The sequence below is a fragment of the Populus alba genome, chromosome 19 (assembly GCF_005239225.2).
Source record: "Populus alba chromosome 19, ASM523922v2, whole genome shotgun sequence".
NCBI classification, from domain to species: domain Eukaryota; kingdom Viridiplantae; phylum Streptophyta; class Magnoliopsida; order Malpighiales; family Salicaceae; genus Populus; species Populus alba.
In genome coordinates, this window is record NC_133302.1 from 10,420,888 (window position 1) to 10,488,422 (window position 67,535).

The following is a 67,535-nucleotide window of genomic DNA, read 5'->3' on the forward strand; positions in this document are numbered from 1 at the left end:
TTTCTTGTGATTATTTATTTTTATTATTATATAATTAAATAAAAATAAAATTATTAAACTCATTCAAGTTTATAAGCCTAGCATGAATTTAACAATTCAATTAGATAATTTAAGTGGGTTCAAGATATTATTGTCTTAGTAATTAAAAAAGTAATTGCATCTTAAAACAAAAACCAGTCTGAATTTTGAGTGAATCATGTGGGTTGTATATATATATATATAAAAGTTAGGGGGTTGTTGGTCAACAAAAATAGGAATCCTTGAAATCTTTAATTTTTTTTTTATAAATAGGATTAAGATTTAATAGTATTAAAGATCTCTATAAGCAGAAAGTATTTCCTTTCTTTAATTTTAAGGTCTCTTTTCTTTAGAAAAAGCCTCTCTACGCATAATATTTCTGTTTTTTTTTTTTTTTTTTGGATTTTGTTATGCTTGAAGAATTTCATTGATTATTGAAAATAAAAATTATTTATTGGATAAAGACATTAATTTGATTGGTCCATGTATGCAACAAGAAATTCCTTAATAATAGGACCGGCATGCCAAGAATATTATAGGTTTCTTAGGTCTGTTTGGTATTGAGATTGCTGTTGTGGTTGTGGTTTTTAAAAAAGTTGTTTTATAAAAAGTACTGTTGGTTTGAAAAAATATATGTTTGGTTAAAACTGTGGTTGAAATTGAGGTTGAACAAAAAGTAGTTTAATGTGTTTAGTAAAAAAATGCTTTTTAAATTGAGGTTATAAAATAATTAATATATATATATATATATATATATATTAATGATTTTTAATTTAAAATTGTAGATTTAACCATTGTTATTATATCATGAAATAAATAATATTGATATCAAATATTTTTTACTCTTCCATTAAACTATGTGCAATGTCATTACATACGAAATCTATCCAATAAGGACTATATTTTTCATGGTTTCTTAAGCGCGCAACAACAAAAACTGAATTTTTTGTTACGTCATTAAGCGATCTCCTTTTAGGTTTTTGAATAAAACACAATTAAAATAAACATAAAAACTGAATTTCTTTTTATGTAGTGTTATTAAATAATATTAAATACTAGTTTTTCAAGTAAAACACAATTTTTAAAAAAAAAATTACAATTTTATTATGTACAAAATTCATTCGACAAGAACTACAGAAAAAATAATTTTTTGAGCGTACAATAAAATTAAGTAAAATATTATCAGGATTAAAATTGAGATTACAATACGAGTAAATTTAATTCACCTTAAACTAATTTTTTTAAAAAATAATATTGTTCATGTTCACGTGAACAATGCGAGTAAAATCAATTAATTGCACTAATTTTTCAAGAAAAAAAAAACTAAACTTCTCGCAATGTTTTTCAAAAAAAAAAAAAAAAACTAAAACTGTAACAGTGCAAGTGAATTAATTCACTCGCACTGTTGCAACAATGGCTCCACTGTTCTGCTTTTCTACCCTACGAGAAGCAGCATTTTGCTGCTTCTCCAAAACATGTGGTGCGGTTGAGAATTTGATGGATCTCACCATCAAAAAACAATTTTTTCTTGTTAACCAAACGGCATTTGGCGTGGCTGCGGGTGAACCTCACCCGCAGCCACGTTATCAAACAGGCACTTACTAATTAATTCACCCGCGCGTTAAGGGTAAAATATCTTTTTACATGGAAAAAAATATGTATAAGCATTGTTTCATAACAAGAAAAATATTAATTATAAATTCAAAATAAAAAAATTTATATTAAATAAAATAAATTGAGGAGCAATGGATCAGTATATTAATAAATATTAAAAAATTATTAATCCTAATTAAATTCTAAATTAAAAAGCTGAGAACAAGAATAAATTAAGATATTTAATCTTATGATATAAAGAACCTTTAATTTATCTAATGTAATTATATGCTATAATTTTTTTTTATAAAAAGAATAATTAAAATTTTATCAAAACAAACTAATTTACAAGTATATGTCTTATTATTCTTATTAATATCTTTAATTTAAAAACAATCTAATATTCTATTCTAAGTTATTTATTTAATAAAAATAAAAAACAATCAAAGACATCCAAAAAAAATTAGAATGATTAAAAAGAAAGATAAAAATAAAAGATATATTTCTAACTAAAACCTCAGTCTCATTAATATGCTAATTTTTGTTTTGTATTTTTCTTCAAGTATATTTATTTCTTAGATAACATGCTATAAACTAGTAAGTTGACCTTAAAACCTATCAATCTAATTTCTTATCTAGCTCAAAATTTAAATTACTTGGATAGGGTTAACTCGATATAACATAGTCGATTTGAAGTGTCTAAAAACAATTCGGATAATTAGTAAAAATCCAATTTAACTTAAAAAAAAAGTTATAAACAAAAGTTTTTTTTTTAATATTGAGACGAATAGATCTTGGATAGACTCGAGATGGCTAGAAAATTGCCAGAGAAATGGCTGAAAAATAAGGATGTGGTTCTTTGGATCTAAAAACCAATTAACCCATTTTATGTGAAAACACCTCAAACACACTCTTATAATCTTCATAAACTAATTTCTCTACTAAAAAAAACCTAAATCAATTAAGAAAACACAAAATTAAACCCAAGAAAATTTGAAGTTTGACCTACTTTTTTCAGTAATATAAAAGTCCAAAAACATCTTGATAGCACTCCTTTCATCGGGAGAAACACTATGACACAAAACTATTTCTTTTGTTAACAAAATCTCACCAACCATCTCTCTCCCTTCCAATATTTTACAATGATCCTCTCTCTCCCCTTCAAACTCAAAAACTAATATGTAAAAAAAATAAAATTTTCTATTTTTCTATTCTATTTTTTATAGTTAGAATTAATTGTATGTATCGTATCTATCCAACATCTAATCTAATATATATGATACTAAATTATATATGATACTAAATACTGTTGGAATAACTATATTAATGTGGAAAAAGATGTATTAAATTAGTATGGAGGCAGTTGACACGATCAAAAGCTTGATGTCTCTTCCCAAGTGCAGGAGTGTCAAAGTAATAAATAACCCGGCAAGACCGGGGTCAAACCACAGAGAGGTTAATTGTATAAATTATAAATAACAAGACAACAACAACAACAACAACAACAACAATAATAATACTCAGTACGTGGCGTTGTTATACCTGAGAATGATCTAAAGATCGGGTCACAGGTTTCCAGCCTATATACTGACTTTATGAAAAGATCAAAGATATATATTATATAATATAAACAGAATGTAAATAATAATAATAATAACAATGATAATAATAATAATAACAGAAGATGAAGAAATTAATGAGAACTTTGAGATAAAAGATTAACGTAAGGATTAAACAATGATAAAAACAAATGTCAAGGTTAGAGGATCCACTTATGGTACTTCAAACAAGTATAATATAAACTCTTATTACTCAATTGGAAACCACACATAAAGGAGGTTCCAATCAGATTATAAATTGTTAACATGATTACATTAATTATCTTATTCGAATAAAGCTAATACTTGTAAATGTTGGCAGGCATTCATGATTATAACTTATGTTAACAAACAAATCAAGTTCCTTTCATAGCTCAGGTGTCGGTTAAACCATACAGTATGGGCTATGAAAGTGCCAAGTATTTGTTGTACCAAGTGTTACACAACATAAATCTAGATTAACCATTTAACAAGCAAAGTATTAAAGTGAACAAGATAACAAATATAAAACATGTTAGTATCCAACGTTAAGGTCCATGTTAAGTTTATATTATACTTGTTCTTACATCATTAGTGTACCCTTTTCACCTTGACATAATTAACTTAGCTAGACATAATAAAAGAAAGAAATATAAATGAGCAAGACAAGAACATAAATGAGAAAGAAGTTAACTAGACAAAGGAAAGGAAATGAAGTGCATAAACTTGATATTAATGAAAGCAAGACATAAGCAATACAAAGAGAGAAAGCAAGAGCATGATCTTGATCTGAACACCAAGATGCCTCAATACATGGTAAGTGCCTCCTTTTATAGGCCAAAATTTGGAACTATTGATTTGTTGACTAATTGATGAGTGGGTGGCCACATCTTGACTAGATAACAATCCTTATCTTCTTGTCTGATCAAGACGTCATTGCTAACATCATAATTTGCCCAGAATCCTCAAGAATATTCTAGGAAATTGTCTCAGCTTTCCAACAAAAAAAATATGAGGTCATTTGGACTTCTAGAACTCAAGATATGGGCTGAACACTAAATAGTGTCTGGGCTGCAGGACAGCTTCGGACTTCTTCGTTGTTCCTATATTTTGGACTTGAAAACGGCCTTCTTAGATCTTGGTGTCCAAATGAAAGTTGTAGGCCTATGTTTTACCTTTCCATCCATATAAAATGGACCTAAATCCGAGATCTAGAGCTCCAGATATGATCCAATTACCGAGCACTGTTCCGGTTTGGACTGCACCGACATCTCTTTTCTAAGTTTGGCCATCTCTTTGTCCTTTAACTTTCAATGCTTAAACTCATCAATCAATCCTTTTATTTATGTGATAGTCCTGCATTTAAAATGAGCATTTACCATAAATTAAGGTATCTTATAATATCAAACTTGTTATTATAAAACATACTTTAGTTAAGGAGTTATTGATACTTCAAGTGCAAAATGATGATATAAAACCTTGATAAACATGCACTTTTAAGTACTAATCACACCCCCCAACCAGCTTATTACTAGTCCCTAGTAATCTAAAGCGTTAAAATAGAGAAACAATTTGCAAGTTCCACAAAGCAAGGCATTCATCATTCAACTTCCATTAATCTATCCAGATAAACAAACTCTCATTAAATTTATATTCCTGCTTCATACTTCTTAAACAAGATATTAATAAACCTTCTTTTTGTGTGCTCAATGAAAACATAGATGATGGGGCTTTTGTTGGAAGAAAACAATATTATGTTCAAATGTTTACGGTGAACTTCCTTGGGTTGGGATTATTTTTTTTCTTTTTATTTATATACACATACAACTTAAAACACAATGTATCTTTAACCCATGTAACGAGTTTTAGGCTAATGACTCCCAGACCAGTTGGTCTTAGGGCATTAGGTGTTGAGACACCCCTACGAGCTTAACAACTCGGGTTGCAGATACTAATACGTAGATAGTGCAATGTTTGATTCCCTTAAGCTTTTCTCCTTAACCCATGTAACAAGCTTTGGGCCAATAGCTCCCAAGTTAGTTGACTTTAGGGTACTAGGTGTTAAAACACCCTTTCGGGCTTAATTGCTTAGGTTATGGAGGCTACGAAACCAAACTTATCCACGTTTTATTATCATCAATACTATCTTTCTTTTTTTTTCTTTTTCTTCTTCTTTTTTTTTCTTTTTTTTTTTTTTTTTTTGCAAATTATATACTATCCTTTACCCGTAGTTGTTACCTTCAACAAAAGAACATAATTACTGTAATAATCCAATGTGCAACCCACAATCATATGTTAAAGTGTGTGTGTGAAAATGAAGGTTTAATAATACTTGTTAAATGAGTATATGAGCAGAATCAAGTGATAACAATGTGAGAATTTGTAAACCTGAATATTTCAAGAAGTATTATGATAGACCTTGGTAATGAAACTTACTAAGATGCGTCTCTAGAGTCAATAAAATTGATTCCATACTCTGCCATCCTAATAACAATTTTGTCAAATGGTTTTAATAATAGCAAAAACAGTTAGCAAGTTAGTTTTTTTTTTTTTTTTTGAAGTACTACCCTCTCCCCCCAACCAAAACGAGACATTGTCCTCAATGTTCGAAGGTAGAAAGATAGAGTATAGAAGACATCACCTGAAACAGCGAACAATGACAAACCTGAAATACACTTAAACAAACATAAGAAGTAACAAAACAAAATAATATGCTATTAATAAAACCAAAAGACACAAGTTTTCACAGATGAAGGCTCAAATCTAATCTAAGCTTTTTACGGCTTTCCTTAGTTGACCAATCTAGGCGACTCATGCAGGGATCAATGAAAGGGATGAAAGATTGTAGTTGGTCAATCAATTGTTCAACAGTAACAGTAGAGATTATGATTTGTCGTGCCGAAGATGTTAGAAATTCCTGTTCCACAGCTTGATCAAGGAAAGACAGCAACTTATCATAAAAACCATTAACGTTTAACAAACCTATAGGTTTATGGTGAATGTGCAGTTGGGCCCAAGATGAAATATGAATGATCTCTTCCAATGTGCCCAGACCACCTGGTAAGGCAATGAAGGCATCAGCATGGTTAAACATGGTATTCAGTCGATCAGACATTGTTGGGACCTGTAGTTCTTCTCCAATTGTTTTTCCAATGATGTCCCCATTTGCTAAAGCTTTGGGGACAACCCCCAAAACTTGACTGCCTCCCAAAAATGCAGCCATTGACACACCTCCCATTAACCCAAGGCTACCTCCCCCATACACTAAATGAATCTTTCTCTCAGCTAGTACCCGACCAAGATGATTTGCTGATTCTAAAAACTCTTTTTCTTTCCCAGGACTGGATCCACCGAAAACACAAATATTTTTTATGTGATGACTTGAGGAACCTGCCATTTCTACACACTTCTATATTTGATGAATGTATGGGATGAGTAGAAATGAAGGGAAGGAAGAGAAGAATTTATAGATGAAAATTGAAAATGCAATCATACCACCTATATGTAGGCCAACTGTAGTCTCACAAACTCTCTCTCTCTCTCTCTCTCTCTTTATTAATTATTTATTTTGAAAAAGCATGTGTATGTACAGGTAGTTGTGATTGTGGCTCACATCTTCCCTTGGTTTTACGTCCAAGAACGGCTTAAACGCCCTCTATGGGTCGGGGATAGGCTTCCCATCCAGTTTTCTTAAAAACTGGCAAACAGGGTCTTTTTTAGTCAGATTCCCAAGACTAAGTCGATCATGTTCTTTATGGAATTGTGGCCATAAATCATGAATTACACGATGCACATCTCCACTAGGATGCGTCTCAAGGGTCAATAAAAGATTATCTAAAGACCCCTTACTCAGGCCATCCTTAATGAATTGTATTTTATCTTCACGGTTTACAGATACCATTCCTAAAGAACGACATGTCGCATTACAAGTCCATCTGGCACATCGATGACAGACTTTCAGTCGTTTTGCACGACGTTTCTTTGCAAAAGTGCTTTTACCTGTTCCAGGCATGTGTGAAATGAAAGAATTGGAGGACTCACCTGATAATCGGACCTTTGCTTCAATTAGCCAGCGAATATCTTCAGGAATTCCATGATTCATTAACAACCTCAATCTTGCACACCTAGCACGGTAAATTTTTGTAATCGCATTCTGAGGCAAAGCGGGAAAATACCTTTTCAACTTTTCAAGAGTGGTGTCCATTTTCAAAAGAGAATTAGAGAAGCGATTCAAAGAAGGAAGAAAGAGCTAAGAATTATACAAACATATACAGATATCAGTTATTTGGGAAACTGAAAGAACCGACTTAAGTCACGGAGTACCGTTATCCGCCATTTGACCGGGGTGAAAGAGAGACTAGCAAAACAACAAAACACAAAACAATGTGAGAAAAAGAATCAATCTTTATATACAGGATCACTCAATTCAATAGAGTCATTTTCAACCGAAAAATTGTCAAAATAAACTTTCAAACGATGCCCATTTACCTTGAAAACATTGTCATTCTTTGGATTCTCAATATCACAGGCCCCATATGGATACACATGTTTCATAATAAAAGGACCGCTCCATCTTGTTCTTAGTTTTCCAGGAAATAAATGGAGTCGAGAATTATAAAGCAAGACTTTTTGACCAACATTGAATGTTTTTCTCAGTATTTTCTTGTCATGAAACTCTTTAATTCTTGCTTTATGAATTTTTGAATTGTCATATGCATCATTTCTTATTTCCTCAAGCTCATTTATTTGCAATTTTCGCAGCTGACTAGCATCATCAAGGCTTGAATTGAAAGCTTTAATAGCCTAATAAGCTTTATGTTCAATTTCCACAGGCAAGTGACAAGGTTTTCCATAGACTATTCTATAAGGTGACATACCTAATGATGTTTTATAAGCAGTTCGATAAGCCCAAAGTGCATCATTAAGTCTTAAAGACCAGTCTTTCCTATTAGGGTTCACTGTTTTCTCCAAGATCTATTTGATCTCCCTATTAGCAAGCTCTACTTGTCCACTTGTCTGAGGGTGATAAGGGGTGACAACTTTATGTGTGATTCCATATTTCTTCATTAAAGACTCAAATGGCTTGTTGCAAAAGTGTGTTCCACCGTCACTTATCATGGCTCGAGGGATTCCAAATCGACTTAAAATGTTTTCTTTCAAAAACTTTATCACTATTTTGTGATCATTGGTTCGACTTGGAATTGCCTCTATCCATTTTGAAACATAATCTACTGCGACCAATATGTACAAGAAACCAAATGATGGAGGAAATGGACCCATGAAATCTATACCCCAACAATCAAAGATCTCAATGACAAGAATAGGATTTAAAGGCATCATGTGACGTTTCGAAATAGATCCCAACTTTTGACAATTTTCACAAATCTTACAGAATGCATGTGAGTCTTTGAACATGGTGGGCCAATAGAATCCACTTTGTAAGATTTTTGCAGTTGTCTTTCTTGATGAGAAATGACCCCCACATGCCTCAGAATGACAAAATTTAATGACACTACTTACCTCATTGTCAGGAATGCATCTTCGAAATATTTGATCAGGACAATATTTGAATAAATAAGGGTCATCCCAATAAAAGTTCTTTACTTCGTTCAAGAACTTTCTTTTGTCTTGGGTACTCCAATGAGCTGGCAATTGTCCTGAAACAAGAAAATTAACAATATTAGCAAACCAAGGCATCGTAGAGACAGAAAAAAAAGATTCATCAGGAAAGTAGTCATTGATTGGTGTAATGTCAGATCTCGAATCGGTTGTCAATCTTGACAAATGATCCGCGACAACATTTTCGGTGCCTTTCTTGTCTTTGATTGTGATATCAAATTCTTGAAGTAACAAAATCCACCGCACCAATCTAGCCTTAGAATCTTTCTTAGAGAGAAGATATTTCAATGCTGCATGATCACTAAAAACAATAACAGGTGAGCCAACAAGATAAGATTTGAACTTGTCACATGCAAATACTACTGCAAGTAATTCTTTTTCAGTGGTAGTGTAATTCATTTGAGCACTATTTAAAGTTTTACTTGCATAGTAAATCACATAAGGTTTCTTATCTTTCCTTTGTCCCAAGACAGCACCCACGGCATAATCACTAGCGTCACACATTATTTCAAAAGGTAATGACCAATCAGGAGGTTGAATGACAGGAGCAGAAGTAAGCAAGTTTTTAAGTTTAACAAAGGTTTCCTCACAATGTTCAGTCCATTCAAAAATATTATCCTTTGTTAGAAGGTTACTCAAGGGCTTAGATATTACACTAAAATCTTTGATGAACCTTTTGTAAAAACCAGCATGTCCTAAGAATGATCTAACATCTTTAACAGATTTTGGTGTTGGTAAGTTGGCAATTAACTCGATTTTAGATTTGTCAACCTCAATTCCTTTCGATGAAATAATGTGACCAAGTACAATGCCGTTTGTTACCATAAAGTGACATTTTTCCCAATTCAGTACAAGATTCTTCTCTTCACACCTGCTCAAAACCTTTTCTAAGTTAGTCAAACAATCATCAAATGAATCACCAAAAACAGAAAAATCATCCATAAAAATTTCAAGAAAACGTTCAACCATATCACTGAATATGCTAAGCATGCATCTTTGAAACGTGGCTGGTGCATTACATAATCCAAAAGGCATCCTTCGATATGCAAAAGTACCAAATGGACATGTGAAAGTAGTCTTCTCTTGATCTTCCAATGCAATTTCAATTTGATTGTAACCTGAATAACCATCTAGGAAACAATAAAATTCATGACCTGCAACTCTTTCTAGGATTTGGTCCATGAAAGGTAAAGGGAAATGATCTTTTCTAGTCATTGAATTAAGTTTCCTATAGTCAATGCACATGCGCCAACCCGTAACAGTCCTAGTTGGAATTAACTCATTTTTCTCATTTGTTATCACAGTGACTCCAGACTTTTTGGGTACAACTTGGGTAGGACTTACCCATTTGCTATCAGAAATAGGATAAATGATTCCATTATCTAGAAGCTTAATGACTTCATTTTTCACTACTTCTTTCATATTAGGATTAAGCCTTCGTTGCATTTCTCTAGAGGGTTTAGCATTTTCCTCCAAATAAATCCTGTGTGTGCAAATCAAAGGGCTAATTCCTTTTATGTCAGCTATGGTCCATCCTAATGCATTTTTGTGCATTTTTAGAGTCTGTAATAACTTACCTTCTTGATGCGCATTAAGTTTGGAAGAGATTATTACCGGAAAAGTTTCATTTTCTCCCAAAAATGAGTATTTAAGATTAAATGGTAACGGCTTCAATTCAGGTTTTGGTGGTTGAACACTTGAAGGTATGGGCTCAATTGATCGTGGTGGCAATTCTTCAATTTGTGGTCTCCAATTGCATGCCTTTGATTCCTGAAAGTAGACCATTTGCAAATCATCAGATTCATCAATCTCAGTTTCACTAGAAGTGGTTTGTAATTGATCATGAACTAATTTTTCAATAAAGTCCACTTCCTGTAAATCATTATCATCTCCAGGTTGCTTGTAAATGTTGAAAAATTCATCTCCAATGTCATGTTTCCAAATGATAGCTTCATCAGTCCATTCCTACAATTAATCAATGCATTAGAAGTGGCAAGAAATGGACGTCCTAAAATGACAGGAATTGAATTACATGCTTCAACAGGTTGCGTGTCCAAGACAACAAAATCCACAGGATAAATGAATTTATCAACTTGTACCAACACATCTTCAATTATTCCTCTAGGCACTTTTACAGATCTATCGGCGAGTAAAAGAGTTACAGAGGTTGGTTTTAACTCACCTAGATTGAGACTCTGAAAAACTGAATATGGAAGTAAATTCACACTAGCTCCAAGATCAAGTAAGGCTCTTTCAATTTTATGTTCTCCACTAAAGCAAGAAATTGTAGGACAACCAGGGTCTTTATATTTCAAAGCATTATTGTTCTGAAGAATGGCACTTACTTGTTCGGCTAAAAATGCTTTCTTTTTCACATTCAATTTTCTCTTCACAGTGCACAGATCTTTCAAAAATTTAGCATAGGAAGGAACCTGTTTAATAGCATCCAACAAAGGTATATTGATCCTTACCTGTTTGAAAATTTCAAAGATTTCAGAGTTGTGACTAACTTTCCTTTGTTTGATCATGGCATGAGGAAATGGAAGTGCTGGCGGGGAATCAGCCTTTTCTTTGCAATGTTCAGGTTCAACCCCTTCCTTACCCTCAGAGATAGACTCATCATCTTTCTCACAAGGTTCAAGAATAGGTTTTTCAATAACCTTACCACTACGAAGAGTGATGACTAATTTGACTTGATCCATGTGTTGGCTTCCAGAACTACTTGCATTTGCATTGTATTGCCCCTTTGGATTTTGCTGTGGTTGAGAAGGAAACTTACCTTTCTCTTGGAAACTGAGAGCAGATGTTAATTTTGCAAGAGCATCTTTAAAATCGGTCATGCTTTGAGCAAGTTGAGTGTTGATTGTCTCCTGCTTTTCAATGAATGCATGCAATGTTTCCTCAAAATTTCTTCTAGGAGGTGGAGCATAAGGAGGTGCATATCCATGAGAATTTTGAAAATTATGGTGTGCTTGAAACGGTGGATGTGAAGTTTGTGCATTGTTGCTATCACTCTTCCAACTAAAATTTGGGTGATTTCTCCAACCAGGGTTATATGTTTGTGAGTATGGGTTATGGTTGGGTCTTTGGAAACTGTTTAAAGCATGAGCTTGTTCATGGAGGCATTCCTTGAAAGAAGGCAAAGTTGGAAAATCATTGGTTGCATGCTCATTTGTTTCACAGATTTGACACACAATGTCTTGAACAGATTTTAATTGACCACTCTTTTTTAATTCTAGTGCCTCGACTTTTCTAGCTAAAGATGCAAACTTGGCTTGGAGGTCATGATCTTCCCTAAGGTTGTGCATACCCCCACTAGATGTATGAGGTTGAGTTTTACCTGGTGCCTCATAAGTACCTGTGGTGTCCCAATTTTGAGCATTTTCAGCTAGCAAGTCTAGGTACTCCATTGCTTCATTAGGGTCTTTATCTTCAAAAGTTCCATTGCACATCAATTCAACCATTTGCCTATCTCTAGGTGTTAAACCCTCATAAAAATGTGAAACCAATCTCCATGTTTCAAAACCATGATGTGGGCAAGTATTAAGCAAATCTCGATACCTATCCCAACATTGGTAAAATGTTTCTCCTGGCTTTTGAGTGAAAGTGATGATTTGTCTTTTGAAAGAGTTTTGTTCTGTGAGATGGAAAAAAACTTCTTTAAAAATTGTTGTTGCATATCATCCCAAGCATGAATGGATCCTGGTCTCAAATTTTGTAGCCATGTTTTAGCTTTATCTTTTAATGAAAAAGGAAAAAGCTTTAATCGAATGGTGTTCATGCTACAATTTGAGTCATTATAGGTATTACAGACCTCCTCAAATTCCCTTAAATGCAAGTATGGATTTTCTAAGTCTAAGCCATGAAAAGATGGTAAAAGTTGAATAATGTCTGGCTTAAAATTAAAATGAGATGCATCAGGAGGGAAAACTATGCATGAGGGTGCACTTGTTCTTGTGGGATTCATGTGGTCTCTAAGTGTTCTCATACGGTTATTCTCATTATTCTCATTATGAAGTGATTGATTATCTTCTTCGGCCATATTTTCTGAAAATGATGAGGATACCCTACAAAGTCTACCACTTAATGTACGTGACCAAACTTTCATGCACGTGTAAGAAGAGAATAAAAGCAAGAAAAGAAAATAGAAGAAAAGAAACAAAACAAAACAAAGGAAACAAAAATAGATAAAATGAAAAGTGAAAAGAGAAAATAAATTAAATATTATAATTTATACAAGAATTTACCTCCCTGGCAATGGCGCCAAAAACTTGACACGACCAAAAGCTTGATGTCTCTTCCCAAGTGCAGGAGTGTCGAAGTAATAAATAACCCGGCAAAGACCGGGGTCGAACCACAGAGAGGTTAATTGTATAAATTATAAATAACAAGACAACAACAACAACAACAACAACAATAATAATACTCATTACGTGGCGTTGTTTATACCTGAGAATGATCTAAAGATCGGGTCACAGGTTTCCAGCCTATATACTGACTTTATGAAAAGATCAAAGATATATATTATATAATATAAACAGAATGTAAATAATAATAATAATAACAATGATAATAATAATAATAACAGAAGATGAAGAAATTAATGAGAACTTTGAGATAAAAGATTAACGTAAGGATTAAACAATGATAAAAACAAATGTCAAGGTTAGAGGATCCACTTATGGTACTTCAAACAAGTATAATATAAACTCTTATTACTCAATTGGAAACCACACATAAAGGAGGTTCCAATCAGATTATAAAATTGTTAACATGATTACATTAATTATCTTATTCGAATAAAGCTAATACTTGTAAATGTTGGCAGGCATTCATGATTATAACTTATGTTAACAACAAATCAAGTTCCTTTCATAGCTCAGGTGTCGGTTAAACCATACAGTATGGGCTATGAAAGTGCCAAGTATTTGTTGTACCAAGTGTTACACAACATAAATCTAGATTAACCATTTAACAAGCAAAGTATTAAAGTGAACAAGATAACAAATATAAAACATGTTAGTATCCAACGTTAAGGTCCATGTTAAGTTTATATTATACTTGTTCTTACACCATTAGTGTACCCTTTTCACCTTGACATAATTAACTTAGCTAGACATAATAAAAGAAAGAAACATAAATGAGCAAGACAAGAACATAAATGAGAAAGAAGTTAACTAGACAAAGGAAAGGAAATGAAGTGCATAAACTTGATATTAATGAAAGCAAGACATAAGCAATACAAAGAGAGAAAGCAAGAGCATGATCTTGATCTGAACACCAAGATGCCTCAATACATGGTAAGTGCCTCCTTTTATAGGCCAAAAATTTGGAACTATTGATTTGTTGACTAATTGATGAGTGGGTGGCCACATCTTGACTAGATAACAATCCTTATCTTCTTGTCTGATCAAGACGTCATTTCTAACATCATAATTTGCCCAGAATCCTCAAGAATGTTCTAGGAAATTGTCTCAGCTTTCCAACAAAAAAAAGATGAGGTCATTTGGACTTCTAGAACTCAAGATATGGGCTGAACACTAAATAGTGTCTGGGCTGCAGGACAGCTTCGGACTTCTTCGTTGTTCCTATATTTTGGACTTGAAAACGGCCTTCTTAGATCTTGGTGTCCAAATGAAAGTTGTAGGTCTATGTTTTACCTTTCCATCCATATAAAATGGACCTAAATCCGAGATCTAGAGCTCCAGATATGATCCAATTACCGAGCACTGTTCCGGTTTGGACTGCACCGACATCTCTTTTCTAAGTTTGGCCATCTCTTTGTCCTTTAACTTTCAATGCTTAAACTCATCAATCAATCCTTTTATTTATGTGATAGTCCTGCATTTAAAATGAGCATTTACCATAAATTAAGGTATCTTATAATATCAAACTTGTTATTATAAAACATACTTTAGTTAAGGAGTTATTGATACTTCAAGTGCAAAATGATGATATAAAACCTTGATAAACATGCACTTTTAAGTACTAATCAGCAGTAGTGAATCTACTATTATATACGTATTTTTGGACAATTACGTATTTACAAAATACCGTCTCAATTCATCACATTTCATCAGATCCGAGATGTGATGGTTTTGAAGAATGAATTGGATATGGACAGTTCCAATAAGATTTCTTTCTTGAACAAAAATTCATTTTTTGATTTATTTCATTTATTCCATAATCAAAACAGGGGGATACATGTTACACCATGATTTTGAATCAGAAGTGTTCGATTGGTATCACTCACATAATACTTTTCTTTTATTTATAGTAGCCTTGTGGCATAGTCTATCTTTTCCTTGTCCTTTTCCCTCCACACTTGCCTTTGTACTAAGTTGAATATAGGTAGGAAGGCTTAGTGGAAGGACGACACTCTCTTCAAAGGTGCTTCTATAGCTTTCAGCCTTGAAAACATAATGATTTCAAACTTTCTTTTTTTGCGCATATTGCTTTCTTGTCTTTTCTGGCTTTGGGCCTTTCTTACACAGCTTAAGTGGAAGGCAAGAAAGGCCCCCTTCGGGGGGTTCACAACGCTCTCAATCTCGTTATCGAAAGAACTTCCCCTTTCTATTTTTAGCCTAGTTTCTTATTTTTCTTCTTCTTATGTTTTTGCTTCTAGACCAAACAATGCCCTTCTTCGCAGTTCCTAATAGAATAGTTAGCAAAGCAACCTTGCCCCTCACTGCCAATAAGTCATCGCCCCCCCCAACTTTCCGAATCCCTTGCAAGATGCTCAAGATCTATAGTTGCTAGGCTTGGTTGGCATGCTTATCTTGGGGTAGAAAGGTCAGGCTCTGACCCGAGTAACATAGGGCACGTGGAATCTTATGTGAATTAGCAAGGACCACCTTACAAGGCTAAATACTCCTGGTAATGTGCTCACTGTTGTAAGCAATTTTCCCGGAGTTGTAGCTTTTATCTCCTGCCAACCTTTTCTTTAAGAACACAAGTCCAAAGCGAGAAGTTCTCCAGTATGCCCAGGAATGAAGTGAAAATCGATAGGTACTCTTTTTGCTCACACTAGGATATACGAATTTTCGACTAATTCCATGAGCTGATGTCCGAAAACATGGGCTGAGAAAGGCTGGAACCACTTATGCAAACACTTGTTTGGCAGTTATCAAGTCAATTCCTTTACCTACCAGAAGGGCTGTTTTGTCAAGAGTGGCATTTCATCTCAATAGTGAGCCTGTTATCGGCCTGGATAGGGGAAAAATTTAGGAATAATCCGTTTAGTTACATAAATTTTTAAAATAAAAAAATTGACGCTGATGCTAATAAAGATAAGTATATAAAAGGATTTTTTTTTATATATCCAGAAAAGAATCAATTTAGAGAGCCCTTTGTGGCTTTTGGTGGCAACTTGATCAAGGCCTTATTACTTTAAGAGAAGCTCCCATCCAAGGTCACTTTGGATCTTTAGATACCTATGAGATTTATGGATACTATCTAATAGTAAAAAGTATAAATAAAAAATTTTTCTATATACATTCAAACCACTATTGATCATATTTATTTTTATTGAGAAATCAAAGAAGTTGTACAAGGGTTGATGTAACTATTAGTCAAAAGACATCTCTCCCTATTCAACTGCCCGTCTAAGAGCATTTGGCTTCAGAATACTTTTTTTGTCTTTTTAAAGAGAGAGAAAAAAAGCCAATTACCGAAAAAGAAAACAACTAGACTAAAAAGGTCAAAAATAGACTTTGTAAAATAGATTTTTTTTTAGAATGGGCCTTGACAGCATAATAATTTAAAAAAAAACAATTGCATGTTTGTTTTATTGTGAAATTTGGCACTTAAAATTTCAATTTTTTTAATAAACAAAACTAAATCCTATCTAATCAAATAAAAAATTAATTTAACGCTGGAATATCTTTTTAACATCTTGAGAACTATAAGAAACTATTAAAAACTAATTATGAGCTCAAAAATCCATTTAACTTAATTTATAAAAATCAAAATTAAAAAAATAGTCGTTAAAATCAACAATGCAATGTGAGGGAGTCCACATAAAAATTACCTTGGCTTTTAGTTTTTTTTTTTTAATTGTAAAATTACTCTATATAGTCATGAAAATTTTTCTTAACTCAAATAATTTTTTTCATTTAAAAAATTGTTGTGGCCCTTCCCAAAATTCATCACTCAAATCAATAAATAATATAAAACGCACTATCCATTATGTTATCTTCTTGATTTATCCAGGAAAAAAAAAAAACTTATAGTATTCTCTTCACAAACAAACAAAAATAATATAAGATTAAAAGTTTATGCAAAAAAAATCCATGCCAATTTAAATTATTGTTTATTACCTGCAAATGGGTAACGGGTAAAACATAACCCATACTCATTTTAACCCAACCCATTTACCACCACTACCTATCAAGTAACCGAATAAAAGCAGAGAATCATGGGAGAAAACAGAGATAGGTTTCAAACAAGAGCTGCTTTCTCAGCAAAGTAGCATGTGGAAGGTACATACAAGCTATTTGTGGATCGGCTTCAATGACGAATAATAAAGCCAATTGAGAAAATGATGGAAGATCGCCACCTGCAATCAGCACCATAATTAAAGAGAGGCATACGCCTCTACTAGGGCAGATAAAAGCGAGAACCCATTTACCAATACAATCGATTCCTGTATATTCAACAATTACATTGTAGAATTTGCATCTCTAGTTAAAGAAGGTTCAATAAAAGGGTTTCTTCTCTGACCTTGATAACAATTAAAAATATAGGTTACCGGGATTCCCAATCCTTCAACTTTTTGCTTCCTTTGGGTTTAGCTATAGCAGCATTCATTCCAGCCATTTTTGCATTGTACTTTGCCCGCAAAGGATCATTGTATGTCCACCTGCAAAATAAAAACACAGCAAGCATTTGTTTGAGAGACATACATAACAATCTATCCGAATTGTTTCTTTTGTTAGTTCAATAACCTCTTGATGCCAAAAAAAAAAAAAAAAAGGAGAACCATTCTGGCAATTTGATTGTTATTGTCACTATAACAACGATTGTTTTAGGATCCATTTGGCGGCCAATTCAATAAAGTAGAGACAAGCAAAACAATATAAAAGCACAAAAATGTAAAGGACATGCTGTTCACAACTGTCACGAGTAATTTAATTCAAAATGGCCCATCAATACAAACTTAAAAGATCGGCCCCCAAAAAAAACAGTGAGATAATTGTCATTTCCAAATCCCTTACCTATTTATAATTTAAGACAAGGGTCATAAAACTGAAGAATGTGATGGTAACTACCCTTGCTATCAAAAGAGAACGACTCTATAAAAGGAGTAAATATATTATCCCACCAGAGACGTGCATGAAAACACATGGAAAAGAGGAAATTTTATTTTTTTTATATATTTCAGGGGGAGCATTTGAACCTTGCAACACCAATTCCCAAGGCCTCAGCTTTGAGTCAATGCCTCTTTGCCAAAAAAAAAAACAAAACGGTAGAGAATAGATTGTTCATACTATAAGCCACCTTAATAGCCTAAATGGTTCACTTATACTTGGCGATGCTTTTGAATTAGATTGCGATCATCTTCTACAATTTAGTATAAAGCATCATATTCAAATTTGGATTTCAATTTCTTCATCAACAAGAATGTAATGCAAAACACTTACAAGTTTGAGACTAAAACTCAAACAAAATCAGAGTTTACGAACATATATAATATTCAAAAACTGCCATCAGGAACATGGAAAAGACCAATTCTGTTTCTTGTTATATATGCTACCTATGTCCTTTAGCAGATGTAAAATCCTTTTAGTGTATTTCAACAAGTGCAAGTATCTACCTTCAAACCTAAAACTAAAGGGGAATGAATGAGACCATCGAGTGCTCATGTAACAGCAGATATGATATAAAGTCAATTTCACAAAATAAGAAGAAAGATTTGAATGGACTTACGGATTGTTCCAATCAGTGGTATCCTCATTGACAAGATGGGTCCATTTTGTTCTTCCACTACGACCAAAGTGTTTGACTTGCATAACTTTGGGCAATATGGTTTTATCCATGTTATCTTCTCCAGTCGGAGCTGAGAAATCACGTTTGAAAATGCCATCTGTTCCAACAGTTGCTGCTCGGTCATCGGGCTCATCCTGGAAGAAAGCACCCTTGTGGTAATATTTCTGCATAAACCTCCACTTCTGCTTTGATGGTGCAGCAGGTTTCGGATTCTTCCTCTCCCACTCTCTCCTCTCTTCCTCAGTCATGTTCCGGACCCTCTCAATCTCTTCCCTTTCCTTCACCATTGCCTCACGGTCCTCCCTATCCCTCTTAATCCTTGCAATCTCTCTGACCTTCCAAGCCTCGTACTCCTCTGCCTCATTCATTTCATCATCGGTATCCACATCAGCAATATTTGCCTCCATCTCCAGATTCTTCTGAATCATTTCCTCTTTCTTTATCTCCTCAACCAATATTTGCTTGGTCTCCACCTTCCTCTCCTCCAATTTCTTCCTCACCTTATCCTCGAGTGCTCGTTCTTCAGCCTCAAGCCGCTCACGCTCAGCAATAGTATCCCTCTCCGACTTGGGCACAAAAACAGGCTTCACCATAGCCATCCCTGTCATTTCCTCCTCAGAATCAGTCTCATACTCCGACTCCTCTTCCTCTTCCTCCACTTCATCCTCCTCCTCCTCCTCCTCTACAGGAAGAAGCGCAGCCTCCTCTCGCTCCCTCTGCCGCAACTTCTCCTTAATCCTTCTCCTTCTTTCCTCCAACGCATCCTCGTCGTCTTCCTCCATATCCGCCCATTCTTGCTTCCGGGTCTCTTCCTCCTCCGTTGAAATAATCTCAGCCTGCCGAATCCTCCTATGATCCGCCCTCATTTCATCGCGATTATCAATCCTAGTCTCCGCCAGACGACGCAGCCTCGGATCATCTTTCCTGGAAACAACATCCAAATCGTCCCTGCTGGGGAAAGCTTTCTCCAAGGAAGCCACCCTAGCCATCCTAATATCTCCATCTTCTTCCGCATCATCTGCCCACTCCGGTGCTTTACCAGGCCAATACCTTTTAACCTTGGTCTGTCCAATTTTACCCCTAAGCTTATCCCTAATTGCTAGCGCTGTATCACTAACACCTGCTGTAACCGACATACTGAAGATCTCCCTCCCTTCCTAATCCCCGGTAGCTCAGTTTTGCTTAAGAAAAAGAGTTATGAAGGAGAGTGGGATTCAGTTACCTGCTATTAGCGAGATTAGGGTTTGTTGATTTTCCAATTTCAAGGATGGCTTGCTTTGCTGCGATTTATTTTATATACCAACATCACTCTTTTCTGCTTCCATCGCTCCTACAACATTAGGAGGAAACAAAAACGGCGGCGTTTCTTCTTGTTTTCTTAAGAGAAAATGCTTAGCCAATGAATTAATAGTAATAATAATAATAATAATAATAACATAAAATTCTAAAAAAGAAACCTATAAATTTGGTTGACATTCTTATCGTCATTTTATTATTATTATTATTATTATTATTATTATTATTATTGTGTTTTTGTTACTATATAAATTTTTTTAATTTTTAATTTCAGCCTCAAACTTTGTTTGGGATGATTTAGTCTTATTTAAGTAACAATTGATTTTAAATTATTATAAAAAAGTGGGATTGAAAAGAAAAGACCAAAATGAAAAACATATCAAATATGGATGGAGGCGTATTATAAGTTTTGAAAAAATATATTTTAGTTCTTCAACTTAAACAATCACATAAATTATAAAATTTTGGTTTCTTGAAATTGTTCCAATTCTATTTTAGTACAAATATTTATTTTTGTTATTTTTTTATTCATGATTAAGAGATGAGAGAGGGGGGTCATCGAATTATAGCGGTACAGAGAGAAACTTGTTGTTGGCAATGATTTAAGCCACCAAAATAAATAAATAAAAATTTGTATCAAATTGTTTCATTTGATGAGAGAAATTCATATTAGGTATTTTTGTACCTTAAAAATTCATGAAGAAAACATTAGAGTTCCAATTGATTTTTGATTTCGGGTTAAGTTTGGTTTTTTGAGCAGTTTTTTTAGGGTTTTTGAAGATAGGTTTTTCATGATTTCTAAGATGTTTTAGGTAAAAAAAAAAAAAAAAAAAAAAAGATTAGAAAACAAGTTTTTGGGTCAAAAGAACATAAGCCCTAATTTTTCACTACCACAATAATCAAAATCTAAGCAAAATAGATAACGCATCGTCTGTATTTTTTTTTTAAAAAAAAAAAAAAAAAACAAGCAACACAAATTTTTTTTAAAAAAATGCCTGACCCTTTTTTTCTCTAATTTTTTTGTCTACTTTTTATAAAAACTTAATTATATTTACATTAATATCATTTTTTCTCTTTTATTCTATTTAGAAAACTTCTTTTAAAAAATATTAATTTTTTGATTATATGTTTAATTTTTGAAGAAATTTTTCTACTTCATCTATAAACGTTTTGTTTTGTTAAATTTTTTGAACAAAAAATATTTTTGAGAAAAATTACATATATATCTTTATATAAAAAATAAAAATATTTAACTCAGGACGAAAAATAAGTAGCTAATTAAATAACATATAAGCTGTACACGATTCCTTGTGAAGTATCAAAAAATTAACCACTACCATTATCATGATAAAATTACTGAAACCAGGGTTGGGTTCCGCAAGAACATGCGCCCGTCCTACAAACAATTTTTTCATTTTTATACAAACACCAAGAATGCAACCTCGCTTCAAGAAAGACAAGTATCAAACCAATGAGGTACAGGATACCCGGCAAAATTTATTGAAAGGCTCTTAACTTGGGAAGAAGAATAAAAATGGCAGCAGGTGACAAGAGAGCGAACCGATAACCAAGATTTGCAATCACATTGATTATATGAAACAGTGCCAGGAATCTTAGCATTTTTCATAGATCATAAATACGACGACTACAAACTCAGCTACAAGAAGACATTGCCAGAAAACGTCTCCATAGGAGTAGAGTTGCTACCTCTTCCTCCTCCCTACACCTTTAAACCATGCGCGCTAATATGTTGCAACCTTCTTCAGCCAAATGTAGCAATGAGGAAAGCCTTATAGATGCTCATGAACTTGGCCACAAACGCTGGAAGATTAATCATAAAATAAAGTGTCAAAGAGCTATTTGAGCTCAATAGGCTTTATGAAAAGACATTCTGTTTCTACACATGGGAGCTGACATCCGATTTCAAGCAATCAAATTTTGTATAGAAAAACTAGAAAAAGCCTAGGATCATGTATCTCTCTGAAATATTTCCTAATGCAATTATTTAATCGTAATAACAGAGTGCTTCTCTAATGAAGTGTGCAGTGACATCTTCCGCAAGTCAAGGGAATAGATATGAAATCCATATTCAAGCATTCACACTTCGCAAACCAAGATGCTAGGACATATCAAGAGCGGATTGGATTTGGTTAGACAATGTGTGGTTGGTAAACAAGGATCGGTTTTTTAGCAAGGCACAGAATATATCGTCAAATACTTGATATGATTCCACAAGATCTAGCTTCATTCGAGGAAGGGATTCTAGTCAATTGAAGGGATTGAATAAAGATAATTAAAGACTGGATTTGTTATCTCATGTTTGCTTTTCATGAGAAAATACCAATTGAAGTGGGGAGGGTTTCTTCAAACAAGGAGCTGGGTCAACTATTCAATCAAATGATTTTGAGCATGTTTCCCATCTCTTCTCGAGAAAGAAGTGGGCCATTTCTTTGAAAAATTATTCTCAATTTCATAGGTGGCAATTCCATCAAGACCTCTTCATTAGTTGGGGGAATACACAACAGCACAAGCTCACAATGTTCTATATCAAAGATCGTGATCTGAAGTAGATAGATTTTGAATTAGTAAAAGTAAAGTCAATTGAAAAAGTTACAAATCTCAAGAGAAAATGGTGATAAGAAAATGGTGGACAATTAGATGACTCGTAAATGTTAAGAAAAATGATGATGCCTGTGGTAATATTTTATGAAATTCAGCAACTTGAGGTAAAAAAAAAAAAAAAAAACAAGGACAGAAGGCTATGTGTTCATCCATGCAATTTCTTAAAAATACTTTGAGATCTCCTGCTTCAACAGAGAAACTGTCCAAAAACATTTTGGGATGGAGTAAGCTTCATGCTGCAATCTTAATATACTTGGAAAGAAATGGAAACCAGCAATGCAAATTAGTTTATACTTGTGACAACTGATTCTATCAAATTGATTTCAAGAAAAATAAAGTACCTTCAAGGTGAAATATGGCTTTCTGTCCCATACGCATCCTATGTTCCTGTTGGAATATGAAAAACATTCAGAGAAGAATGGCAGGAGAGGACAAAAAATGACTTGAGATGCATTTTATTATATCTAAGAAACAACCCAGGCCATTCACATTGTCAATAATAGCTAACGCTTCCCTTTCACTGCTAACTTCATAAAATGCTAGAGTTTTCACATCAAAATTTCCAAAATAAATCGTTATAATCAAAATTTTCACATTCTTGTTACTCTACATTCATATATCTCACTCCTTTTTCAAAGGTTTCTGAATTTCTTCCAGGAAAAAAAGGCATCACTTGTAACATGTCATGGCGTGCATGCAATTGCCTAACTCTTTAGAGGTCCTTCGAAGAGACCACAAACATTTCTGCTATAATGTTGAATCAAACAACAATGTAAGCCATATCCTTGTATTTTACTTTATGTTTCTACCCCTTTATGTTCATTATGAATTAGGTGATAAACAGTAGTTATTAGCTCAAAGTCTCTCATTGTGGTGCTTGCTGGCATATGTGCAGTGAGACTTTCTAATCAATCAAAAATATCTAAGTAAAAAGAAAATAATTTAGACAGTAAGTTAACAAAATCAGTTTTGTTTACAGTTAAAGAACTGAGTTGAGATAAATATGATTAAAGCCAGTGTTTAGTTTTGTTAATCAATCGTGCAGACCATTTGAGTGTAACTTGGCACAAATCAAATGAAGCAAATCAGCTACCAAATCAATTTGCTCAGAGGGAGAAAGGAGTACTGTAACCAAAGCAGATAAACTGAGAAATTATAACGTACATAGTATGCAGCCCAATGGCAAACTTCATGCTTTAATTCCTCATCCAATTTCTTCAATAATTCAGAAAGTAGCTTCTGAGACAAGATATAAAAATAAAATAAACTTCAAGCCAAGGATAAAGTAAGAAAATGGTAGTTGTGGAAAAATATATTGAATTCCTTACCTTCAGAATAATTTCTGGAGGAATACAGTTAATAAGCAGTTCATACAACTTCCCTCGAACCTGAAACAGCCTAAAGCATATGGGGAATGTGTTTGGTTAGAAAATTTAAGTGAAGAAAAATGATTTAAAAGGTTATAAAAATCAAATCTTCATTTTCTATCAGACATCACACGACATAGGATGTTTACCTTTTAGGGCTCTGCTCCCTCATAATGTCTGAACATATTTCAGAAACATACTCCTCCCAGTCCATTGGAGGAATTGCTTGGTTACTTGAAAACGGATATCTACAAGCACAATGACAGAATATAAGAGCATTACTAGAAGCTGTGTGATGGAAGCTGTGTGATGCTACCCTTTTCCAGCAGAGAGTTGCAAAAAGAAAATGAGAAACAGCAGTACTAATCAGACAGAGATGGTATAGAGCTTAACTGTTGAACACGGCAAGTCTCAAATGAAAGTATAGCTCTTCTCAAACTCCTATTTGATTTATCTGCTATACGAGAAGCAAATCCCAGTGGAAGCTGTAGTCCTTCTTTCTTTCCAATAAATTCCAATACCTTAACAATCTGGACAAAGGAATTTCATAAAACTAGTTATATAAGAAGGAATAATAATAAAATTGACTATCTCGGCTAACACTCCTTAAGTGCTATTGTCTAATATGGCCAATTCCACAAAATATAAGTAAGAAAAAAGTGATAGGAAGAGATTCATGAGATAATTAATGTTAAAAAAACTCTATCCAGGCATAAGACCAATGCATGTTTGAATTTCCATGTCAAATTCCATCCCCTTGTAATAAATAAACAAATAATTGTTATTTTATGTGTTGGCAAATGCATGAGCTATTCAAATGTAACTAATCTGGAACATATATCAGTTTCCAAGAAGAAAACAAGACTTATCCAACCTGTTCCTCCTTAGGTGCATTTATTCTCACATTCAGACAGCGAGACCTAATTGCTTCAGTAACCTTTGAAGAACTGTTGCAGCAAAGAATTAGACGGCAAGAGGCACTGTATTTTTCCATTGTTCTACGAAGAGAATGCTGTGCTTCTCTTGAAAGCTTGTCAACCTCATTGAGCACTAGTACTGCCCTTACAAAGTAAAATATCAACAGTAAAGTTCCAGAAATAGGTAGTCAATGAGAATGAATGCTTTAATTACAACCATCCCAGCCATTCAACTGGATAAAAAAAAATTGAAAAAAATAAAAATAAAAAGAGAGAACCAACTGAAAAATGTAAGCAAATAAAGAACACTTGCAAGGTTAGCTTAACCAGAATGAAAAGTTGACATCACAAATGACCATTAGCAAACAAGCAATTCATGAAGATAAAAATGCAAATTCATAATGAGAAATCATTTAAATACAATTGAATGCCCATATCCACTAAATCAAATTGGAATTGGTTGTTTGCCTCAGAAGCCACTTGCATGTCACCAATCAGTGATCATCTAAAGATATGCAGATGCAACATGAACCTATGAAGATAGTGAACATTTATTTTATGTTCTAGTTTTCAGAGACAGTGAATAATAAATTGTACCAAAATCTTCACAAGAACTGCATCCATCTCAGACATTCACATATTCTTCTCAACTGGTTATAATTAAGTACGCATTTTGGTTTGATATGATTACTGGATACAAAGTACAGAAGATGTAAAAATATATATGAATCATGATGTTGAAAGAAAGATTAAACAATCCAAAATTACCCTTATATCCTTTTTTTCCTTTTGTATCGATTGGCCTATTCTTAGCCATCTCTTTAATTATCTCCTGAACTATATATCTGTCCTGGAATCCTACATCACTAGGGCTCAGCTCCACATGATTTGTGCTTGACAATGTGGTCAGCTCTAGATCGATAGTTCTACTTCCAGCCTGAAATGAAATCATAAATGAGAATTGAAAACGAAGAATTAGCAAAGGTATAGTTGATTTAAAAACAAAAATGATCATTAGAGTTCAGTACTGCTCACTCAGCTGCAATACCAAAATACTGTCTGAACTTAAACCATGTAAAAAAACTAACTTATCATTGTATAAAGTAAGGAGCAAAACATTACCATAGATTTGAATTAAATAAATAAATAAACAATATTACCCATCCCTATGGGCAAAACATATCAGAGAACTCTAATTAATCTGGCCAAAAACCTATTCATGTGGCAACTTCTATCCTCAGTAAAATGTAAGATGCCAGAGAACAAGTGCATTCTGGAAACAGAAAACAAACTACACACATCCCATAAAAGATTATTGAACATGTGAAAAAAAATCAGCAAGCAAAATTAAAAAAAAATAAATTGAAAGAGGTGAGACTTACATCGATTTTCCATGTCCTATTTTCCACCTTCACCTGCAACCAAACAATTACCAGAGTTAAATAAAATTCTTAACACCCCACAAGCTGTAAGTTAAAACCCAGGATAAAGAACAACAAAAATCCTTGACTAATTAATAAATGCAGAATTTTACAACAAAAAAGGGCCCATAAATCCAGATTGTGTTATTTTTCCCATCATTTATTTTCTCAGTAACCAAACAAGAGGCATGAGGCAGCACAAATACAAGTAGAGAAACAAACATTAAAAGAAACAACAGTAAAAAACAACAAAAAAAGAAAGAAGCGAGTGACCTTTTCAGCACTGGTGCCAAAGATCTGGCGGAGAAGGGCCATGATTAGGGTTTTCTTGCCAGAACCAGAGGGCCCATAGAAGAGCAAATGTGGACAGTCCTGTTCAGTGACCTAAATACCAAAAAAGAGAGGCATTAGAGTACAATAAACAGAACATTAATCAAAATACCACAAATTAACACTAAATATAGATTAAAACAAGATGGGGAGGTACCAGTTTCTTGAGGTTTTCGGCGATTTCTTGATGAACGATGACCTGGTCTAGGGTTTTGGGTCTGTACTTGTCAACCCACAACATCTTTCTTTTGATTCTTCCGGAGAGAGAGGTGAAAGGGATTGTAGTGGCGGGAAAGACTGGCGTGAGAGGGTGAAGCTTTTTATTTATTTATTTATGCGACACTACCCCGCCCTACAGGCATTATATTTTAGAAGTGAATTAAAAAAATTAAAAATTTATTTATTTATTTTATTTTAAATTAATATTTTTTTTATATCTTTCATATCATTTTGATTTATTTTATAATGAAAAGCATTCTAAATAACCAATATTACATTCACATGCATGCATAGTGTTATAGATTCCTAAAGAATAGTTTTTTTTTAATTTATAAAAAAAATAAATTATTTTATAATATTTGATAATATTATAATAAATAAATAAATACTTTTCAATATTTTATAATATCATGAAAAATACGTTACAAAATAAATTATTAATATTTGATTATTTTTTAAATTTATTTAAAATATATTAAACATTAAAGTTTATTAATAATATAACAAGACGAGTCCATTCCCGGAGCTAGCATTTTCATCAATTCCGTTAATATAATATTTGTTGATAATTTTAACAATTAGATTACAATAAAGTTGAATGTATGTGGGGATTACCACTAGTGACATCTCATAGATTTTACAGTAAACAATCCCTCACTAAAAGAAAATTCTTTTGCTATTTCATTTGATAAAACACTTTTTTATTATTATTAATGTAAATGTTCAGACCAGCTTGCGTGTACCTCTACTAATCTTATAGATTCTGATATTAACAACCATGTAAACTTATAGTGATTATCATCTTAGCGATAAATCACTTATCTAATATTAGCAGAGAATATGAATAACTTTCCTCAAAACTCAAAAAAAAATAAAATTCACACCATAATCGCAACTTAAAAAACCAACCGTAAAAAAAGGAAAATAGAAAATATAAGAGAAAAAGGTGATTGAGAGCGAGATTTAAGGAAACAAATTACCAAATAAAAAGGAATTCAAGAAGCTTCAATGGAGATTTTACAAATATCATAAAAAAAAAAAAAAAAAGGCCATAGAGAGACTTACAATGACTTGTTTCCTTTAAGGTGTGGGGTTTATTCTTTGTTAAAGAAATGGAAAGTGTAGAGAAAAACACTTTTCCTTTTAGGAAATGGTTGTGTTCTTCTCGTTGAAAATAATTTTTTTAGAAAGTAATTTTTAGTCAAAATTATTATTATTATTATTATTATATACTTTACAGTACCATATATTTTTTTATTAACATCATAATTCATTGAATAAAAGTAATAACAATTAAAAAAATATTCATAAGAATCCTAATTATTTTAATTAGAGAGGAAAAAATATTTTTTTTAATTAAACAACTCTCTTTCCTATATTTTTCATGTATTTCTTATATTTTGACCAAAAATATTTTTTTATTAGAAGTATTGTTTTTTAGATAAAATTTTATTATGATTATGAAAGCAAGTTTGGATTAGAAATAAAAGGAAACATACATCAACCATTTTTATGTATTTCTATGAAAAATATAGGAGTAATATATCTAGAAAAAAATACTCACAATAAAAAATTACCAAAATAAATATTATATTCTCATTAAATATTTATAAGAAATTTAAAAAACAAAACTCTTTATATTCGGTTAATGCATAATTACTAATAAAATAAATGTTAACATAACCATAAAACACATATTTCTTAAAAATTATGACATAATTGGATAATTCTTTAAATATCAATTTTATAAGTTTACTAGATGAGAAATTTATTCTAAAGCTAATAACATAACAAAAAAAAGGACATTAAGAATCATTTAACAAAAAGGCTAATCATACTTAGGCTTGGAAAAAAAAATCAACATATTTTGTCCAAGAAAACGATCAAGTGCACATTTGGTATAGAAGGCTAGGTCTATATGCCTATCTTTCCTTTTCTTTTTATAATGGGTGAACAATATATTATTATTGCATGAAATTTTTTTAATAAAATAGATGATGCATCATTGGACTAGGGAGACAAAATTTCATCTTCTAATTCAAATTTCAGCTATCTCTAGTGCTGAAAAAAATTTTGGGTACAAGTTTTGAGACATTAAAAAACTAAAACTAAACTTGTTTTAACCTAAAAACACCTTAAAAATATTCTAAAAACCTCAATAAAATCATTTCATCCCTAGAACACTTTTTTATTGCTTTAAAACTCAAAATCAAACAAAATTAAAAAAAAAATCAATTAAGGGCTCTTATTTATTGAGTTCCTCTCTTCAAGATGAATGCATTGACACCAAGATTATTTTTTTTTTTGGCTTGAAATATGGGTGATCAAAACCTTTTTTTTTTCTCCTTTTTTTTTAATGACTTTTTCTCTCATCTTTTAGAATCAAAGAAATGAAACATGATGAAAAAGGAAGTTTTAGGATCAAAACAAAAAAAGAAACTAAAATCATAATGACTAAAAATATAAAAATAGAAAACTTGAAGGAAAAAAAATGAAGTTTCCATTAAAAAAAGACATGCAATCCCCAATGGGGGAGAAAACAATAAAAAATAACCTATGCATTTTAGTTTTATTTTATATCACTAATGAAGTTCATTATTTTATTAATTAAAAAAAATAAAGCTCAACATTTAGTTTCAAAGCATTACATTTGCTAATGCTTTTTATATTTAGTGAATCACAACACACCGAGCCATAGAAAGCAGTAAAATAAATAGTCTTGATGTCCTTTAAGTCCTAGCGCTAAAGTTTAAGAGATTTTGGTATTATTATGGTGTTTTATGCTTTTGATGCTCTATTGTGTTGTGTTATTGAACAAAAGCAACATTTGATAATTTGTTATTATATTGTGGTGATAAATATTTAAATAAAATAAATAATATTTAATTAATTAAATTCTATTGTTATGCATTTGAGATATAAAATAATGAATAAAGATGGTAAAATATAAAAAAATATATTTTAAAAGTATATTTCAATTATATTAAATTATTTATAGCTTATTAATCTTGTTATGTGTATACATATGTGTATGATTTATTACATTAATTATTTAGCTTAAGAAACTAAAAAAGTGAAACTTAAATCATATAATAACACACACATGCTATTTCTATATAATTAATAATATAGAAAAATAAATATTTTGAAAATCAAGTTTTGCAAAACATTAGCATTTTTGTTATGCACAAGTTTGTTAAAAAAAAAAAAATACATTTTATATACTCTAATTTGGTAATTCTTTTCACTTTATCTGTATTTTTTTTAAAATTATAGTTTACATCCTAGATCAACCCAAAATTTTAAATTGAATAAAATGACAAATCTATCCTCATATATAATATAACACAAACATCATAAATCTTTTTTCAAACTTGATTCCTCTTTCTTCGGACATGATTTCTTTCTCTCCTTCCCATAAACACAAAATCTCACCACATCTATTTTCATAAGTTATTGTTCATAGAATCTTATTGTAAATCAATCGATTTCACTTCCTACTTTATTCTTCATCTTTTTCTTCAAGTACTATTGCTATTTATCTTTCTTACATTAAAAACTCAAATAGGCATTTGTAGAAATGGCAATTCCAAATTGTTTGTTTGGGATGATTTTATCAATATATCTTTTGTATTCTTTCTTGGTAAAAATACACAAGTAGCAACACATTTTTTTTTAACATCAGACCTGTAAGATCCCACATCGGCGGGTGAGGGGTGTGTTGTTGGCCTTATTAATAGTGCTGGTGCTAACATGTTGAACGCGTTTTGGGACGTCAGGTTCAGTAGTGGGCTCGCATTATCAGGAACAAAACCGTGAGGGCGGTAAGGCCCAAAGCTGACAATATTCAGCATGTTGGGCCGGGCTGTTACATTTGGTATCAGAGCCGACCTCACTGGCTGTCCGGTTGTGCCGACGGGGTCGTCGGGCTCCTTAAAAGGGGTGGATTGTAAGATCCCACATCGGCGGGTGAGGGGTGTGTTGCTGGCCTTATTAATAGTGCTGGTGCTAACATGTTGAACGCGTTTTAGGACGTCAGGCTCAGTAGTGGGCTCGCGTCACCAGGAACAAAACCGTGAGGACGGTAAGGCCCAAAGTGGACAATATTCAGCATGTTGGGCCAGGCTGTTACAAGACCTATCAAGAAAAATAGACATCATACCTTCTAAATTAGAGTTGGTTTTATAGGTTTATTTGAAGAAGAAACTAAATAGATTGAGGTGGTGATACATACGAAAGCTAATAGGACAACAATAACACATAAATTTTAATGAGCGAAAAAGGTTGCGTATACGAACTTTAAATTCATAACTTTATTATTTGAAAAACAAATATATGGTGGATATCTCCTTAAGAAGTTTACAAGACCTTTAAATAGGCCAAACAAATTTATATCTACTAAGAAACAACCTAAAGTCTTAAGGCATTAAGAAAATTAAAATAGAATCCAAAAATAAATAATAAATTTGAAAATATCTACAAAAAATAACAAAATTAGCTCAAACAACAACTTCTACACCGAATTCTAGGACATCCAATGGTTTGATATGTAATAGAATAACTCCTTATATGAAAATTTCCTATAGAATCACCTAGAAAAATCTAAGTATGATCTCTTGTTATATTTGTTTTAAGATGTTAACCTAGTTTAGCATGATCAAACCTCCTTTTGAGTTTATATTTGTCTTATTGATTCATAAAACATCTCTTAGGCCATCTATATAGTTTGCCTAGGTTGAATCTCCATCTAGTTATGTCAGATCTTCATCCAAATGCTTAGAACCTTCAATTTTTACAAGTTTAACTACATTAGGTAGACCAAGAGGCACCTATATCTCCGATTTTCACACCTAACATCTCTACATCTGCCTTGGATATGTTGCTAGTGGTGTTGGTGTTAAAATTGAGCAATATTGCTTTAGTACTTCTTTCCCCTTCATTGCTCATTGATGTGCTTTTATCTCATATTGGGTGAAAATGATGTAATTAGCTAAAGATGAAGTGGGTCTAAGTGGATAAGGATATAATGATTATATATGCGATGAACTAATGAAAGATGAAATGGATTTTGAAAAATGAGAGATATGGTAATGAAATGGTAAGGGATTGAATTGAGCTTTTGTAAATTGATCTAATCATTTCACATCTTGCTATTGCTATTGATTGATGCTATTTCTTGTTGTCAAAATTAGAGATGGTTTTTTATTATTAACTAAACAATGGTGGTTGGTTTTGTTGTTATTGGTTGGACAATGATTGCCAATTAATAATATAGAAATAAATAAAAGGTTTATTTTTTTATTTAAAAAATTAGTGGCATACTTATCAAATTATGAATCTATATGTAAAGATTTATACACATCAAATCTCATAGTCCAAAGGTTATAATGCACCTATGAATTATTTATTTTAATGATAATAATATGTTAAGTGTATTTAATGTGTATATCAAAGTATTATTGTTATAGGAATTATTCTACATCAAATTGAAGTTATGAATTCCTTGGATGCAAACTTAATTTGAAGTTTCTTAAGTTTATACCTTTTTTATAATCAAGTCTTTATAGGATCTAATTTAGAATTATAATATGAATTTCACTCAATAAATATTTTATTGATGAATTTCCATCCAAATATATTTTAATAGCACAAAATATTACATAATGAAAAATACCTCATGAAAAATTATTGTATTATATATTTTGGTATTTTAACTTAAATAAAGAGTATGAACTTTATTATATGCTCTTGCACATTAAAGTATTTTTAAATATCCACATTAAAGTATTTCTTATTCATTTCTTAAAGTGTGTCATGCTGGCTTAACACAACTCCCAAACAACATAATTTTTGTCAATAAATTGGATCTTCTTTATAAGTAATAAGGTTATGAGTGAGAAAACTAAGACTAAAATTTCTTAGAGAATGACTCTGATATCATATAAGAATGGTTCTAATTGTCCTCTCTCTTAAGGTTTTTTATTATATAGGCAACACAACTAGTTTGACAAGAAAACTTAAATTTATACATGTTAATTATACAATGATTTTAAAAAGTTATACGTGATAAGCTAAATTTCATCGTTTGTTTATGAGAATATATACAACCTAAACTAACAACTATTAACAATTCATGATTTATGACCTTTTATTGATAGAGAAAAGTGAATAGAAGGGTTTTACTCTTGCCTAATTTGAATATGGAACAATCAAAGAGAACATCATCAGAAGAAAATTGATTTTTATTTCCTAAAAAATAAGAATTTAACCAATAAGGCAAAACAATAAAACTTTGATGGCCTAAGTGCTTAGGACATACTTCACTTTTATTATGAATAAAGGTACAAGCAAATGATACAAAACGAGAAATTGAAAAATGCATCAAAAATAGTATTTTAACTTTAGGTCCCTTAACGGTCACCATCCCAAATACCTTAATTCCTACACAAGACAACCATTATGAGTTAAATACACATCACATTATTCTCCACCAATTGACCAATTGAAATAATACTAGTGAACAACTTTGATAATATAAACACATTCTTTAAAGTTGGATTGATATCCCCAACCTTAGTAATAGGCATATGACTTCCTTTACCAATCTAAATTTTCAATGAACTATAACATTTATACACATTTTCAAATATACTAGATGAGTTAGTCATATGATTTAAGATAACAGAATTAGCAAGCCAAAATTGACTTGTAGCCTTAAGGCTGAAAAGATTGAAACAATTATTTGTTGCATCATTTCAGAAGTAAGAATATCAAATTAAGTTATCGATGATGTGTTGCCAAACACAACAGCTTGAAATGAATTGATTTTATGGTTTCAAGGACAAGTAGAGCACTCCGTGATAATATCCTTGTTTGCAATAATTATAGAACTTCTTTCTACCATTAGTAGCAATGTGTTCATATTGTTTGTAGTTATAACACTAAATATTACTCATATTTCTACCCTTTTCTTTTCCTTGAATAGCAAAAGCAGTTGTAACAAAATTTTCTTGCTTGAAAATACCTTGTGTAAAAAGAAGTTGTTTTTTACGAAGTAATTCCCCAAAATAAACATTTGAAGAGAAAAGGATCTTAATTCATTAAGTTTGAGCGAACAATCTCAAATTCATATTGAACACAAACCTATTGAACAAAAAGAGATTCAATAGACATTTTGGCATAAACAATATCAATATATTCTGCCCATAAATTTTAAAAACCAGAGTAGTATTCCTGGAAAGAGTAGTAATCCTGAATAGAAAGGCTATCTTGAGAATAATTAGAAATATTATTTTCTAATTGAAAACATTTGGCATTTTTTTCTTGATAGTAAACATTTTCTAAGTACTCCATATGGATTTAGTTGTCTTATATAACCTTAGATTAAGAACAATAAGAGGGTTAACAAGCTCTAAAATTCAAGACATTACCCGAACATCTATTACCTTTCATCAAAGCAACCTTGTAGAATTACTAGGAGATGGATCACTCTCATTCACATGCCCCACAATTCTTTTCTTGTGACATACCTGAAACTAAAATTCTCAGAATAATTTATTTATGGTCGAACACTATGCAACTCATAATTACTTGTTGTCATCTTCTTGACAAACACAATAAAACCAAAGAAGATAACTAAGAATAAAAGAAAATTCAAAACCCAAGAGCCTCGAGTATCTAGGACCAATTAACCAATCTAGAAAACCAAAGAAAAACTTAAACAAGACAATAGAATGGAGATTTAGAAGTGAAACTTTAATACCATGTCAAATTAGTTAAATGATGCTTTTCCTTGAGGGTTCCTTTCATTAAATAAAAATATTTTTGATTTACATTCTATAAAATCAGTTACGATTAACTGATAAATATTGACATAAATAACTAATATTACGAAAACTATTTAGAGATGGTCCACATTATCATGTATTTCTACCGACTGGGATCCAATTCCATTTGGTAGGAAAATCGCAAATATAACTGCATCAAAAAAAAAAAAAAAAAAAGCACTACCTAATGTTACAGATTCGATAATTATCCAACCCCACAAATTTAGCAAATAAGCATAAAAATAGTAACTAGTTCTTAATCAACAAGATTTTTCCCACATGATAAAGCCTTTCCAATTCCATGTTGGCTGACGGTATGCATGTATGCATGCTCACATAAATGCAGGAACGCGCACAAACATAAACATGCATGAGCTATTCCGCTCCGTGTGGCGTTGGTTACCTATTTGTCACTTTTTTTCTCCCAAACTAACTTGTAAATTTAGCGGTCCCTTTCTCTTCATATTGGTGGTGACTGCCAACAAATTTCAATATCTTATCCTTTTTCCCACCAGAAGAAAAGTATAAATTCAAAACTTAAAGAGGACATTTCTTTATTCCCCACATGCAATTTTCCATATAACCATTTCTCTTTTATTTTCAAATTTATAACCAAGTTGGAAAGTGACCCGCTTGGAGGAGGGTTAACTACATGTCTCATTTGAACACTAGACACGCACATGCATGCACACATACACAGACACGTGTTTACGTATGTATATATTTAGAGATAGTTGGCAGGTCGTACCTTCAGTTCCAGCTAATGCTCCTTCCTTGTCATCTTTTATTATGATAACGAAACCAACGTATTCATCAATGAACAACAGACTACGTTTGCTATCCAATCTTATCATCTCCATTCACTAAAGTACCTTCGTCTTTGCTGGCAATGCTACTGACAGATGCAGCACTGTTCTTCTTTGGCTCCTCTGTGGCAGAACTGGTTAATCCCTTGTAAACTTTCTTTTTTGAAACTGGAGCATCCTTTATTGAATCACTTCTTGGGGAATTTACAGCACTGTCTTTATCCTTGTACTCTTCAGCTAAACCATCCTTTGGTGCTTGCACAATCCTTCTGGGACTAGCCTTATCAGTTGCATGATGCTCTGCACTGGACTTCTCTGGAGTGGCTTCAGGAAGCAATGCTTTGCGACTAAGTCGAAGTTGTCCCTTTTCATTTACCTGGATTAAATGCATGTACATAGTTACTAGAGAACAATTTCTTTAAGTGTTGTGCCAAGAGCAGCAATTGTTGTGTGCAAATCAATTAATGTGGCAATTGATGGTCCAACACCAAGGATGTTCCAGTTTTGCTCTGGAGACTCGAAATCAGGTTTTGTTTCCTCTGCAACTGAAATGAGTAAATACAGCACATTGAAGGAAAATTAAATCCAGATGAACCCATCAAGGAAAAGGTGAAGCCGTACATCTCATTAACTAGAAAGCATTTATAGAGACTGAAACCTTCAGCATCATATCATGAACAACTAAGCTAAGGGTACAAATATGGCAAATGACCTGCAAGACTTTTGATGAAGAAATGGAAGACTATTAGCTGCTGGGACAGAAAAATAATATTGCAATAACTCCAAATAAGAATTCTCAACTTCCAGGAGATGCTAACCGATTGAGTGGTTCCGGTTGGACATGGTTGCTATTCTTATTTTGAGGTTAAGAAAAAGGCAGTTAAATTATATGGCAACAATTATGTCTGATTATTATTTTTTATTTTTTGCAGTTGCAGGACATCATTGCTCCTAGCGTAATCAAAATTCAAACTACTTAAAGAAATAAAAAAAAAAACTTCTAGTAAATGAATACCATCAGTCTTCAATCATCTTTCGTGTTTTCATACTCATGAAATGATATTTTCATATTGATATTATCATAAGACTCTGCTCATATCACTACTTATTTTACTCTTCAACAACTTTCATCTTATTGAAAAAGCATTTTTATTAAAAAGGTATCCTTGGTTTATCATTATAAAATGAGCTCTAATTGCAATGAAAGAGAAGTCTAGAAGAAGGTTAGTTTGGTCACACCATAATTATATAGGTGGGAATAACAATTGAAGGAGTGGCAATAATGCCACCCTTTATATCCGTAACAGATTTGAAGGATTAGCGACTTAGATGCTAATATATATGTACAGAAATGAAGATCAACAATAAATATAGTTGGCATCAAAGGTATCATTAATTAATAATTGAGGTTAAAAAACTCTAGAATTTGGCAAAAATAGCCAATACCAAAGTTTGCTAAAAAGAGCTTGTCAGTGAATAAAACTCGAGTGTCTTGGGACTTGGGGCACGATGATGGTTTAATGAATAAGAAATTCCTACCTCAATTAGTTTAACATCAACACGGTCTCCAACTTTGAAAACCTGTAACAAAAAAAATAGAGTAGAAATTTTAGCTTTTTGACATTATAGCAGGAAAAAAAATAATAAATTCTAATGGCTTCTATATAATGTGGAGGGAAAGCAAAAATGGTACTGCTTACGTCTTCAGCCTTTGGCAACCAGTTCGAAGTTAGTTCACTAATATGGCAAAGTCCCTGCCAGAATTCAATAGTTGAGAAATCAACGAGTTTTTTCTTCCTCAAATGAAATAAGACTTCAGATATGCTTGGTTATGTAGGTAACATATTCTTATGTAAATGCCTTCCACACCTTGTCAATTGAGCTTAGTTTGATTACATGCTGTATTTTAATTTTTACTTTTCCCAAACAAGAAAAGAAAAACCTATCTTTAATGAAAATATGGAAAATTATTGTGAAGAGAACAATCTTTTGATGAAGTTTGGAATTCTGATGCCCAATGCAACTGCAATTACAACAAATATCAAATTTACAGAAGCCTGTCAAAGCAAAAAATCTTTTAGTGTTTTCTTTCCAGCTACTTAGAACTCCAGTGTTAATAATTTTGTTATGCAATACAACAGTCTGGTTATTGGCTTTTATCAAAATTGTGTACTGGAACTACATACCTCACGCCCTGGGGCTATCTCAACAAAAACTCCATAAGGAGCTACGGATTTGATCTCACAGTTCCTGATCAATAAGAGAATAAGTCAAATGTTCTGTCTTCACAATCATCAAGTAACAAATACTTAAAAAAGAAATAAATTCCAAAAATTCAAATGGCCAAATAGACAACGACAGATACACTTAATAATCATGAAGCTAATCCCAATTATACCCCTTTACTCACATGAGCCATTGTGAAGCAAATATTTGATGCATTCTTGAAATATCTTCCATAATAGTAACAATGATAAAAGATAACTATTTCCATTTTTTTATTCAACTGATCTAAATAGAGGGTAAAAAAAAAAAAAGAATAAGAGATAGAAACAAAGAAAAGCAGCTCAAGGAAAGGACATGCCTGTAGATATCACCGACATTTGGAACCATTGTTAGCCGATTGATAATGGATTTGGACTTTTCTATACTTGACAAGTCCTTTGCAGTAATTTTTACCTGCAGAAGCCAAAGGTTGTAGAAGTTGCAACTGATTTCAAGTCATAAACCAATGAAAGATAAACTCTATATCTGATCTTACAATTCCATCATCTCGTGTGTCAATAGCCTCAACTCCAGTTTCTTCTATTATACTCTTCACCTTCTTCCCACCAGAACCAATGATGATGTTAACTTTCTTTGGATTGACCTATAAAACAATATTATGATTGATAATGTGTGTGTTAAGGCATCATAGATTATAAGTTCTAATTTCAACAGCAAATCACTAAAGGATGCATAGAAAATAAACAAACCTTCATAATGTGAATCAATGGGGCATACTTAGAAAGCCTTTTGGAAGGGAAAGGTGAGCATTTCAACATTTCAGCTGATAAAAAAAATAGAAAACAAAATAGGTGAAAATGTCCAAAAAATGTAAACCCGAAGCATATTAGCAGCTCTAGTTAAGTAAGAAAATGGTAATATTTATACATTCACGCAAACTAATATAACAGAACAAGGTATGGTGTGAAGGATATGTGCCTACAGTTCCACATACTTCTGGCATCATAGCACCAAACTATTGGTCAAACAGATTTAAATGAATTCTAGAAAAAAAAATTGCCTAGGTTACAGTACCAAGAATATGCTTTCGGCCATCCCTTGCTTGTAGCAATGCCTTTCTCATAACAGGTAAGGTGATTCCTCCAACCTATCATGTCAAAATTGGAATTGATTATGATTTATAGGCCATGGAATTTAACTCGTGAAAATGAACAACCAGAAGAATGCATCGACTGCTATAGGGTTGGCAACAGGATGTTGGTTAGAGGAAAAACATTATGTCTAGGCAAAAGACATGAAATCTGTCTGATACAGAGTAGTTGTAGAGATAATGACCTTTATGTCCATCTGAAATGCAGTTATTCCATCTTCATTTCCAGCAACCTGCAAAGTCCAAACAAGGTGATCTTTTAAAAAGGTTTTAACATGATTGCAGTATACTCTTTCCTCTGAATTTAAATAAGTACTTTGAAATTCAAGCAAGCATCTAATCAATACTCATGAAAAAACAAAGAAGAAATAAAATAGAAGCACAAATCTGGAGATGCCCAGTAACTCTTACCTTGAAATCCATGTCTCCAGAAGCATCTTCTGATCCAGTTATGTCAGACAGAATGAGGGGCGTTCCATCACCCCCAAATTCCTCAGTGTCAAGAACCATACCCATCGCAATCCCAGCAATCATGCATTTTACAGGAACACCAGCATCTTGTAATGCCAAGCAGCCTCCACAAACAGAGGCCATGCTGTTCAATGATAGGTGCTAAATAATAAGACCCAAATCACATAGTATGATAGCAAACACTCAACATGAAATACTTGGACAACGAGAGGTTTTTAGCACCCAAAAAACTAAATCAAAAGTAAGATCTTGTGATTGTATAACTAAAACATTAGCACTTTTTATGGCTTCTGACCTTGAGGAGCCATTGCTTTCTGTGATTGTACTCTCAACCCGTACCGTGTAAGGAAAATCATCTTCAGAAGGCAATATAGGTTTGAGAGCTCTCTCCACGAGCATTCCATGACCGATTTCTCTTCTACTAGGTGCTCCTATCCGGCCCACTTCTCCAACACATGATGGAGGAAACAAGTACTGGAAGATTAGAACAATGTCAGAAAGCATCCAAATGCAAAAGTTTCAACATGCAGGAATTATAATAGTATAATCAGTTAAAATGCTATATAGTATTCAATAATGGAACACAGCAGCTAAACAGAGTGCAGAGAATGACTACCTTTTCAGAAGAAATCAAGTTGGAAAATTTTTACAAGCAAAAGGTTTGCTTCATATATAAATACTCTAGATCCTTTAAACTTCATTAAATACCCATGACATAAGAAACCGAATGGTTTGTTTTCAGTAATATAAACAAGATGTTCTGCTATTTGAAGGACCCATAGAATAGGAACTTATATACAATTAAAAGAAACTAAAAGGGCTCCTGGTTTTAATGTAGCGTGAAATTTTTTTAAAAAAATTTATTTTGGTCTTTGAAATTTTATTTTGCACAATTATATTTTTTTTATGTCTAAATTAGCATCCAATTGCATGTTTTTTTTACGAGGAATGGTTGAATTGAAAAACTGAAGACTTCAGTGAAAAAAAAAACAGATAAAATAGATGGCAACTTTGAAATTTGTTTGAAAAGTTCATTATAGTCTCCTATCTTTTTTAGCTATTAGGTGATCAGTCCCTATAATTTTAGAAAAATCAATTTTCTTCAAAAAAATAAAAATAAAGGCCTAGTGCTTGGCCTAACCTCATGCTTTTCTTTTCTTTTCTTTTTTCTTTTGATTTTTTTAATTAATAGCTTTTTTGTCTTTTTTTAAATAATTTTTAAGTTTATATTTTCATTAATACCCTTTCTTTGTGATTCTTTTTTGTTTATTTAGCTTTTTTTAAGTAGATATTATTTTTTAATTATATTGGATGTATTTAATTTTTTAAAAGAATAGCATGATTCATCTGTAATTTTTTTAAAAAAATTAAAAATATTTCTTTTTTTATAATATTTTTAACATGTGCAATCTTGCATATAATTTTTTTTCTTTTTATTTTATTCAATAAATGTTATGTATGTGTCGATTTCTTTTACAAATAAATTTTAATAAACAAAATCATTAAACACAATCGGGTAAATGACTCATGTTGTGATATTAAATATTTTAATCTATATTTGTCTCTTAATTTTTTTAATTTTTTATTTATTTATCGTTAATGATTTTTTTTTTCATTTATTTACATTGTAGTTCTTGATTTATTTAATTAAATGTATGTATAAGTTTTTCAATTTACATTTAAGAAATTTTTTATGTAAAAATACACGTTGAAAAATTCTATATGTTCAATTTTTTTTTATCATTCACTAATGTTTTCAATTTGATCCTTATTATTTTGATTTTTGATTTTTTTTTTCCTTAACGCATTTTTATAAAAGTTTATTATTTTTAATTTCACCCTTCAATCCAAGTTTATAGTATATTGTTTTTTTTTTTCCATTTTGGCCCTCTTTTTTTTTTTTTTCTTTTGTTAACGTTTTTATTCTTTTCAATTTAACTCTCAAATTGAAAATTTGTTGTTAATGCTTTCGGTTTGATAACCCGAGTCATGGATTTAAAAAGTTGATATACTTTTTTTTATTATTTTCTTTTCCAATATTGTCATTTGATATTGTTTTTTTTTTTTTTAAAGAAAAAATGGTTTTATGGTTTTTTTCAATTTCCTTTTCTATCAAATTATTTCAATCTAATGACCTAGAACACACAATAGACATGTAATCTGGACATATCTCATGTCTAGGTTACGAGTTTCACGTGTTAGCTTAGTTTTGTCTAGGGCAATTTTTTATTTATTTGTTATTGTTGTTGCCTCATTTTTTTATCATATTATTAAATTAATAAAAAATTAACTTCGAATTTCTCTTACTTCTTTAAAAACATAATTGTCTCCTAAATTTTCCTTTTCAAGTTAAAGGCCAGCCACCAATCTAGTTATTCATATATGGTATTTGAATATACCTGCAGTACGCTTCTTGCTTTCTTAATTCCATATTCAAAAAAGATAAATAAACAATGTTTGTAATGTTTAAATTTTGTTCTTTTGCTTTTTTGATGAGACAAAAGGGACTAGCAGTGCGAATATACATAGCTAGATCACCATTTTGTAATCTCCAAATCCCTTCTAAAGTTAGTCATATTCTAAGAGCAAAAGTAAATTTATATAGTACTTACTGGTAGAAGGAAAAATATGGAAGCTAAAACGTAGCGTGAACCTTGAAACAATTTTATTAGACATGTCTAATTGAACTAAAAGATTGGTCGATTTAATTTCGAACAGCATGGTGCGAAAAGGTTACTATAGAAATGATAAAGCCTAAACAGCTACAAGCATTAAGAGAAGCAGAAACTCTTGGCTGTTAGATGACTCCAATTTTTTAATAAAAAACAATTTCAAAAAGGAGATCATGGCAAACAGACCTGTAGATAGAACCTCTTGAATTCCTCTTCGTCCACAAGGTTGTCTACTCTTTGTGCCATTTGTTTATCACCAAGTGTAACAACTGCTAATGACTGTAAGAGAAAAACATCCTCAACGATCACCAACAACATTATGTGTGCAAATATAACTACATGGTAGGTAGGGGCACTGTTCTCCAAGCATAATCAACAAGAAGATGCTAACTTATTGAAAGACAAGAAAAATGCTTAAAATAATGGTTGACAAATGAAAAATTGTCCACCATGATATACAGAACTGATCAAATTTGTTTATTTGGAAGGAGAAGAATTTAAAATCACCAAAAAAGTTGGTTGATGGACAGATAATTGGTGCCTATAATGGAAGTGGTGAAACCAAAGAAGGTATGCCGGGTAGATCTATAAACAATGGCACTGTTTTAACAAGGATAAGAGATTATTCAGTAGGAAAACGATGAGAAACAGAAAAGAAATGAGCAGATAACGAGAAAACACAGCTATTCACTAAGTCAACATAAGAGTCACTTCATAAGTTCTCAAGCCATTTTTAGTTGTCCCTTGAAGGAGAAACACTTGAAATTAGTCAACAAACGAAAATATGATAGTTAAGCTTGTTCAGCAATGAAGGGGGGTAGAATCACATAACATCATAACCCATTCACGTTAATGTTTTTGAGCATTTGCTTGTATAAGCAAGTAAGATAAGATAAAAGCATAGAATCAGGTAAACCACTGCATGTTTCCTACAGCAAAAATACATTTAATCAAACCTGTGTTTCCCCACGTGTGAAAAGAGCACTTCCGTGTGCTCTGGGAAGTATTCCACATCTGGAATCAATTGGACGTATCCTGTCTGGAGTTCTCCCGTCGCTTCTTTTTCCTCCCTATAAAAAAATGCAATGTAAAAAGAAAATTACATGTGAACATGTCAGCATCAATCATAGTCTCATTCATGGAAAAATCATATCCTAGCTGACTCCATACTGTTGGCACTTGGAATTTTTCTAACCACGGCAACTTTCCAGTACATTATAATGTGACAGGTAAGAGCAATAGGATTTTTTTTATATGGTAAACCATAATATTCCAAATGGAGCCAAATTTTAAGTTGCACGCAGTTTTTCTGTTTTTTCAAAAGAAAATAGTAAACAATTCAATAATGTTACAAAATGAAAATATTAGGTTACAGCATGGACAGTAGTAATGCCCTTGAAGTGAGAGAGACGCTGGTGTTGGAAAAATGTAAAATTCTCGTGTGCCACAAGAAACCAAATATGTGCTTGAATGTCCAAGAAAATTAAAGTCTGAATCTAACATTGCCGGATGCAATTTTCAAAACAAAAGAAAAAAAGAAAGAAAGAAAGAATTGGGCATGTTTGTGTCTGTGTCAACCTTATTGCTGAGGGTAAGTGGGACGGGAAGTGAATGGGACCAAAATTAATGACTCTCCTGACTCCACTTAAAAGAAGGAATGTGAAGTTATTTTTATTCATCTACTTTTCCAACTTCCACCGACCACAAACCAACATACCTCAACAATACGTTTCCGCAAGAATTTGGATGTAACTTCTTTAAATACCAGCTTTACATCTACCTCAGAAAACAACTAGAAAAGGAAAATCAAAATAAAGTGTCAAAAAGCTTGGGACTTCCAAATCACACATGATAAAAAGACCACGAGCACCAAAATTGAGTTGGAATTACCAAGGGAGAGAATTTGTGTCCAATTGGCTTTATGTGGACATCACCTTCATCCACTTCACCATCTACAACAATTTCCTCATCCTCATCTTCAACCTCTAGCAAGTCTGCAACTGTTTCAGGGGTTCCAAATCTTTCATCCTTGCTTACATATCCCTTTTCTGTAAGTATACTAAGCACCTTTTCTTCCAGTGATGCAAGGGCTTTTCTTCTTGGTACTTTGCTTGTAATTTGCAATATTTTCACCAATTCATCACCAGCAATTTCCTGTACAAGGAACAGTATAAACATTAGTATCATTATTTTTTTTCTCTTGGCAAAGTAAGTGTACTCAAATAATAATTTGAGCAAGATGACAAAGGTAAGCTGGAATCACAAGATTGGCCATAAATCACTAGGATGGATAACTGGGCAGCTCAAACCTGCTACATTAAAACAGATCCTTTCAGTCTGTAAAATCATGTCTCAATTTGATGCAATTAACTTAAGGTATTGCTTGACATGCAACATCCCTCCATAGCACTGCACATCAATAGCATCATGTGCATAACTCTCGGAAAATAAGAAACTCAAAGGAACATTGCACGATAAAGCTTCCTCAATGGGCACAAATGCAAAATGGAGAACACGTAATCTAAGCTTCATCTTAGTTGCTGATAGTTCTGCTATGCAAATGCATCATACATTTACATTATCAGAACAGAAATGATTTGTATAATACAGAATCAAGTTCTTCAAGAGTACCCTTGAATCTACTATCCAGCTTTTACCAAATAAAGACAGCCTAATATTAAATCAGAAAACAGTTTAACAGTTGAAGAAGCAGTAGCTATTAAAAAACATCTGGCAGGAAAGGATGATGTATAATAAAGATAAACAGAAACTATACCTCCACATGCTTATATAGCTCAGCAGGAGGTAATTTGATTGCATCAAGCATTTTAGCTTTCCCACACTTCTTCACCAAAACACCCACCTCATTGCAAATTGCCCGCACTGCATCCTGGCTTTAGTGAACATGCAAGAATTAAGGTAAAACAGTTGAACATGCCCTGAAAAGGGCAAAAGCATGCATCAGATCTGCCAAACATCAATACAACCAGTCCCTAACCAATAAAAGGATAAAACATGAGGATACATGGATTATATTTTCTCATCGGTAACATGTTATACAGCAACTTAATTTTCTTGCCTCGGTAAATAACAGCTCATAATGAAGATCACAACAACAACATATATAGCAATCATATTGTCTGTCAATTCATAGCCACACTGTGGCATCAAGAATGTGACCACTGTCAAATAACTGAAAACAAACAAAATAATGAGTGCTAACTAGCATGCAGTACACCAATCAGCTAAGCAGCTATTGCTGCAGATTGCACAGAAACAGTCACAGATTATACACAACATATACTTTTTCTGATAGGTGATACACTAAATATATCTACTTCAGTTCGTGATGAAATATGAGAAAATTGTACGCAACACACTTTAATCAAAGAAACAACCTGCCCAATTTGTACTGCATCAAGCAACTTTTCTTCTGTAAGAAAATTACAATAACCCTGCAAGCAATAGAGGTAATGGATTGTGAAGTTCATTAGACACATATCATTAATATAGTTATCGTATCATTACTACGGTTAACAAGCTGTACCTAATTAATTAAGTTTCCTCATGATGTACTGAAATGCAAGTGTATTTTCAGAATCATTTCATTCTGTAATCTTAGGTTAATGCAGGAGAAATGAATGAACATGTAGAAAGAAAAAGGCAAAAAGAAAAGCATACTTAAAAGTTATCTCGAAAGAGAATCAGCCAATTAAAATCTAAATCTGTGAGACTATGACCATATAAGCTAATTTACTTCTATGTTTTTCTACCAAATGAATTAAAAAAGACATCAACACAATATGTTTTATTTTTAACCCCAGGGTATATAAGTTTTTGATCTGAAAGGTAGCATCCTGAGCAGTATCCTAAAATGTCAGGATTTGACAGAAATAACATAAGTACCAGCAACGCCCAGCTTATTGATCAGGAATGATAGGAGTACTGCTGTAATAGGGTTATGTTTATCATGTTGCTCAGTTCCTTCCTTGGAGAATATGATGAGTAGTGTAGAAGCAGTTTGGTCAATGACCAATTACTCAGGCTAGTTTAGATAACTCCTAAAAAGTGAAGCTGCAAGGAGAAAATGAGGTAGTTTGCTAGGCCTCAATACAAGGACCCAAACTAAGTCTATTGCTCACACTTCCTTGCAGTGCCAAGAGAAAAGCTTATAATAAGAGAACTTGTTCATCACATCCCAAAAACAGAATAATTAATTATTGAGGATTAAAGCCCATCTGGGTTGCAATGAGTTTTCTTCTTTCATGACAATGGTGCTTTTTAGTCAGTAATTAACCAGCACGTGAAAGCAAATGATCTTCAAGCCTTTGAAAATTCAAGAGGACTACTTTGACTCCTCAGACCATCACATTAAAGTGATGGTAATGATAGTAAGGCATCTCGAATAATCTCTTGAAAATTGTCCTTTCCCAACAAATGTGGAATTGAATGCATATGCCAAGTGAAATAGAATTTTAGATTTTACACAAAATGCACTCTCAATGATGTGTCCAATGAAATGGTAAATGGTGCATCGACATCATATGAAGGTTTAACACAAAGGCCAACATCCATAACTACATTTTTCTATCTTAGTTTGGTGTACTGCAAGGTTAGAGATGCCCTGTATGGAATCTGACTCCATTGAATATACTATGCACTTATACTGCACACAGTGAACTCCCACAAGCATGATCCAGCAAAAATTTCATTTCAAAAAAATGATACACGCAAAAAGGCCTTGCAGTTCAGATAATTATCAAAGAACTATGGGTTGACCTCTATCATAAATATTGCACTGTCTGTACCAGCCAGCAATAAATCCAATTCTGACTCTTCCATCTCCTTGGTTGTTGGATTCACAATAAACTTATTGTCAACAAGGCCAACTCGAACTCCTGCAATTACTTCTGTATTTGGTACTTCTGAAAGAGCTCTGTTGCAATCAAGTTTAAGAAGTAAGAACAAGTACACAATAACATGATATTTGGAACTTCAACACTTCAAGAACAGGAACATTAAAGAGAAACACTTGAGGTAAGACTCACAAAGCTATTCCAGCTGCTGTGACAGCCAAAGAATCAGGAGAATGCAAACCATCATAGCTCAAAACCTGTTCGGAAGAGGTTATGGTAATTGGTAATTCTTAGCAAATTCATAAGTCCAGTAAGAGAACGACAACAAGTCAAATAGCAGCCCGTCAAATTTCAAAATGTTGATTGATGATTAAGCATTGATTACTAGTAGACAAGCGTAAAGGAACATACATGACAGACTCAAGTTAATGCAGTGGGCATAACATGGTCACGCAAATACCAGTCAGCTCTTGTTTAAAGGTTAAAATTTTCAGAATTGTCTACTTGGCACCTTTTATTTCCTTTCAAATAACCAAGTTAAAATCAGTTGAGAAAATACAAACAAACCACACAAGGCTTACAGCACCAAGAAATAGTTTCCCAGGAGTTTGAAAAAAAATTAAGCTTGCGAACATTTAAGACATGAAAACTGCCGGTTAGTGCAAAAATGTTGAATGGTAGATGACAAAAGATAGGAAAAACAAATTCTTGGTATCTATTCCATAACAACCATTTTCTCCCTAGAGCTATTTCTTATATTTCTCTTCCGATTCTATATCTCTAGTTATCCCTCTTTATTTGCTCCTCTCCCTCCATTCCAAAATATCAACAGAAAACAAACAATTCCAAAGTCTTTGCTAGGTTCTCCACAAAGAAAATGGTTCCTAACTTTCTTTCCCAGGACCTTTGTATGAAATATAATTGAGTGGCAACCTTATATATCTTTTGTAAATGTAATTTTGAAAAAAATAATAAAAACCAAAACAAAAAAATAAGACTGCATGATGTGCTTCTTAAACAGAATAAAGACAATCCATGGAGATACTAAGAACAATATCTAAGCAGGCAAAAAAAAAAAAAAACTTACCCAAGATAGTATCTGGGTTTCATGGTAAAAGCCCTTGAACATGGTTGGGCGCAAAGGCCTATCTATCAATCTACAAATAAGAACCTAGAAGCAACCAAAGAACAACTACATAAAAAGATATGTGACAAAAACATTTTCCAAAGGTAGAGAGAGAGTAGAGTTTGTAAGAGAAATACTGCAATATGTTTCTGGAAAGTAACAAAAGCTACATAAGTTCTTTTATCTTTGCTCTTCATCAAGTTATCCAAGTAAAAATGGCTAGAGAAATAATATTTAAGAAAAATATAGTGTAGCTCAAGCCTCACAATCCTAGTTAATAGGTTCATGTGATATGAGGCAGAGAGAAAGAGTGTGACATTGTAGGCACACATAACATCATAAATGGCACCTGTGGTATAAGATATTTACCATATTATGAACTAGACATATATATGGTATATCGTACAACTGTTACGGTCTACATAATCTGAATTTATACTCGTGTTCATGTACCTTGCACTTGTGTTCATAAATCAATTATAAATTCTTGGCTGACAAGAGTGAGGTTTTTTATTAATGATGCAGTATCACCATTCAAATTTTCATCTTCTTTACAATATTGTAGAAAACAGGACATCAGCATTATCTAAAAATTTTAGCAGCTATTTACATCATGTAGTTTCCAATTATCAGACAAATTATGTAATATCCATTAACATGAAAGCAAAGACTTGCAGAATTTCTGACTTATGCTAAGACTTTCGAGCAAATTAAACTCACGCAAACAAAATACATACTATAAAGGAATGAAGCTAAAAATCTTAGATTGAAAGGTGATAGTTAAAGACAACTGATTCAGCATCTGCTAAATTAAGCATTTTTGTACTTGTAAGGGAAGGTTAGTACCTCATGATCTTTCAACTTCCCTTCTCGTTTGAAAAATCCTCCACTAAAGCAATAGCAGATGTATAGACAAAATATTAGTCTTCTTCACAAAATTTTGAGATAAATTCCAAAAAGTTGAAAACACCAGGCATACCTAGTTCGACCTGCTGCAGAAAATCGCTCTTGATAATTTACAGATAGAGGATAAAAATCAGAAGGCTCACTAGGAACATCATCCAAACAAACAGATGTATAGACAATCTACAAAAAAAAAAAAATAGTGTTAAGATTTCACCAACCAGACTAGCTAGCACCCACCTACGGAATACAAACTTAAACTCATTGCTGGGGGAGCCTTTTAATTCACAACATATCATTAACTTCTGCTCGTGAAAGTACACCAGGTCTTTTGGTAACTCCCACGCAAACTAATAAGACAGCACAAGTTAATAAAAGTTGAACATGGATCTCATTTCCAGTAACAAAGAATCAAAGTTCAAAAGTTCACATAGCGAACAAGTCAACAATTTATTTCTTTAATATAAAAAAATAGCACTTATACACCCATCTGCACAAATTATAACTTACAGTTTCCCCATCCGTCACAGTAACAGAACCACTAGCTTGTCTCCCAATATGACCCGTCTCAACCAATATCTACAGAAAAACAAAATTCATCAAAACCACCCTAAATTACACTGATAGTTTGATTATTCAAACAAAAAAATATAAAAATCAAACACAAGTTCACATTTCATAATTTTTTACCATTACTGATAAAACTCCACGATGCTATTCATTATCCAAAACAAAATGTGTTAAAATTACAAAATTTCTACCTATAAAAAACCTCTTAAATTTAAATATAAAATCATCGAAACCACAAAAGAATGAAAAATGAACTAAGCATATTAATAAACTTACATGTCTGTCACCGACGGGGATTTTTACAGAAAAAGGCTGAGGCAAAGACTGAGGGGCGTCATGTGCCACAGAAGTTTCCTCGAAAGCATTGAAAACAGTAAACAACCTTTCACGCTTTCTTCTTGATAGAAGCAGAGAAAGCGAAGAAAAGTTGGATTTTGCAGAATTGGAGAAGCGAGGGCAATTTGGGGAGAGAGAGAGCTTGCAGCGATGATTAGAGAGTGAACATGGAGGGTTGTGCGTGTAATTAGGTCTGTGATGGAGAGTACTGGTGCTAGGATTCGCTAGCATTTTTTCCTGCGTGTATCAGTTTCAGTGGCTTTGGCTTTGAGAGCGAGGCAGAGCAGAAAAGAAGAGAGATTTTATCCGTTTCAAGGCGCGCAGAGAGAGCTGATGTGGCAAGTAGTGTCAGGTGTGTTTGTTTACGCGTCATGTGTTTTTTTTTTTTTAATAAATTTTTTAACTTTAAATTAATATTTTTTAATATTTTGTATTATTTTTATATTCTAATTTTAAAAATAAAAAATATTATTTTAATATATTATTTAAATAAAAATATTAAGTATTCTATTGTAATGTAAGACACCACTCTATCATGTAATGTATCTGAATTTATTTTGAAAAATGCAAGATAAACATGTAAAATAATGTGGATTTTTTTATTACTTTTTTCAAGTTTTTGGAGTTCTTGAAAAAAAATACTTTATTTTAGATAGATATTCAATTTTAAACTCTTGATTGCCTTTGATTTCTAACATAAATACTATAAGTTAAATGACATTCATTTCATATCATAATTTTATTATCAAATAGCTTAAAAGATAAATAATAAGAATACATATGATATATAATTTAATCGTAAATAATATTAATACACACACATATTGCGATAAATTTTATTCTTCATGCATATTTAATTAAAATTCATAATTTATGTTCATTTTTGAAAAGAAAATATCATAATTAGTCCTTAACCCTCAATTTTCAAACATTTCTATAAAAAAAATACAAGAATATAAAAAAAAATTCTGTAAAACTTCTCTAGTCTTTTTTTTTTTAATAAATTTAGCTATTTCCAAAAATAATTATATATTTAGCATTTTTTTCATATTTTATTTTATTTTAAGCTAGTTATTAGAAATTAAAACAAAAGAGAAAATCAAGTGCAAGCAAAAAACCAATAAAGAAAACAACTAGCGAGAATAAAGTGAAAAAAATTAACAAGTTGAAAAATATTGAAATGATAATGTGAAAAGTAAAAAAAAATATTTGAAAACAAATGAGAGAAAAATAAATAAAAAATGATAAATCTAATATTCATTTTCATATTTTCCGTATCCTAATTATATATTAGAATTTTTTATAAAGCTGTACCCGAACAATCCCAAATGAGAGTTGTCCAAGGTTTTTCCCAATAAATATATCTCTTTCCTTTGCAACAGAGAAGGCTGCCATTTGATATAAAAATATTTCTCTCTGAGAATATATAAGAAGTAGCTATCTCTATCAAAAGAATTCAAGAAGATTAACAAAAAAAAGAATAGAAAAGAAAATATAAAACTCTTCGTCTCTCTCCTCCAAAAGAAACAAAATAAAAAAAAATTGAAAAATAAATAAATAAATCACCAGCAGCACAGGTTTGCAGTAAAAGCCAGCTATGTAGGACTGATCTAGCACCGTAGACCCACCAACCATAGCTAACAAACCTAGTCACCGTTATTACAATTCCAAATCTTCGGGATCTCACTCGTTGCCTCACATGCAGGTCGATCCTAGTTCGTGCTTTCCCTCTTATTGATTGGTCGACCAAATGATCTAGCCATCAATGCCCATCAATAATAATTAGTAATTAGTGACTCCACATCCTGAAAAATCCTATAAGGTGATATTTGTGTCAAAATATTTGAATTCAAAACTATATTTTTATGTCAATTTTAATTGTTGTGTAAAAAGCTATATTTTCTCTTACTTCAAATTTTGAATTATATGGGTTGTGGAGTATATTTTGTATTTATTGGATGTTTTTTTTCTATCTTGTTTTGTAGTTGTGTTGAACATGTATACGGCTTGAGTTTTTATATCAAGTTATTTGAACTTGAAGCTATAGGTGTATTTGTCATGTGCTAGATTTGTTTTTTTATGGAAAAAAAAACATTTTGTTATTTTGACTCAAAACCTCAACTTTAAAAATTATATATGTGAGTGGATTTAATTCAATTTTAGTTTTCATATAAAGTAACATTCTTAATTTTTAAATTTGAATTCTATTTTTACATTGAGAATCATATTTTTTAGTTAAAGATTTTGAATTCAAAATTTTCAGATTATTGTGGCTATATTTCCAAAATTCATGAAAAGTAGCATTTATGCATGATTTCTAAATTCAAAATTATTAAAAATATACATGTGTTTGATGTTATGTTGTGTGTCTATGTATTGTTTGTCTTTTGTGTTGATTGTTTTTGTTTATTTTATTTAACTTAAGTATAGTCTTGATTGAGGTTACTGTATTATAAGAACATAATTTATTTTTATAATATTTATTTATTTTTTCAAATAAAATGCCTTATGGTTATTTTATCCATTTATATTATGATTCATTGTATTTGATATCTTAATAATTATATCATAGATAAATAAATAGATAATATATTGTTTTAATTTATTTTAAATAATGTTATTAACTCTTTTACTTTGATATGCATGTCTAGATCTACATCTCTTAGGATGTCCTTAACAATATCTTTTGAGTTTTTCATCTGGTTTTTATATAACTTCTTCTTAGTTAACTTTCTTATATATAGGTTGACTTCATTTGATTTTATTATTTTGTATGTTTAAATATTTGAGATATTTATAAATTTTTGGATGTGTTGGTTCATTAAATAAATTTAATATTAAAGACATGCCTTCTTTCTTCTTCTTTTTTAAGCAAGTAAATTCAAGATGAGTTAATTCAACTTCTTATAAGCCTCACGAATATGAGTGGTGATATTCATTTTATTTTTTTCTAAAAAAATTAGGAAAATGAGGTATAATTTATTATCCACTACTTTTCATGTCTAATGTCATCATTGTTAAGAGTAAGGATTGAGCATTTTCTTAGACTTAATCTCAAAATTATTTTATGTTGAGGATTGATTAGCTTTTTACCTAATAGTAAACATATAGGTTAAACAACTTGGTATAAAACATGACTCTCAAAATAGTTTTCTAAGTTAAAAAAACATGTAGCAATTTATCTAGGTATGATATATTGGGATAATTTTCATTCTTTATATATATATAAACAAACTCTTACTTTATAATCTCTATAGGACTAGTCTTAGATATTGTAGTTACTTTTAGGTAACAACTCTTTTATCTTTTATTTATATTTTTACTTTACCTAAATGTTCCATGTGACAAAAGTATATCATGAAATTCTATTAAATGATTTCATAATTTTATTTGTAAAAAGCATAATTGAAAAATAATAAAAATTTAAATGATTTATATTATAACTTTTGTATTATTATAATCTTTTAAATGATTTAAGAAACCTATGATAAAACTTATTTAGTGTTAGAAGAATTATTTATTTCTTATCATCTAAAGATGTTAATAAAAAAAACATGCAATATACTTGCCAAATTAAATCTTATAGTATAACCTTTCAATAGTTTGAGTAAAAAACAACACTAATATATGTCATAACCCATTTTGGGTTATTCCCTAAAATTTACCATTTTTTCTTTTAAAATAAATAATAAATAATAATACCAAGAAGATTGATGATTTGATAAAAGTAGGTTAAAGAGAAATTCAAATGTATAGAAAAATTAAGAAACAATTTTGAATGAAATCATGAGCTTAATTGTATCTTATTATATTCAAGACTTAAGAGACAATGCAAATTGAATGTCAAATTAAATTATTATCGAACGAATCTACATAAAAATTAAGTTCAAAGACATAATTATATTTTTAATAGGTCAATTTGACTTAATCATGAACCAAATTTAAAGTTTAATTATATTTAAGAATTAATTTGGATCAAATTAAAGGATTTAACTAAGTGCAAGGATTTAATTATACTTTAAATGGGTCAAATTAATTTTATTAGGGACTTAATTGGTGAAACAATAAGTTTAGGAGCTCAATTTAGGCTTAATTGAGAAGGTTGGAATTTTAAAGGACCAAACTTAATTTTTACAAAGTCAATTGATTAAAATCAGGTGTAAAATTACAATAAAATTAGAAATTTATGGTCAATTAGGGTTAAATTGAAGAAATTCACGGCCAATGATTTTTTAAAAAAAAGACTTAATTAGATGGAAGACAGGGATGAAATTGAAAAAAATTAAAATTTTAATGATCTTAATTTATATAAATTCAAAATCAAGGACCATAATAAAAAAGAAATTGAAATTTGGGGGGATATTGAAGTTTTGTGAGGGCAAAAAACCATAAAATCAAAAGTTTAAGGTCAATTAAGAATGCAATTTAAAAAAAAATTAAAGAATTAAATTGAATTTTAATCAAATTTATAAATTAAAATCTTAAAAACCAAATCAATGCCTTTTCATTTAAATAAAAGTAGGTGTTTTTACCAATTGAGCACAGTTTCATTTATTAAGCCGTTCATATTTGGTTTCTAGGAGCGTGGTAAGCTAATCTATCAATTGAGCACTTCGAAAGTTGATATGGGCTTGGACTAATGAGCTCAATTGTTTGTATATAAGGCTGGAATAGTAAGTGGGCCTATATATAGTATTGTATTGCTGGTGTACTTTACCTTTGAAGTTTGGGTTTTTTTTTTTTTTTTTAAATCAACACAATAAATATATAAATTCGTAGAATAATAACGTTTCAAAAAGATTTTGTGAAATAGCATAATTTAACTATGTCATGTTTATGAAATATGACAGGTTAAACTTTAATTTTCTATCTTAATCGATTAGATTCAATTGTATTAGTTAGTCAATTATTTCACACAAAATTATAATTTCATGAAGTTTTTATTTCAAATATGTTTTATGAGTTAAAGTATATATTTTTATCAAACTTGTAAACTCAAAAATAGACTCTAATTAAAATCTCAAAAATACATTGTTCACATAGTAGTAAGTGATTCCGAGTAATTAAGTATGATTCTGCCATAACTAAATAAAAATCTTTCTCAAACATATTACGTGGATGGTCTAATGGGACAGGTCCAAATCCAAAAAGAGATCTAGTTGCGTTAAACCAGAATAACATCTTAAAAAAGTAATAACTTTCTATTAAACTATTGGATCGTGTATCTACTATGTCACTACATGGACCATATGATTTTTAGTTATAAAAAATCTTGTTGAGGTTTCAAGTTTTGATAGTTTTAAGATTTTTCTTGTTATTATAAAATTGATTGACTATTTTCATTAATTATTATAAACTGATCAACCAGCTAAGTCAGAAATAACACAATTTAAGCATGTTTAGTTTTTAAAACATGATATTGTAAGAGAATGCTATTTCACGAAAATATTTTGCTATTATATTAATTGGCCAATATTTCTAATTCTGTGTGCTAATTGCTTGATTTACCCTTGAAGTTTAATCAGGCACATTGTAACATGTCCCACAATTGTTTTGTTAGATCTCCATGCTTTCTATTTCTCAAAACTTGTTTTTTGTATTTTTTTTTTACAAAATATCTTTTTTGTTTTTGTGTTTTAAAAATATTTTTAAAAAGATTAGAATTTTTTTTTATTTTTTTTAAATTAATATTTTTTGATGTTTTCAGATATTTTAATATATTGATATTAAAAATAAGTTTTTTTAAAAAATAAAAAAAATATATCATTTTAATATTTTTTCAAGTAAAAAATATTTTAAAAAACAACCACAACTATATTTTCAAATACTAAAAAGAAGGGAAGAGAGGAGCAAATACAAGGTGGAAGTGCTAGACTTCAAAGAATGACTGGCTCTGGTAGCTATCCCAAGCACAGAGAGAGGAAAATTGATCCTGTTATTGTAAGCAGTGAAAAACTAAAACAGGAAAGACCCTCTGTAATTTTCTTCATTTATTGCTCACCATGCGTCTCTGCCTAATACCTTAACAGCTGATTAAACGAGGCAACTCACAAATAGCATGCGATTGCTGAGTTACAGAAGATAATCTCCAACAATTGTATCTGATCAACCAAAAATCTGTGCTGACTTTGAATAATCACTCCCATTCTTTATTTTTTTTTATTATTATTTTTATATAATCTTCAACAAAAAAATAATTAATAAAAAATGGGGACCAGAAACCTTAGATAAAAAAAAGCGACCTGTTATGAAGATTCATGCATGTACCCTGATAGCAACGCAAAGATGGGTTCTTGAGGTCCACATGAACCTACCTCTTCAACAGCAAATCAATAATTCAAATAAAACGTGCTCTTCTGTTCTGTGATTGGCTTCCGTCTGCAGGAATATCATCCCAATTTGTGCCCTGTTTGCTTCCCTTTTATTTTTATTTTCTTTTTTTTTTAAAAAAAAAAAAAAAAAAAAAAGGGGAGGGTTGAAGGATCTTTCAATTATTGATAATAACAGCAGATGCTGGTCCTCCAATGGTTGGGCCCTAGACTAGGATATTACAGAGGAAGATTTCTCAATTTTACAATATTTTTCCAATATGGTAATTTCCATATCTTATTATTTTCTTGTCAAATTATAGCAGTTTTAGCTCAATGTTGTTAACATAACAATTTGGGGAAAAACATAAAAGAAATTGATACCCGTTGTAGGAAAAATCATTTGATAAATGTACAAATCATTTGAAAAAATCTTTTTTATGATTTGTTATAGAAAAAAAACATATAAGTGAGGGATATCTAACCTAGCGATTATTCAGTTTTAATTAAGATTGATTAAAATAAATAAATAAATAAATTATATTTTATGATTTTTTAAAATAAAATATCATTTAATTTTTACTTGATTTATGAATAAAATTATTTTTTTTAATATTAGTGTATTTTACTCAAATTTGTTTTATGTGCATGTCGGTTTTTTTATAATTTAAATTTTTTATGTAAAAGGTGATATGTAACAATCTAAATTAATAATCAATTAACACAATTGTTGTGAGATCCCACATTAAGAAGAGTGTTTCATAGCCAGGGTCTTATTAGTAGTGCTAGTATTAACTTGTCATATGCATTTTATGGTGTCAAGCTCGGAGATGGCTAACGTCACTAAGAACAAAATCATTAGGATAATAAAGTTTAAAATGAACAATATACGACATATTAGTCCGAACTATTACATTTGGTTGTCATCTATTTTATTAGTTTTTACATAATTTTGATAATATAATCCATGTTTATATGAGAAGAGGGAATACATAATAATTTCTCAAAGCTATTTTAAACTAAGATTAATTAAGAGAATTAAGCTAAATGATAATCACATCATGGTTGGGATATCACAAAATCAGCCTGATGCACAGCCTCTTAATCAAGTAGTTAGTAAGGATATAATCCAAAATCGTACTTCCAAGCAACCACACTCTTCAATTTGGTTGAAAGTTGCAAGAAAGAAAAAAAAGAAAGTAAGAACGATAAATCCCTGATGTATCATCACCGACACATTCTTTTGAAAGAATGCTTTTAGATAAAGCATGATCTGCAGCTCCCTCTCCTTCCCTCCTGCACCTCTGAAATCTATTCCATATCTGCTAGGAAGTTTCCTTGAATGTACTCACTAGAGGTACAAATAAGTGGTCGCAACTCGAATCCTGCATGCAGGAAGATCGAAGGTTTCCTTCGCCATTTGAGACAATCATACAAAGCATCATGGCTAATTAAAGAAATTTTCAATCAAGAACCCAGCTAGCTCCCATGATCTCTCTAGCCCCTCCACTCCATTTCTCAAACAGATAATGATAGTTACAGCTTAACTAAAATATTCTCCCCAGGTTGAAGCAAACCTAAAAGCTTAGACATTTAGCTGAATTTCAAAAGTTAAATGTGTATATATGCAGTACCATCTTTAATTTTATCTCTGATCCTAACGTTAATGATGTGATATAGCATATAGCCTCTCTTTCCTGCTAGTTTACTGACGTGATATCACCAGCTGGTGTTTTTGTTATTAGTTTAATTAATTCTGCATCTCTTATGGCGGACTGGGCTAACGCTAGCTTGGAACATCTCTTTCAATCTTAGATTTAACTTTTGTACTCTAATTGTCTTGTTACTTCAGTCCCTGATTTTCATTTCTTTCCTTCTTTTGCTAACACTCTTCGCACACTTTCTTGTACAAATACACCCCTCCCTTGTAACGCAGCCAAAATACAGCCCATTCCCCGCCATAACTTCTAACAGTTTGAGAACTTCATTTTTCAGTGTCTAAACCCTTTAACACCTTCTCTACAAGCTTCTTGTGAATGGCAAGTTTCAGCACCTCGAGAGCCAAGTCCAAGAAGATCATTCTTTTCCTTAACATCACCTTTCTCTTCCTCTTCTTTTTCTATCTTGCAACCTCATATTTTATCGATCAATCCACTGAACCAATAGTCACCACAAACCATTCTTTAGTGCTTCAAGAATCGATCAAAACCGATGGCTGCAGCGGAATTCATGACTGCATAGATTACAGGTCCAAGTGTATTTATGTCAAGTCTCATATTGGATGCAGGCCCAAAGGGTATATAAACTATCTTCAAATCTTTTACTGTACTTGTGGCCAATTTTCCATGCTTGGCTATATTATGTTGTTACTGTGGCTGGCTGTTCTGTTCTATCTGTTAGGCAACACAGCAGCGGATTACTTCTGTCCCGCCTTAGAAAGCTTGTCCAAACTCTTGAAGCTTTCTCCAACTATTGCTGGTGTCACCCTTCTTTCACTTGGCAATGGCGCTCCGGATGTTTTTGCTAGTATTGTTTCCTTCACCAGGTCTAGCAATGGTGGAGTTGGCCTGAATAGTATTTTGGGCGGGGCTTTTTTTGTGTCTAGTGTGGTGGTTGGTGTAATAAGTTTATTATCCGGTCCTCGAGAGATTTACGTTGACAAGTCTAGCTTCATTAGAGACGTCTGCTTCTTTCTGTTCTCTCTCTGTTCTCTTCTCTTGATTATTATTGTGGGGAAAATAACCTTGTGGGGTGCCATTTCTTTTCTTTCTATCTACTTGGGTTATGTCGGTGTGGTTTGCATCATGCACTTTGATCGGTACCGAAAAGAGAATCGTTTGCCTGTAGATGACAACCAGGAGGAGGATTTTTTGGAGAGGGGCATACCTTTACTTGGTTATGTTGATCATGAAAAGCCAATTTTGGTGGACAAAACCACTGCTGATGATCAGCGAAGTTCATCGATTCTTTGTAATCTCGATTCTCCCTTTTTTTACTACCTGGGTAGCCTTCTGTATGTTTTGGAGTTACCTCTGTCCTTGCCAAGAAGATTGACCATACCTGTGGTTAGTGAGGCGAGGTGGTCCAGGCCATTTGCAGTAATTTCTGTGGCGTTGGCACCAATTTTATTGGCTGCACTATGCACCTCCCAAAAGGAAATGGAGTTTGGTTCAAGAAGCAGCCTAGTAACTTATTTGATAGCAGTATTGATTGGGATGGCTCTCTGCAATCTTGCATGCGTGACAACAACGAAGTCTAGCCCGCCAAAGAAGTCCTTGTTCCCTTGGCTTGCTGGTGGATTTTTGATGAGTGTAACTTGGACATATATTATCGCTGAGGAATTGGTCTCTTTATTGATTTCACTAGGCTATGTACTCGGGATTAACCCTTCAGTTCTCGGATTAACTGTCCTGGCGTGGGGCAACTCGCTCGGAGATTTGATAGCTAATGTTGCCATGGCGGTGACCGGAGGGCCAGACGGCGCCCAAATTGCAATATCAGGCTGCTATGCTGGTCCCATGTTCAACACATTGCTGGGTTTGGGCATTTCACTAGTCATCTCATCAGGGTCCAAATATCCATCTTCATTCGTCGTCCCTGAAGACCCTTCTCTCTATGAGACTATAGGGTTTTTGATGGGAGGCTTGCTCTGGGCCCTTGTGATCTTGCCGAGGAAGGACATGAGGTTAGATAAGTCTCTTGGGATTGGTCTCTTAGCTATATATCTCTGTTTTCTGTCTCTGACGCTGGCCAGGTCTCTTGGTCTCTTGAAACTTCATGGAGTTTCTTAGTCTCTTCAAAGCTAGAGTAGAGAAGGAGCATTTAGAAATATTCAACCCTGTACTTCAACTAGCTAGCGGCACCGAACTGTACAGTATTATAAGAATCAAATAATCAAGCTGGTTAACTTCGTATTTTTGTTGTAGCAAATGCAATATAATTGTGGAATGCTGCTCATCACCATCATCACTTTGTTTTTTTTTTTTTTTACAGGAAACCCCATATGATCACTATTATCGATATCATAAACCTCTCAGTCAACATTGTGAACCTGCGATTATGTTTTGGGATAGGATTTCTTTTCTTCTAAACTTCCAAAACATCACAGTCATCACTTGTCCTATATACTGTCTTGGCCGCCATGCCATAAGCAGTCCTACTTCTGACCAGCCAGATTTAAAGAATGTGGTTCTTACAAAAGTTATCTTCTTCGTGGCCTCGAAGCTCGCTAGACCTTCTCTTACCTTCCCTGACGACAGCCACAAATCCCAATCCACCATTATAGACAGCTGCTGCACGCACTCGAAGAAAATCATGCACAGAAAAGATGCATGTGTATATATGTTTCAAGTCGAGAGCTTAGAAACTAAGTATGGTAATTGAATTTACTTTATTTTATCGAAATTATCCTATGGGATAAAAATCAGGCCAAATGATTGAATAAGATAAGACGTGATTTAGGTGGGATGCCTGTGTATGAAGCAGGCTGGGGCGGCACCACAAGAATATACGGAGAAATGTCTGGAAAAAAAAAAAAGATTCCCAGTAACTGGTGGACATGGCCACATCAAACTTTGGATGTTTCTTGCAAATTGGTAGACGATGCCTGCAACGCGTGCAAGATTAATATTTGACATGAACGTAGAACTGACAGGACTTTCCTACCAAACTGGAGTGGTAATGAACAATATGGTCCATAAAAATCCATGGAGCTTTGTGTTAGAACAAGTGGGTACCTGAAATAGACACGATGGTTAATGCTGCACGGAAGGGACGGAACGTTTTGGTTTTTGCTCAACATCTCAATTTGAACCCAAAATGACTGGGTACCGCAGGCTACTTGGGTTTGTTTGGAACGCGTGTTTTTTTTTAAATTTTAAAATATTTATTTTTATTAAAAATAAATTTTTATGTTTTTATATTGTTTTAATATATTAATTTTAAAAATAATTTTTTTAAATAAAAAAATATCATTTTAATATATTTTTTATACTAAAATAAAAAAAAGAAGTCCCAAGTTAAAAGACCTCAAAGATAAAATACTAACCATTATAACAATTACTATTACTAATTACAATTAAAATTAAAGTTATTTTCTTTTTTTTAAAAAAAAAAAAACTACAACCCATGACAAAAACATTTCACTAAAACAATGCTAAGACTTCTTTTGGTCCCTTGGGGATTTTTATTTATTTATTTCAATCATCAATTTATTTTTTTAAAATTATTTCTCGAAAATTGTTCGACATGGAATCCCAAGCTAATAATTTTTACTTTAATTGGATTTTTATATGGTTTTTGGGTGTCAAAAACAACATTTGATTAGTGTTTAATTTTTTTTTAAAAAAAAACAATTTGGTTGTGTTGATTGAAAATAATTGAAAATTTAGGGACCTAATTTAACTTTATGGCTAAAATAAATGGTTCTTCTTTTTATCCCATTGTTCAAAACATATGTTCCCTCTCTTCTTTTTTTTCCCTTCAAATTTTGTAAAAAAAAATTGAGTCCTTTTAATTTTTCAATTAAATATTTTAATCCAAAACTTATTTTTTTTCACATATTAGTCCGTAAGTTTAGAATAGAAAAGAGAGAGTGTTTTCAGAAAACTACAAAGAAGAGATAGAATGTTTGATGGCAAGATTTCAACGATAAAAAATATTATTTTTGGTGTTAAAGAGCCCCTCTTGACAAGAGGAGTAAGATATTTTTAGTCATCTATGTTGCAAGAAAAAAGAAGTAAAGGTTGAAAAAAAATTATTTTTTTGGTTTGATCTTGTATTTTCAAACCAATTTGTTTTTTTTTCTTTAGTTGGAGAACTAGTTTATTAAGGTTATGAAAGAGTGTTTTAGGTGAAATTAAGTTAAAAAATGGTGCTTGATCCAAAAAAATTCTTGTTTGATTTTCCAACCACCTCGTTGGTGATTCGAAACTAGACCAATACATGGTGTTCTCATTTGCCATTATAGATAACATATTGTTTTATGTATATAAAAGTGGGTGAAGTTGTCCGCCCCATAATAGGCCCCATGCTTGGATTTTTTTAAAAGGACTAGGCATATTTGGTCACCCAAACCTGCATTTATTTTTTTCTTTTAATTTTAATCTATTTTTTTAATTAATTAATTTAAAATATATCAAATATATTATTTTATTAATTTCTTAAACTAATCAAGAATATATTTTTGATATTATTTTATTATATACCATTTAATTTTTACTTTGTTTTTTTAATAAGGTTATACAAATCTTTTTATACTATTAACAATCGTTTTTTTATTTTTGTACAACTCATTGTTATTTTTTTAAAAATTTTATTTGGTTGCTTTTCTATGAATACATATTTTTATTATCATATAATTAAATAAAAATTAATTATTTTATACAAACTCATGTGCGGTTTTTTTTATATAAAAAAAATGGGAACATGAATAATTAATGAAAAAACCCAAATCAAATCATTCTCTCTCTCTCTCTCTCTCACACACACACACTATATATATATATATATATATATATATATATATATCTATATATATATATATATTTCAAAAACTACCTCGCAACATTGTACAAGTAAATACCTAGTAGTTAAACTAAAACATGATAAAATCTTACTATTTATTCTTGATACAGTTTGGTCCTTGGATTTTTAGCTTTTTTTTTATATATATTTGGCCTCTATAGTTTTAGATGTTTACATTTCGGTTCTAAACTATATTTTCTTGATATTTCAATCCTTCTGAGTCTAGAGATGAGTATGAAAGTTGTTAAAAAAAAAGTAGAGAAAAAGCTTTTGATTGGCCACAAAAAGATTAAAATTGGTGTCAATTGATTCACATTTAAGAAGAGAATTTAATGGAAGTAATTTTAGCCTTTAACCATGCTAATAAAGTGGACTATAGTTCATAAATATTTTTTAGATTTAGTTTAATTTTGAGTTTTTAGATTGATTAAAGGGAGTTTTAAGTTATACATTGAGTTATTGGTGTCATAACCCATTTTGGGCTATTCCCCAAAAGTTTATCCCCTTTTCTTTTAAAATAAAATAAAGAATAATAGTAAGAAGACTAACATTTTGACAAAAATAGGTTGAGGAAGACTCTAAATATATAGAAAAATCAAGTTGTAATTTTGGATGGAATTGAGAGCTTAATTATACCCAAAACTAAAGTAACAATACAGATTCAAGGTCAAATTAAATAATTATTGAACGAATCTGCATAAAAATTAAACTTAATGACATAATTAGATTTTTAATTAGCCAATTCGATTTAATTAGAGACCAAATTAAAGTTTAATTATGTTTAAGATATAATTTGGGTCCAGTTAAATAATTTAATTAGGTACAAGGACTTAATTATATTTTAAATGAGTCAAATTAATTTTATTAGGAGCTTAATTGGTGAAAATAATAAGTTTAGGAGCCCAATCTAAGCTTAATTTAGAAGACTAGAATTTTAGAAGACTAAACTTATTTTTTACAAAGTCAATTGGTTCAAATCAGGGGTAAAATTGTAAGAAAATCAAACTTTTAAGGTAAATTAAGGACTAAATTGAAGAAATTCACAACCAAGGATCTTTGTGTAAAACGCCTCAAACTATGGGGACAAAATTCAATGAAATCAGAGGTGAAATTAAAGAAAAATAAAAGTTTAATGGTCAATTTTGTATAAATATGAAATCAAGGACCATAATGATAAAAGATGCTAGGATTCGAGGTTGAAATTGAAGTTTAGCAGGGGTAAAATTGCATAAAATTAAAATTTTGAAGCCAATTAAGGATGTAATTGAGAGAAATTATAAATCAAGGGACCAAATTAAACTTTACCAAAACGATGCCATTTTGGTTACTATTCATCTTCTTCTTCAATTTTCACCAAATAAACTGCTTATGAAGCTACTTTTCAGGGGCATTGAATGCTTCATCTCTCCACCCAATTTGACAAATCTTGCACGTAAATGATCACCTGACATCTGACAACATCCCGATATGACAATTTTTGTCAATTAACACTACAATGGCCATGACGCCGGTCTAAAAAAGCCAACTCAGACAACTTTCAACTGTCAAATTTGACAGTTCATGATGCCCACTTTAAGCCAACAGTTGGGATCTTTCGGGGCTGAGTCAATAGCCAAGATTTGACATTATTAAAAACAAAATATCCATCTTTCGAACTTTATAAATAAAGGTGGATTCCATGCTCTAAGGGGGGGATCTAAAGCTAATGTTTGAAAAAAAACCAGCCCTCTACCTTTGTTTTTCCAGCCTCTTTCTTCTCTCTCTCCACCGTTAATATCAGTTGCTCCTCCTCCTTCTCCACTACTGTGTCCCCAGTCATCACAACCCTAGAACCACCATGAGTCACCAACTTGGCCATCAGCAGGCCACCCTTACATCATGAATAGTCATTGCAAACTTCTTCCTCTTCCCCACACATCTCTCATTCATCCTACTTTTGTATTGCCAAATTAACCACTAATGTTGCCTCCAGCCTCGTGTTGATGTTCCAGCACAATTAGCCATCACCGCTGCACCAGGTAGCCTACTCCCTTTCTTTTTCTTCTCCTTTTATTCTTCTTTGGCTTGCCTAACCATTCAATGCAATAAAAATAATTAACGTGGTCATAGGGCCAAGCTAGTTACCATGTAGGCCTGGGCTGGACCCGTTTGAGCTCAGCCCAAATGGTTGGATCGGGTCTAGTCTGCATAAAAAAAAAAAAGGAAAAAGGAGGGTTTGTTAGGCCGCCAGTTAGGCTGGACCCATTTTGGCCTAGCCCGAATGGCTGGGCTGGGTCCAATCTAATTAATTATTATTATTATTATACAAAAACATAAAAATTCAACAAAATATTTGTGATTTTTTCACATGTTTTTCTAATAATTTTGTATAATATTGAATTGTATATTTTTGAAAATTAAAAAAAAAATTCAAAAAATTGTAAATTAATTTCCTCTTAAAAAAACAAAAATGTTTTGTTTTCATGTATATGACCAAATCCTAAAGTTTTTCAAGCATATTTTTTATATTAAAAAAACAAAAAAAAAAACATCTTTCTAATGTTTTAAAATGTAAAAACAGATATCGTAACTAGTTCATGATTATCTATTAGAGTTTGACCAAAATATCAAAGACCCTTAACCAATCATTTTGTTCATTTTATATTTTAAGTGTTAAGGTTTAGATGTAAACTTTCATATTTGGGGTGTAAACCTATGAAGTAGAACATTTTCTCAGGTATTAAAGATGCAAAGAAATATATGCAATGCTAAAATTTAGACCTTAAAATGTTTAAGATTCAACCTAATAAGGTAGAGACTTCCTCACATATGCAGATCTACCTTAAACCTTAGACAAGACTAGTTGATAGAAAAGCAACCTAGAAAAACAATTAAAAATCAATGAAACTTACCTTAGGTGGGTGCAACGGGGGTGATGGTTCCTTGCACAATTAGTCCCTTATTCAAACTCTCGTAGACTATAGGTTTTCTAATAACTCATAACACTAGGCGGCGACTTTTAATCCTTATAATCATAATTTTATGATAATACTCAAAACTCTCTTTTCAACACACTCTCAAGAGATAGACCCGTTGCCGCTTGATGCCCCTCGTGTGCCTCCCAACATGATGACTTCATTGGGGAAAGCCTTATTTGGTTGGACTAAGCTTTGCTTGTTTGACTATTTGCTTATTTGTTTTGGTTTATTTAATTTTAGCTTGCATTTTTAGGTTAGGTTGGGAGTAGTAATTTGCCTCATGACTTTCAGTTGGGGTTTAGATTCGTAAAACATCCAACTATGAACTAAGTGTTTACTCAGTAATGACGATCATCTTGTACCCCAACAATTCTTTGTAGACTTTTATGTTGCCTTCATGAAAGGTGGTCACTAGGCAGCTCATAGACCATTTTGAGACCAGGTAGTGAGCCTAACCTTCATGTAATGACCTAGAACCTGTTTTTAGGGTGCAAACTCTCTAATAATTCATTTTGCATCAAGACAAACTTTATCAATAATCTTGAACTCTATAAGGTTTTCTAAGCTAAAACCATGGCTTTACTTAAAAAAAAGTCTAAGAAGATTAGACTATGAGCTTTTGCTTGTATTCAACAACAAAAAACAAGCCATGGATAAGCTCTTCGAAAATGTTAATCCATACCCGATGTGCATGTACACACATTTGTATTAATACACATACATCCATTTATTATAAATAACATACATAAGTGCACCAAGTTGAAATATAGGTTCTAAAAGAGCTTTAATATGTAAAAAAACTACAATACTCGACTCCTCTTAAGAAATATAAAAAACAAAAAATGCCCTCATTGTAACGCTCATTTCCAATAAGAGTTGAGGTATCTGAAGACAAGTACAATGTCAGCTTTCTAATTTTATTTTGAATTAACACTAACAATTATTTTTATAATTTATCAATTCATATATTTTTTATTGCATTTAATAAAATGCAAATATCATATTTTTAATAAATTTTTACATGACATCGGAAAACATATCCACACCATCATAGCCACACCATCATAGCCTCTCTCTTTAGCCTTCCTGCTACATAGACGAGTCTCCTGGCTAGCATTCTCTGGTCCGAGTTGAGCCATCTTTGATATTACTAATTATTTATTGGACATATTTGATATTAATAAAATTTGAGAGATTTGGTTCCAAAGATGATTGTCTACTGAAGTCTCATATCCATTAAATTACAAGCTTGCCAGTATCTTCATTCTTTATAATCATTTGCCATCACGTCAAGATCAGCTAAATCCAAGGCCTCTACGTCTCTGCAATTGTTGCATCAAATGTCTCGGCCATAATGTGCCTCCATAAAATTTGAAGCTCTGTAAGCAATGTCTACTGGGGCCAACCTCTGTTGTTTGCTAATGCAGCTCCCGCAGGCCAAATTGACTGACTCCATTGAATCTAATCCTTTTCTGCTGACGTTTCTGCTGACGTTTCAGCTGACTTATGAGTATTGTTAATTAGATTCATAATATAATAAAGCAACTCTGCTTTTGTCATCTTCATTCGCTTCCAATATCGATTAGTATTTTCCTTCTGCCATTTCTACATCAAAACCTTCAGTTTTTGGACTGTTACTTATGCCTTAGCCAGGAAATATTTTATCACGGCCACAAAGATGGACCAAAGCTGAATGTGATAAGTTTGGTTGCTTCCTCCTAATAGTGGGGTCTGGGGATATAGAAAAATGACTGCCTCCAGATAACTTTGCATCGCCATTAAACTCTACAACACGTAAATATTGAGAATCACTCAATTGAAGTGCTGCAGAGTATAA

At 32.0% G+C, this 67,535-nt stretch overlaps 4 protein-coding genes across 10 annotated transcripts; 1 reads left to right on the forward strand and 3 right to left on the reverse strand.

Moving 5' to 3' along the window:
• Window positions 1-17,244: 17,244 nt before the first annotated feature.
• On the reverse strand, window positions 17,245-20,108 carry LOC118027758 (uncharacterized). Of its 2 annotated transcripts, XM_035031213.2 has the most exons (3): window positions 18,735-20,108; window positions 17,529-17,667; window positions 17,245-17,364 (listed from the first exon to the last, which is right to left on the reverse strand). In XM_035031213.2, the coding sequence occupies exons 1-2, from the start codon at window positions 19,928-19,930 to the stop codon at window positions 17,553-17,555; spliced, it is 1,311 nt and encodes a 436-aa protein (XP_034887104.1). In that variant the 5' UTR covers window positions 19,931-20,108; the 3' UTR covers window positions 17,245-17,364; window positions 17,529-17,552. The 2 variants fall into 2 exon arrangements, with proteins under 2 accessions (XP_034887104.1, XP_034887103.1); XM_035031212.2 differs by having other exon boundaries at window positions 17,245-17,667.
• Window positions 20,109-21,647: 1,539 nt separating this feature from the next.
• Window positions 21,648-27,087, reverse strand: LOC118027757 (replication factor C subunit 3). Its single transcript, XM_035031211.2, has 11 exons — window positions 26,905-27,087; window positions 26,691-26,801; window positions 26,379-26,411; window positions 25,765-25,933; window positions 24,954-25,135; window positions 24,473-24,609; window positions 24,229-24,327; window positions 24,041-24,110; window positions 23,877-23,951; window positions 23,054-23,099; window positions 21,648-21,911 (listed from the first exon to the last, which is right to left on the reverse strand). The coding sequence occupies exons 1-11, from the start codon at window positions 26,986-26,988 to the stop codon at window positions 21,853-21,855; spliced, it is 1,065 nt and encodes a 354-aa protein (XP_034887102.1). The 5' UTR covers window positions 26,989-27,087; the 3' UTR covers window positions 21,648-21,852.
• Window positions 27,088-33,190: 6,103 nt separating this feature from the next.
• On the reverse strand, window positions 33,191-50,236 carry LOC118027756 (polyribonucleotide nucleotidyltransferase 1, chloroplastic). Of its 6 annotated transcripts, XM_073406888.1 has the most exons (26): window positions 49,849-49,922; window positions 49,513-49,581; window positions 49,258-49,352; window positions 49,079-49,185; window positions 48,946-48,988; window positions 48,061-48,144; window positions 47,166-47,230; window positions 46,897-47,053; window positions 45,516-45,572; window positions 44,894-45,007; window positions 44,008-44,271; window positions 43,835-43,909; window positions 43,074-43,187; window positions 42,304-42,396; window positions 39,741-39,919; window positions 39,386-39,569; window positions 39,160-39,207; window positions 38,899-38,971; window positions 38,574-38,647; window positions 38,360-38,467; window positions 38,183-38,277; window positions 37,785-37,848; window positions 37,299-37,352; window positions 37,138-37,179; window positions 35,541-35,974; window positions 33,191-34,501 (listed from the first exon to the last, which is right to left on the reverse strand). In XM_073406888.1, exons 6-25 carry the CDS (start codon window positions 48,100-48,102, stop codon window positions 35,630-35,632), a joined length of 2,247 nt encoding a protein of 748 aa, XP_073262989.1. In that variant the 5' UTR covers window positions 48,103-48,144; window positions 48,946-48,988; window positions 49,079-49,185; window positions 49,258-49,352; window positions 49,513-49,581; window positions 49,849-49,922; the 3' UTR covers window positions 33,191-34,501; window positions 35,541-35,629. The 6 variants fall into 6 exon arrangements, with proteins under 6 accessions (XP_073262989.1, XP_034887099.1, XP_034887098.1 ...); XM_035031208.2 differs by lacking the exon at window positions 49,258-49,352 and having other exon boundaries at window positions 33,191-34,495; window positions 49,849-50,234; XM_035031207.2 differs by lacking the exon at window positions 49,258-49,352 and having other exon boundaries at window positions 49,849-50,234.
• A 7,642-nt stretch (window positions 50,237-57,878) lies between these two features.
• On the forward strand, window positions 57,879-60,173 carry LOC118027755 (cation/calcium exchanger 1). The gene has a single exon (XM_035031206.2). The coding sequence runs from the start codon at window positions 58,253-58,255 to the stop codon at window positions 60,005-60,007; it is 1,755 nt and encodes a 584-aa protein (XP_034887097.1). The 5' UTR covers window positions 57,879-58,252; the 3' UTR covers window positions 60,008-60,173.
• Window positions 60,174-67,535: the final 7,362 nt, after the last annotated feature.

Bases quoted from the DNA above. Each gene is read 5' to 3' on its own strand.
- LOC118027757 (XM_035031211.2), bottom strand. From the start codon at position 26,988: ATGTTGTGGGTTGACAAGTACAGACCCAAAACCCTAGACCAGGTCATC. The intron at 24,111-24,228 runs GTAAACATCCTA...CATATGCTTTAG, and splicing joins AGGGAGCAGAGCCCTAAAAG to GCTGTTTCAGGTTCGAGGGA. The intron at 23,952-24,040 runs GTAAGGAATTCA...ATCTTGTCTCAG, and splicing joins CTCCAGAAATTATTCTGAAG to AAGCTACTTTCTGAATTATT.
- LOC118027755 (XM_035031206.2), top strand. From the start codon at position 58,253: ATGGCAAGTTTCAGCACCTCGAGAGCCAAGTCCAAGAAGATCATTCTT.
- LOC118027756 (XM_035031208.2), bottom strand. From the start codon at position 50,139: ATGCTAGCGAATCCTAGCACCAGTACTCTCCATCACAGACCTAATTAC. The intron at 48,989-49,078 runs GTATGCCTGGTG...CTATTGCTTTAG, and splicing joins TCTGCAGCAGGTCGAACTAG to TGGAGGATTTTTCAAACGAG. The intron at 42,397-43,073 runs GTTTGATTAAAT...TTTCTCTTACAG, and splicing joins TCACACGTGGGGAAACACAG to TCATTAGCAGTTGTTACACT.
- LOC118027758 (XM_035031213.2), bottom strand. From the start codon at position 19,930: ATGTCGGTTACAGCAGGTGTTAGTGATACAGCGCTAGCAATTAGGGAT. The intron at 17,668-18,734 runs GTAAGTCCATTC...TTTATTTTGCAG, and splicing joins ACCACTGATTGGAACAATCC to GTGGACATACAATGATCCTT.